At 38.6% G+C, this 69161-nt stretch overlaps 5 protein-coding genes across 8 annotated transcripts in view; 4 read left to right on the top strand and 1 right to left on the bottom strand.

Annotated features, from left to right (window-relative positions):
* Window positions 1-4894: 4894 nt before the first annotated feature.
* Window positions 4895-5846, top strand: LOC128615781 (C-C chemokine receptor type 5-like). The gene has a single exon (XM_053638112.1). It carries the CDS (start codon window positions 5007-5009, stop codon window positions 5844-5846), a length of 840 nt encoding a protein of 279 aa, XP_053494087.1. The 5' UTR covers window positions 4895-5006.
* Window positions 5847-8731: 2885 nt separating this feature from the next.
* On the top strand, window positions 8732-34934 carry rhbdl3 (rhomboid, veinlet-like 3 (Drosophila)). The gene is made up of 10 exons (XM_053637880.1): window positions 8732-9318; window positions 11329-11352; window positions 18561-18719; window positions 22288-22512; window positions 24334-24482; window positions 25788-25900; window positions 29019-29119; window positions 30821-30881; window positions 31778-32054; window positions 32182-34934. The coding sequence occupies exons 1-9, from the start codon at window positions 9205-9207 to the stop codon at window positions 32047-32049; spliced, it is 1218 nt and encodes a 405-aa protein (XP_053493855.1). The 5' UTR covers window positions 8732-9204; the 3' UTR covers window positions 32050-32054; window positions 32182-34934.
* Window positions 34935-35006: 72 nt separating this feature from the next.
* On the top strand, window positions 35007-44052 carry znf207b (zinc finger protein 207, b). Of its 2 annotated transcripts, none has more exons than XM_053637882.1 (10): window positions 35007-35153; window positions 36256-36382; window positions 36486-36624; window positions 37371-37505; window positions 37666-37741; window positions 38493-38563; window positions 39616-39758; window positions 40649-40870; window positions 41188-41335; window positions 42391-44052. In XM_053637882.1, exons 1-10 carry the CDS (start codon window positions 35113-35115, stop codon window positions 42477-42479), a joined length of 1191 nt encoding a protein of 396 aa, XP_053493857.1. In that variant the 5' UTR covers window positions 35007-35112; the 3' UTR covers window positions 42480-44052. The 2 variants fall into 2 exon arrangements, with proteins under 2 accessions (XP_053493857.1, XP_053493856.1); XM_053637881.1 differs by having other exon boundaries at window positions 37666-37762.
* Window positions 44053-49315: 5263 nt separating this feature from the next.
* cd7al (cd7 antigen-like) lies at window positions 49316-57117 on the top strand. 2 transcript variants are annotated; one of them, XM_053638831.1, is made up of 4 exons: window positions 49316-50451; window positions 52680-53030; window positions 54693-54739; window positions 55486-57117. In XM_053638831.1, the coding sequence occupies exons 1-4, from the start codon at window positions 50388-50390 to the stop codon at window positions 55642-55644; spliced, it is 621 nt and encodes a 206-aa protein (XP_053494806.1). In that variant the 5' UTR covers window positions 49316-50387; the 3' UTR covers window positions 55645-57117. The 2 variants fall into 2 exon arrangements, with proteins under 2 accessions (XP_053494806.1, XP_053494805.1); XM_053638830.1 differs by having other exon boundaries at window positions 54633-54739; window positions 55486-57116.
* A 780-nt stretch (window positions 57118-57897) lies between these two features.
* The window catches only part of rhot1b (ras homolog family member T1), a 27157-nt gene continuing 15893 nt past the window's right edge, over window positions 57898-69161 (bottom strand). The window contains exons 15-20 of one of the 2 annotated variants that reach the window (XM_053638423.1): window positions 69001-69131; window positions 68678-68761; window positions 68392-68514; window positions 65187-65389; window positions 64890-65012; window positions 57898-58015 (exon numbers count right to left, since the gene is read on the bottom strand). In XM_053638423.1, coding sequence (XP_053494398.1) covers window positions 57898-58015; window positions 64890-65012; window positions 65187-65389; window positions 68392-68514; window positions 68678-68761; window positions 69001-69131 — 782 coding nt within the window. Of the gene's footprint in view, window positions 58016-64889; window positions 65390-68391; window positions 68515-68677; window positions 68762-69000; window positions 69132-69161 lie in introns of both variants that reach the window. The other variant, XM_053638422.1, reaches the window with a different exon arrangement.

Below are 69161 nucleotides of genomic sequence, written 5' to 3'. Positions count from 1 at the left end.
CTGTAATATTAAAGTGGGAGAAAAGAATGTCAGAGAAGCAACATAACTCTTAAAATAATGCTACCACCACCATGCTTCACAGTGTTGTCAGGGTGCGGAGTAGTGTTGGGTTTCTGCCAGCTTAATCAGAATATTTTCTAATATTAATGTAGGTTTTATTTGTGAAATTATTTAAACTATTACCTTTACACTAGTTTTGTGTGCTAGTTTTAATCAGGATAATGTCCTGTATTCATAAATTATTCTTCACTGACAGCTAGCTTTAATATGGATTTGCTTTGATAAATATATGTATTGTGATATGTTCTAAATCTAATCTGCTTTTGTGTCTCCTGTGCAGTTTTTTATTTTGAAGGACAGTTTTTTTTTATCTGTCACAGAATGTTGAACACCTCCAACACAAACTCCTCCATCCATTCAGAGGAACAGTGGCAGTATAGCACCAAGTTCATCTTCATTGTATCCATGCATTTGGTAAATTATCTCCTGGGTCTTCCTCTAAACACTTACATAATCGCCATGCTTTTACACGGATGCAAGAGATTGAATCCATGTGACGTCTTCACTCTCAACCAGGCTGTTGCTGAAATCTTCTTTATGCTCCTGGCGCCTTTTCACATCTTGTTGATTGTCAGTTCTGACATGTGGTTTAATCAACCACTGGGTTTTTTACTTGGCTCTGGAATGTCAGTGCGTGCAATTCTCCAGTGCTGGGTGTGTTTCGAGCGCTACGTGGCTGTCGTCCATCCCATCACATTCCTAAAGTTCAGACCTCTCCCATATCGAATGGTGATGTGTGTCATGGCGTGGCTGGGTGGAATACCGGCTGGCATCATCTGCTTGATAACGTTCCCTTACATGCCTTACCAATTGTTTGGAGTCATCTACTTTATTATTCTGAGCATCAACATCATAAGCTATGTGTCCATTCTGAAAAAGCTGAAGCACCCAGGACCGGGGGAGAGGAATGCCGACAGGAGAATGGAGGATGGAGCAAAAAAACGGGCCTTTCAAGTCGTCAGGATGAACCTGCTGACATTTTTGGTCCAGAACACCCCGATCGCTGTCCTCTTTGGGACCCTAAACACTCTTCCCATCACTGTTTTTAGAATGGCTTCAGACATTTGTCTGGCTTTCAACCTCTCAATGGCTTTGATGCAGGCAGTTTTCGTGCTCCATAAAGCTGGAAAATTCTTGTGATTAACCTGATGCCATGTAATTAAAGCCACTGACCTCATCCATCCCTCATTGGAACAATTTACATTCAGATTTACATGCACATTTATTTATTTAGTGACAGATGCTCATAGCCAAAAACATGTGAGGCAGAATAAGCACTGATTCTGGAAGTTCTGGAAAACTATGTTTCTACCATTTGAGCAAAAAGTAGTGAAAACTCCAAGTACAAGCTGCATTTACATTTACCTCATTTGGCTGTTGTTTTTCTCCAAAGCATACAATTTAGACTTGCTCCTGTGGCAACCATGGCAGCGTGGCAGTGCTGGAATTTGAACTCACAACCTTCTGATCAATATCCCAACACCTGAGCCACCAAGTCACCCAAAATATGCAGAGAGAATGAAGCTGGACAGTTCACATACAGTGGCTTGCATTTTGTAGAACTGCACAACATCACCCATAGCATTCAACTGTTCAACTGAAGGGAAAAATCAACATCGCTGATACATCTTTAATAAAAAACAAAAACAAGAATTTAGTTCACAAGTTTTCATTTTTGGGGGGTTTTCTGTAGTCAACACAAAGTCAAAATTATATATACAGGGTCAAAAATATATGTACAGCACACCTGATATTTAGTTGAATGTCCCTTAGCAAGTTTCACCTCCAGCAGACGCTTTTGGTAGCCATCAACAAGCTTCTGGCAGAATTCTGGTTGGATATTTGGCCACTCTTCTTGGCAGAATTGGTAAAGTTCAATGACATTTGTTGATTTCCTGGCCCTGACTCGACTTTTAAGCACAGTCCACAGATGTTCGATAGGGTTGAGATCAGGACTTTGGGAAGGCCATTCTAAAAGCTTAATGTTAGCCTGCTTTATTCAATCCATACCATCTGTCCCAAAGTTGAAGTTGAACCTTTCAGCAGGATAATGATCCTAAGTACACTAGCAAATCCACCAAGGAATGGCTCAAAAAGAAGAAATGGAGGGTTATGGAATGGCCTAGTCAAAGCCCGGATTTAAATCCCATTGAAATGTTTGGAGGGGATTTGAAATAGGCAGCACATGCAAGAAAACCCTCAAACATCTTGCAACTGAAAGAATACAGAATCCAGCAAGCCTGATGGACAATTATGCAAAACACCAACAAGAAGTTATTTCTGCTAAAGGGGGCAATACTAGCTTCTGAGGCCAAGGGTGAACTTATTTTTTCCACAGAAGAATAAAAAATGTGGTTTTCTTCAAGTATGTCAACTTTATTAATAGGCACTGTTTCAAGGATGATCAAACACTTGCTTGTCCAAATATGTCAAAAAAGTTCCATGGGATGTACTTATATATATTATATATATATATATGAAGTGTTGTTGAGCTTGTATGTTGTGGATCATGAGTAGATCCTTTCTTTCTCCACACTTTCTGGACTTTCCATTACTTTGGTAGAGGTTAATCTTGGTTCCAGAACTTTTTGTGGCTCGTCTCTGTATTTCTTTGCAAATTCCAATCTGTTCTTCTGATCCTTACTGCTGATGTTTGCATTTTGCATTTTGTGGTATGGCCTCTATATTTCTGCTCTCAAAGTCTTCCTCCAATGGTGGATTGTGATCCCTTCACCGCTGCCCTGTGGAGGTTGTTGGTTGTTTTCTGGGTTTTTCTTCACAGCTCTCACAGTGATTCAGTCATCAGCTGTTGTTGTTTTCCTTGGCCGACCTGTTCCATGTCTGGTTGTTAATGCAGAAGTGGTTTCTTTCTTTTTCAGGACATTCCAAATTGTTGTATTGGCTATGCCCAATGTTTGTGCAATTCTTCTGATTGGTGTTCCCTCTTTTCTTAGCTTCAAAATAGCTTGCGTTTCTCCCATAGACAGCTGTCTGATGTTCATGTTGGTTTATCCTTTTTAACAACAAATGCAGTCTTCACATGTGAAACCCAGGGCTCAAACCAAGAGTAGACATTCAGTGCTATTAATTGTTTAAACAATCAATCTAACAGGGCACACCTAGATAAAAAGAAACACCTGTGAGTCTCATGTTCCAATATTTTTGATCACTTGAAAAATGGGTGGGTTCAAACAAAAGGTGTCATGTTCGAAGTTATTTAAAATGTTTCTCCAATCTTCAGCTGTCCAGTTTAGCCTTAGATTCCTGCTCTTGGCTGACAGTAGAGGAAGCCGACATGGCCTCCTGCTGCTGTAACCCATCTGCCTCCGGGTTTGATGTGTTGAGATACTTTTCTACTCACCACAATTGTAAAGAGTGATTATTTAAGTTACTGTAGCCTTCCTGTCAGCTTGAACCAGTCTCACGGTTCTCCTCTGACCCTCTCTCACCAACAGGGCATGTCCACCTGCAGAACATTTAGAAAGGTAAAGTTAAATTTCTTATTTATTGTAATTGTTCCTGTGGCCAAAACAAAATAGCAGTCTGTTTTTGCACTTTTTGAGAAAAGCACAAAAATGGAAAGAGATAAAGCTTGAAAAGAACACCACAGTGAAAGATATATTCCGGCATAAAATGCCAATATATTTTTGTGTGTGTGTGTGTGTGTGTGTGTGTGTGTGTGTGTGTGTGTGTCAGTCACGAAGCTGCATTTGTTATTTGCATGAATGACAAGTCTTTATGGAGATTATTGATGAGGCAGCAACAACACAGGCTTACACGCACACACACACACACACACACACACACACACACACACACACACACACACACACACACATACAAACACACACACACACACACACACACACACAAATGAGTGTTCAACCTGAGAGAGAAGAGATTGTTTTGGAGAAAATAAACTGAGAACTGCCCTTCAGTATATGTAAGTTTCTACATTACTCTGAAACAATATTCTTTTATAATAAGGTTAGATATTATACAGATGAAATGTAACAAGTGTGTTTATTTATTTATTTGTTATCTGCTATTACAATATTGAGGTGAATATGTAATTTGTGAAAACATGCAGCGAGAAAGAGTTTTTGTTGTATAATTAGAATAATTAGAACAATTCTCCAATAATTAGCATATGCTTTTAATTGTTATAATTTACATCTTATATGCATAATAATCTTGTAATAGACAATAATATTCTATCTGAGGTGCTGTATATGAACCTAAAACCCTGTAAAGTCTGTTATCAATTATGTTCTTATAGTGTAATTATATTTAATTAACAATAATTGGATAATTGGTAGGAACACTTTGTTTTATGAGTATCATTTTAATAAACATATATACAGTATATTGGGTATGAATGCTCTATGAAAAATATACTCTAAATAAATTAATGTATTTTTATTCGTTATGTCTTAATAATTAATACATTCTTAATTGGATTTTTTTTCCACACACAAGTTAACTTTTAATAAGCTGAATAAATTTTATAAATATGCTCTTCTTATTTAGAAAAAAAAATTAAAATAAAATCCTGGTTACTGTTGCCACTCTGAACTTGATTTATTTTCCTATAACAGCGATCTGTCATTAATTTTTTTATATGGTTAAAGAATGACACGTCATACCTCACCGGCCTCTCTTTTTTCTCTCTCTTCAAGTTGATAAGACAAAAAGTTAAGCAGTCAACTTTACCTCTGACTGTTACAACGCGCTGACACTGGAGACTCCTTCCATAAATGTTACATAAACACATTTCTCCACCATACATGTCCCTGTGAATGAGCTGTTACTATAGAAATGATACCATATTAGATTGGAATGACTGCATTAATATAAATAAACCTGTGATTTTCAGCTGCACTACTGTTAGAGTTTTATTATTAGCTGGATAACTTTTTAATCTGTTTATTCTGGAGGACAGAACGATGAACATCTCCAGCACCAGGAACTCCTCCATCCACTCAGAGGAAGAGTGGGAGTACGCCGTCAAACCCTTCTTCGTTATATCTATCCACATGCTCAATTATCTCCTGGGTCTTCCTCTAAACTCCTACGTCATGGTGCTGCTTTTACACAGATGCAGGAGTTTGGATCCGTGTGACGTCTACACTCTCAACCAGGCTGCTGTTGAAATGTTCTTCCTGTTCTTGGGGCCTTTTCACATCATGTGTGATGTAAAGATGGACCTGTGTTTCTATGACGTGATAGGCTTTTTCGTCGGTGTGGGGATGTTGGTGCGCTCTCTGTTCCAGTGCTGGGTGTGTTTGGAGCGTTACGTGGCCGTCATCCATCCCATCACCTTCCTAAAGTTCAGACCTCTTAGGTATCGAGTGGTAATCTGTGTCATGACCTGGATGAGCGGATTGGCATGTGGCGTCGTCTGCATGTTCATGTTCCCGTTCCTGCCCTACAGAGTTATCCTCGCCTATGCCGTCATCGTTCTGAGCATCCACGTCTTCAGCTGCATGTCCATTCTGAACAAGCTGAGACACCCAGGACCGGGGGAGAGGAACGCCGACAGGGTGATGGAGGACAGAGCCAAAAAACGGGCCTTTCACATCGTTGTGATTAACCTGCTGACGTTTTTGGTCCAATACACACCGTTCTCCGTCGTCTTCTGCATGCAGGACACACTGTCCATGATGGACTTCAGCCTGGCTCTAGCGATCAGTCTGGCCATTAACATCATGATGGGTTTCATAAGTCCGGTTTTTGTGCTTCTTAAAGCTGGAAAACTATCGTTTTTAAAGTCTGCATGCTTTTAAAAATACACGTCTTATCTCACTAATTTGTTTTAATCCTGATATATTTTAGCAGTCAAGGTAGCTGCAGTGCATAATTATAAAATAAAAAAATCTAATAATCGCTTGTAGTTTGTTTCTTGTGGGCGTGGCCTATCCAGGGCCTGTTTTTTTTTTTAGTTCATTTGAGAAACAGTAGTAGCTACAGTATCAATTGCTCCTAAACCTAACGAGTCAAACACAGATTAAATAACACACCAATCAGTGTGAAATCATGTGTCTTATTTATATGTTATGTGCTCTGCTTCGTTCTCAGATTAGATTTGCAAAGCGAGCTAACTGTACTAGCTACATCAACTCACCAGCGAAACCAACGATGTCTACTACTTCCTTCAAAGCTTTATTTTACTTCTTAACATCTCAATAACGCTGAGTTCACCCTAGCTAGGGAGAGGCGATCGTTAATTTTCTACAATTCAACAACATTTAAATTAAGATCTGCTCAGTTCTATGCAAATTAGTTATGACGCAATAAAATTCAAATGATTGTCTCAAATGATTCCTCAGACCAATTTTATCGCACAAGGTCCGAAAGTTTCTTCAGTTCCCCGCTCACAACTTTACTTTCTATCTGCAGTTAGTTCCCATGCAGTTTAGCTCCCGTTCTTCTCCTCCATCTAATCTGAGAACGAAGCTAATGCGAAGTCGAGCACGAAATACGTGACTAACGCAACCGATATCCACACTGATATTAATTAGCTTTAGAAGTTGGACATACAGTAGCTATTCTTGCCACGCCCACAAACTTGCCCTGCTAGTGTGAACGTAGCTTGATGCGTGAGGTTTCTAGACACTGCACGTTATATTTCACATATGTAGGCAATTTGTTTTTATTTCCCGTCATTTTTTCCACACAATTCATTTTTCATTTTTGTATCTGAATTTCTCTCATGATCAATCTATTTCCTTTTTTCCTTTATTTTCTTTCTATCTTTCTTTCTTTTTTTTGTACAAGATCTGAGAGTTTCTGAGAGAGGTATACACTGTACTCCTTCAAAATAAGAACCATTAGAACCATTGTTCTCACAGTGAGATCTGTCAAATACTATAAAATATTTAAACTTTCTTATTTGCTAATTATATTTATGAGGTGAATGGACTGGTTACTAGAATGAATAGAATTAAGTGTAAAGCAGAATAACTTAGTATGGAAATGTGTATTACCTGTACAACATTTAGCTTTGTGTTTCAGTCTGTACAATGTTCAGAAATGACGAATAAATCTGATGGGGCTCGTTTTTGCTTAAATGTGTTCAATGTCCTTAATATTTGCATATGTTTATAAAATTAATCTGTTGTTGTGCCTCAGCATTGTTTTGCATGTTTGAGAGACACAATTTGTTATTTTAGCTCTCAGTGAATTCAATAGGCCTACTTCAGAGTACAATCTTACAGGAAAAAAATCTGGATGGAAACATCGCTTTCTCATAATTCCCAATGCAAAACTATGAAGAGAGAGAGAGAGAGAGAGAGAGAGAGAGAGAGAGAGAGTTTATAACAAAAGGATATGTGCAGACACAGCAGGATACACGACTCCTTATGCTCTACAATTATTTATTTATTAAATAGGATTATAAAATGCAGTGTGTTGTTGATATTGTGTGTGTGTGTGTGTGTGAGAGAGAGAGAAAGAGAATTTGGGCATATTTGTACTTATGTCTAAGTATATTAAAGGTGTTTAAAACTGCTCTCGTAGATAAATCAAATCAAATAAAATCTGTATCATGACATTTATTTATTTATTTATTTATTTATTTGTATTACTATTATTTGAGTTCTTTCTTTTTTGTTTATCCTCCTTCCCTCCCCTTTCTTTCTTTCTTTCTTTCTTTCTGGAAGAAAAGAATTAAATCCCCAGTGTAGTATGGAGTGATGTTTTGTACACTTGCTGAACAAAAGAGGGCAGTGTGTCCTGGGAAATTGCAGCATGTAGCACCGAGTACTGAAAACTTTATACAAATTTATTATTATTATTATTATTATTATTATTATTATTATTATTATTATAGTTCTAAGTCTTATTACATGGACATAATATAGAGTTCACTACAAGAATGTAGTGTAATGTTTATTTAATAAAACTATAAGCTGTATTCTCTGCTCTATTTCTTCAGTCTGGTAGTGTAATGGGTTCTGTGGGTTCTGTGGGTTTTTTGCTGAACCCTCCAGAGGATTTCACTTTCTCAATTTTACAAGTAGAGCCCATGTAGAAGGCTAGAACTGCTGATTAAAGAACCACTGAAGAACGCTTTTCTTAACAAAAAGTAGTTTTTTTAATATTATGATTAAAAATATTTTTTAAGGTGCAGTGGTCGATTTTTTTTTTTATTCCTTACTTGTGCAAATAACTTGGGCAATGTATAGAACATGATAAATACAATATGGGTAAAGCCGTGGCCTCAGCAAATGTTTATTAATTTGTTGAGAAAATGTTTTTTGAAAAACTGCCTGTCCGCAATGCTTGTTTGTGTTTGGATGCGCCTCCTGTCAGTCATTTTATAGACACTATACTCTATGGGTCATCATCGATCCTGGGGGTGGAGCTTCGTGAACATGGGCGGGAATCATTCAATTATTAGAGACCTAATCTTGAAACAAACAAACAAACAAACAAACAAACTAATCTTACCTAATGCACATTTAAAATGGTATAATTATAGTTTTTGGTTTTGATAAAACATTAATTGTACTATTAATGTTTTTGTGGTTTTACAGTAGCCTAAATGTATTAATGTTGTAGAATATTAACGTGATTTAACACAAATAGCTACTTTTTCTTAGTTACAAAAAATACACAATGTAGGCTATTGTTGATGAATCACCTTAATTAAATCTACAGCCATTAATTGAAGTTATGATTTATTTACAAATATTTTTAAGTGTTTATGGTGACAATATCGTGCGCGTCACCGCATATCAATACACTTTAATAATCACGTCGCGTTTTTACATCCACTGACTCGTTCGTGCTTGTGAATCGATTCTCCGCTTCCAAAGAGTCGATTCTCAGGGAAACTGAATCTCCCAAAAGTCGTCACCCGGCCCTCTCTCTCTTTCGCTCTCTCTCTCTCCTTTCCGCTATGGTGACAGATGGAGAAGGAGAGAGCGCGCGCGCGCGTGCGAAGCTCGAGGTGCCGAGACTCCTTCGTCATCGTCGTCATCACCATCGTTACACGCGTGTCGGTACTTTTTTTTTGCAGTGTGACGATGCGAAGCAGTGCGCGCATTAACGGGAGTACCGGATAAACACCAGAGATGGGAACCCTCTACCAGCGCGTGCACGGACTCGGTTATAGCTGACTAAACACACTGCCGCGCGACCATGACCACCGGAGCGCGCGCCAACTCATCACCGGCGGTGGCGGCGCACGCGGAGGGCGACGAGATCGAAGTGTTAGAGAGCGGAGAGACCGAAACCGGATCTCACCCGGACACAGTGAGTCGCATTTATAGTCAAAATACCGAATTAACACACGATCGATGCATTTTAATGTTGAATTAACTCTTAAAACCTTTAATTAGCTCCGAACGCGCAACACTGTAACAGGTAAGAGTTAATGCATCACGTCATGAACACTGTAAGTGTTAATTAAACACCACAGCAGCTCATTCAACACTGTAGGATTTAATATTTAATTGTTTACAGTACAAAAAGTCCCTGTGTTAATGCATTATCAGGAATTAATACTACAGTGTAGGTGTTCATTAAACACCAGGTTACTTCATTCAACACTGGTTTAATGCAAAAGTCTCTGTTTTAATACTATTTGTTAAACGTTAATTTAATACTGTGTGGGTTTAAGAAAAAACTGCAAGTGTAAGTGTAGGTGCTAATTAAACACCACAACAGTTCGTTCAACACCATAGGATTTAATGCTACATGAAATCCTGTAGATGTTAATGCAGAAGTCCCTGTTTTATTTAAATACCACAAGAGTATACAGTCTATCAGGAGTCACTTAAAAGCTATAGGTTTTAGTTAAATAAACAGTTAAAAGGATTAAGTGTGGCAAGGGTTAATTCAACACCACAACAGTTCATTAAACACTGTAGGTTTTAATAAGTCTCTGTGTTAATGCATTACTATAAAGCTTGATTCTATATTGTGTGTTAATTGAACACTGCAAGAGTTTACATGCTGTAGGTGTAATTTAAATACCATACTAGTTTATAAACACCATAACACTTAACAAAACACTGTAGGTGGTAATTTATCACTTTTAATGATTACTTTTCTTAATGAGTTTCTTTCAAGCTGTAGTTTTTAATTAAACACCTACACAGTTTCCTCAAAACTTTTCAGGATTAAATACCTCAAGCACAGTTAATTCAACAGTGTAGATGTTAATTAAGCACTTTAGGTTTTAATAGCACATTCAATAATGCAAAAGTCCCTATGTTAATCAATTATTAAGGGTTGATTTATTATAAGATGATAATGAAATGTCATACACGGTTATAAACACCATAACATTTAATAGCAAGACTGTAAGTGATACATATCATAAGAGTTATGTCGTAAATCAGGATTAACTGCTAGACGGGTTAATTCAACACTGTTAGACTGGATTTAAACACTCTGAGTGTTATTTAACCTCCACAAGAGCTGATTCAATTAAAATGTTATGAGAGTTGCACAGGTGGATTCAACAGTGTTTTTTCAATTGCTTGTGAAATTTCTTTGCTCAGTCATTTAATCTGTCAGTCAAACGAAATCCCATCTGACTCTTTCACACAACCTCAGATTAAAATAAAACCTGCTTCAACACCCCCTCGACACCTCCAGTCTCCTCCAAACACATCCAAATTCCTCCAATCACCTCCTAAACACTTCCAAACACCCCCTCAACACCTCCGAACACCCCCAAACACCCCCTCGACACCTCCAATCTCCTCCAAACACATCCAAATTCCTCCAGTCACCTCCTCAACACCCTCAAACACCCCCTCAACACCCCCAAACTCCTCCAAACACCTTCTGAACACATCTAAACAAATCCAAATAGCCCCTCAACACCTCCCAACATGTCCAAACTCCTCCAAACACCCCCTCAACACCTCCAAACATCTCCAAAGACCCCTTAACACCTCCAAACTCTTCCGAAAACCTCCAAACAACCCCTCAACACCTCCTCAACACTCCTTCTCAAGACCACAAACACCCTTAAACACCTCCTCAACACCTCCAAACACCTTCTCTATGCCTTTAGACACCCCCAAACACCTCCAAGCACCCAAAAAACAGCTCAGCATCTCCTCAAAACCTCCAAACACCTGCACAGACCTCAACACCTCTAAACACATTCAAAACACCTCCTCAGCACCTTCAAACACCTCTCCATCAAAAGACCTGTTGCATACTTTAAACACTACAGTACTGCAGCCATTATTTATTCCTCATGTTTATTTCATTCTCTCTTTCTGTTTCCCTTTTACATGGGTACAGCAGTGGAAATCTCTGTTTGATAAGGTACGGTCTGTCACTCTTTCTATCTCTCTCTCTCTGTCTCTCTCTCTCTTTCTTTCTCTCTCTCTCTGTCTGTTTCTTGCTCTTTCTCTCTTTCTCTCTCTCTCTGTCTATCCTGATGATGCCATAATCTGTGATAAAATTTTCTCCATTTATAATGGTTGGGAAATTAGTTATTGTGTGTCTGTGTGTGTGTGAGACCCTGACATTGACCTGTGAAAATACAATTAAGGCGACCCGTAACCCGAGTTACAGTTTCGGGGCGACGAGAACGTGACAGATGGGGAGTGGAGCCTTGTCCTGCTTTTGCACCTGCCCAACCTTTAACCCCCTCACACACACACATACACACACACACACACATACACACAAAAAGACTAGAGATGTGACAGTTATGAACAGTGAGTAATAGGAAGACAGAATAACAATAATAATAATATAAAAACGGGAGAAAAGAAAGTGCGTAAAGGGGATTAGGCTTCCAGAGCGAGAGTTTGTGTGTGTGTGTGTGTGTGTGTGTGTGTGTGTGTGCATGAGAGAGAGAGAGACAGAGAGAGAGACAGAGAGAGAGCTGGGCCTCTTGATTTGCTCGAGTTATTCACCCAGCATCACTTTGAGTCTCAGACTGAGGTCGTGACCCAGTGAGGTTATAAATCTAATGCATTGTGGGTATTGTGTTGAACCAAAGAGCTAATGAAGCAGGAGGAGTTAAAAGTGGAACTACTGAAGCGTAAATATCCACAATTAACAAATAACCTGCCGACTGAAATGCAAACAGGACACAGAACGCCGCTACACACACTAGTGCATCACCAGCTCTGACAGTAGTGCAGCTGCAACTCACAAGTTTATATTAATGCTCACTCTAATATGTTATCGTTTCTATAGTAACAGCTCATTCACAGGGGCCCTGCTTATAATACACAGATTTCAAAAAATCGATTGCTTTGATATGGAAGGAATCTCCAGTGTCAGCATTTTGTAACAGTCAAGGTACAGCTGTAATTTTTTTATTTATTTATTTTATTATTTTTTTTTACAAGTTTTACGACATCTTCAGGACAGAGGAGCTTAAGCTACTTTGCTGTTTCTTGGTTTCTGTGAGGGTTTTTTTTTTTTTTGTCCTATTAACTTCAAGAAAGAGAATAAAAAAGAGAGGGGTTGGTGAAGGAATGACTGTTTATAGCTGCTATAAGGTTAGTGAGAACAGGAACTAAGTAGTTTCATAAGCATTAAATGTAACTATAAATGGATAAAACATATGGTGTTGTTGTTTAATAAAAAAAAATGTATTTGTTGGTAAATTGCTGTAGTATAAGAGGAATAAAACTTTATTCTTACCATAATCTTTCTTTTAGCAGCATCAGATTTTAGTGTGATGTTTAATTAAAGAGCTAAAATATGAACTACACTGCAAAAACGCTTTCTTAGCAAGTGAAAATATCTTGAATATGAGCAAATGTATCTAATACTTCTTCTTATTAGGAGTTTATTATAAATCAAATCCATTCTGCTTTTATTCATTTCAAGCTTTATGACTGTTTTTTTCTGTTTTTTTAGAAACCTGATCCAACAGAAGATTATTTCAAGCTTGAAATGAGCAAAAATGTCTCAGCTAGATTTAATAGTCATGTATTTGGTTTATTGTAAAGTTATAAAAGGGAATATCCCATACATTTGATTATATTGAAGATATTTTCGCTCGCTGAGTCAACATGTTTTGCAGTGTTTATTATTGCAGTGCATTGTGGGTCTTTAAATTCTTTCCTCGTCCTCAAGATGATTTAACCTCGGACGGTGGAATGACATGAGTTACCATGAGGTGATCGCTCATTTCTGTTTAGTGTAAAACGTTAGCGATTCATTCAAGGCAGTGAACCACAAAATGTGTAGTGTAAGGATATAGTGCGTGTAGTGTGAGATTTGGGACGCGCCCACTGTCCCGCTGTGTTTCTTTAGACAGTGTGTTAATAGGCGGTACTTTGTGTTTATTAACAGCAGACATAGGAAGTGGTGTTCTGTGGTGTTCTGTGGTGTTTAGTGGAGTGTTGCTGGTGTATGCAGCTGATCGGCGTCTGGTGGCTCCATAAACGTCTGAATAAAAGTGCACTTTGTTTTTTTTTTCGTACTGAGAGTTCACTGTGCCGATACACAGACACACACATGACATCACTGTGCTGCTGTTTAAAATTACACTTCACTTATTTATTTGTTTGTTTATTTATTTATTTTCTTATTTATATCACACACAACTGCATAGTCTGTCTCTCTCTCTCTCTCTCTGTCGCTCTGGTCTTTAAATAGATGTCGATAATGAGAGGAATCTCCCATGTGTGAAGTGTGAAAAATCTTGCATAAATGTAGTTATAAAAATAGAGTGGTGTGTGTGTGGTGTTTTAGAGCAGTTCAGTACTCATTATCTTCCCTCAAATGAAGCCTGGGTGTAAATCAACTTCACCACCGTAACAAGACAACAGAAAGAGAGAGAGATGGAGCATGGATCTGGCTCTGTGAGTGTGTGTGTGTGTGTGTGTGTGAGTATGTGTGTGTATTGAAGATGTCTGTTGCAGCTGCCACTAGTACTTATCTAAGTGTCTGCACGTGTGTGTGTATACATGTCTGAAGTGGTTCTCAGGAGAGTGTGACACTCAGAGGTGTGTGCGTGCATATGTGTGTGTACGTGTGTGTGTAGAAAGGCAGTGTGTCTGTTGAGATCATGGTTGCATTCCAGCAGCAGCTTTCAGCTTCATTCAGAACCATCAACACATACACACATGCACACGTGCTCACACACACACACCTGTGTTTTCCTATCTGTCTCTCTTTCTCTCTCACACACACACAGAAGATCTTCCGTCAGATAACAAAATATTATGTTGCCATGACAACAGAAACACTCCTTACTAATAGGCCGTTGTTGTGAAATTATAATTTATTTTAAACAAAGTTTATTCCTTATTCTAAATCTTGGTCAATTTTACACTCGACCAGTATTTCCTCATCACTAAAAACACATGGCAGTAAAATCAGTGTTACATTATGAGCAGTGAGAAGTGTAACCATAGCAACGATCATATACCTTAACCTCCTGACATGTTTAGCTGCTTAAACGTTAGCTCAATAAAGTGTTTACATTTTACACGACACATTTCCTTTAACTGCTGAGCTTCTTTTCTTTTCCCTGCAATTGAGGCACATGATCTGTCATTCCTGTCATTTTCTTTGGTTATAGTTGCTCCTGTTGGTCATGTGGCTTCTGATTTATACAGGTGCATCTACAAAAATTAGCTTATTGTGGAAAAGTTAATTTTTTTCTGTAATTTAATACAAAAAGAGGAACTTTCATATATTCGATGTTCATTACACACAAAGTGAAATATTTCAAGACTTTTTTTGTTTTAATCTCGATGATTACGGCTTACAGCTCATGGAAATCAAAAATCCAGTATCTCAAAATATAAAATTTATAATACACAAATGTCGACCTTCTGAAAAGAAGGTTAATTTATGCACTCAGTACATGGTTGTGGCTCCTTTTGCATGAATTACTGCATCAATTCGGCGTGGCATGGAGGCAATCAGCCTGTGGCACTGCTGAGGTGTTCTGGAAGCCCAGGTTGCTTTGATAGCGGCCTTCAGCTCGTCTGTATTGTTGGGTCTGGTGTCTCTCATAGATTCTCTATGGGGTTCAGGCCAGGCGAGTTGACTGGCCAATCAAGCACAGTAAGACCATGGTCAGCATACCAGTTACTGGTAGTTTTGGCACGGTGGGCATGTGCCAAGTCCTGCTGGAAAAGGAAATCAGCATCTCCATAAAGCTCGTCAGCAGATGGAAGCATGAAGTGCTCTAAAATCTGCTGGTAGACGCTGCATTGACTCTCGACTTGAGAAAACACAGTGGACCAACACCAGCAGATGACATGGCACCCAAATCATCACTGACTGTGGAAACTTCACACTGGACTTCAAGCTACTTGGATTCTGTTCCTCTCCACTCTTCCTCCAGACCTTGTGACCTTGATTTCCAAATGAAAAGCAACATTTACTTTCCTCTTCCCCATGATTGTGGTTGTGTGTACTGAACCAGACTGAGAGATTAAAGACTCAGGAAACCTTTGCAGGTGTTTTGAGTTAATTCTCTGATTATTGCTCTTCTCCTCAGATCGACATTTCTGTATTATAAATTCTTTATTCTAATATTTGGAGATACTGGATTTTTGATTTCCATTAGCTGTAAGCCGTAATCATCAAGATAAAAAAAAAAGTCTTGAAATATTTCACTTCATGTGTGTCACGTATCAGGAAGCTCTGGACTCCACTTCCCATCAGCCACTGCACTGCACTACGTCACATGACCACCTGCACCTGATTCACGTTTTGGTTAATGAGCACTCGTGTATATATAGCCATTGTCTGCACTGATTCACTGTCTTTCGTTGTCTTAGACTGCTGTGTTCCATGTTTCTTGATCTTGTTAGTTTATGTTTCAGTGTTTTGTTTCATGCCACAGTGTTTTGTCAAGTTGTCTTAGTGTCTTTGTTTCTTAGTACGTTGTTTCAATAAATGTTATTATCTGCACCTGCTTCTGGCTCAACCCACGGATTGTGACAGAACGAAAGACCGTGAATCAGTGCAGACAATGGCTATATATACACATGAGTGCTCATTAACCAAAACGTGAATCAGGTGCAGGTGGTCATGTGACATGTAGTGCAGTGCAGTGGCTGATGGGAAGTGGAGTCCAGAGCTTCCTGATACGTGACAATGTGTAATGAATCTAGAATATATGAAAGTTCCACTTTTTGAATTAAATTACGGAAAATAATGGACTTTTTTGAGATGCACCTGTATGTTGTTTCTGTCATTCTGAGTTTATTTTTTGACATTTCCTTTATTATAATTGGTCATTTCTCTCATTCTGTTATTTCTACCCTTTATATCATTTCTGACACTCGTTTTTTTTTTGTCATTTCCGTTGCTCCTGTTATTCATGTCACTTCTGATGTTTCTATTGTTCAGTCCGGACAGGATTTCATGGAGCTTTTTTGTGATCGTTGCGGCCAAAAATGCTCGATTTTGCTTCAGCTTTTTTCAAAATTCATGATGCAATTTGCGGAGTTCATTGTGCTTTTTTGTGGAAAACTATTGAATTGGCGAAATCGCATTTACATTAAATAGTTGTGCACGCTCTTTCGCAGTGATGTTTGTTGGTAAATGAGACCTTTTAGCTGCACTCATGTTGGACGCACGTGACTCAAAGAGGGCTTTGGATGAATGTGCTTTGTGATGATGTCACATGACTTGTCTCAGCCCAAATCTCTCCGAATATTGCAGAGTTTCCTTGATTTTGTGTTCATTTCTGCGATCGCAAAATCTCAACATCCTGAAGGGTTGGTTGTTTCTGTCATGATGATGTTTGTTGTCATTTCCTTTATTTCTATCATTTCTGTTGTTTTGATTCCCGCTGGGGCCATGTGTGTGCGGAGTTTGCATGTTCTCCCCGTGCTGCGGGGGTTTCCTCCGGGTACTCCGGTTTCCTCCCCAGTCCAAAGACATGCATGGTAGGCTGATTGGCGTGTCTAAAGTGTCCGTAGTGTATGAATGGGGGTGTGAGTGTGTATGTGATTGTGCCCTGCGATGGACTGGCACCCTGTCCAGGGTGTACCCCGCCTTGTGCCCGATGCTCCCTGGGATTGGCTCCAGGTTCCCCCGCGACCCCGAAGAAGGAGTAAGCGGTAGAAGATGGATAGATGGATGGATTTCTGTTGTTTTCTGATGTTTCTGTTCTTTTTGTCATTTGTGTCGCTTCCGATGTAGCTGTCATTTTTGTCATTTCTGTTTTTTCTTGTTTCTGTTGTTTCTTCCATTCATGTCGCTTCTGCTGTGTCTGTTGTTTTTTGTGTTTCTGCTGCTTTCTGACATTTTCTTTTCTTTTCTGTCACTTCTGTAATTTCTGACATATTCTGTCATTTTCTATCATTCCTGTTGTTTCTTTTGTTTTTCTGTTGTTTTCCAGTGTTTCTGTGCCCATATGGAAATGTTGAAAGTGCCTCAGGCGGTCACCTCTGATTCCCCCTGAGACCTTTAACCTCAGAGCTAAAGCCACTGCAGTCAAACTTAACCCACCTTTCTTTTTCTCTCTTTTCTTTCCCCAATATTGAATCTTATCATGTCTTTCTTTCTTTCTTTCTTTCTTCCTTCCTTCTCCCCCCTCCTCCTGAGGTGCTTCAGTCAGATAGATTTTTCATCCTGATTTCATCTCTCTCTCTTTCTCTCTGTATGTGTGTGTGTGTGTGTGTGTGTATGCGAGAGACACTGAGAGTTTGAACACTTCACACTAATATAAATCTCAGACCGATGTTTAATAACTAGTGATGGCATGAGTGACGGCGGAAGGACGCTTGGGTGTGAAGGGATTATAGTGACCTTAAAATGTGCAAAGGATTCTGGGAGATTTTGCCTGTGATTCAGCTGGAAGTGAATTGTGAAATTGAGGGACTGACCCTGTTGCTGTTCCCGCTCTCAAAAAACGAGAGCGCTCTGTCCTTTAGCTGCAGTTTTTCACCTCTCGTGTTAATGGAACAGCAATTATTTTAATAAACATCAGATTTGGACGACGTCCTGTCAATCAAACAAACCACACCCCCTCGTGCATGGCGGCTTTTTAGGGAGATTTTGTTCTGGCAGTTGGTGGCGGGGACACACACACACACACACACATGCACCACTGACCAGAGAAGCCTGTTTAATATTCAGTATTATGCAAATGAGGTCTAAAATACCAGGACCACCCCATCCTCAATTCTCTCTCTCTCTCTCTCTCTCTCTCTCTCTCTCAATCTCTCTCATTCTATTATTCAGGGATTAATGTGCATCTCAAAGCCATGAGATTTGCATGTAGAAGTAACACACATATTCCCACAATGTGTGTGTGTTTGTGTGTGTGTGTGTGTGTGTGTGTGTGTGTGTGTGTGCGGGCGAAGTCTAATTGGGAGGGGGTGTGTGAATGAAATTGCGGCCTCTTTGTAGACCCCAGCCTGTTCATAGGGATATGAAATCGAGACTGTGTGTGTGTGTGTGTGTTTGTATTCAGAATCATTTGGAAATCTGTGTGTGTGTATATGATTGCAGGGTCAATGAATTTGCGTTTGTTTGCCACAAAGTTAATTGTTGTATGACATCATCATCGCGTGTGTGTGTGTGTGTTTCAGTATGACCCAGAAAGTTCGGGCTTCATCAGCGCCGAACGTTTGCGTGACCTTCTCGAGACGCATGGCTCTGAACTCGACACACACAAGCTGGAGGTTCTGCTGGCACTGGCTAACGGGAACGCTGAGGGAAAAGTCCGATATCAGGATTTCATGAACCTGGTGAGTCCGGAACATTACCCACAATGCTCTGGGAAACAGGTGGACTCGACTGATAGGGTACAATTGCGGTAGAAGTGAATGCTGTGAACATTTTAGTGTTTTTAATAATGTGTGTATGTGTGTGTGTGTTGTGATACAGGGTTCTCACTGAAAATGTGGGGAAATTTATGGTCTCTCTCTCTCTTTCTCTCTCTCTGTCTCTCTCTCTGTCTGTTTGTCTGTCTCACACATGGAAAAGTTCTTGGGTTCCTGAAACAGTTGAGCACAATTCCATGATACCGAAATAGCTTTTGTGATTCCTAAAAAGGGTTCTTACATTTTGAAAAATGATTCAAGGTTCCAGATAAAGGAATTTTGAGTTCATGAAAAAAATATTCTTGAGTGTTCCTAAAATGGAGTTTGGGTTCCTGATATGGTGTTTCTCTCTCTGTCTTACTGTCTCTCTATCTCTTTTTGTCTGTCTTTCTCTCTGTCTGTCTTTCATTCTCTCTCTCTCTGTCTGTCTTTCTCTCTGTCTGTCTTTCTCTCTGTCTCGCTGTCTCTCTCTGTCCGTCTTTCTTCATCTGTCTTTCTCTCTGTCTCTTTTTCTCTCACTGTCTGTCTTTCTCTGTCTATATTTCTTTCTCTCTGTCTGTCTTTCTCTCTCTCTCTCTCTCTCTGTCTCTCTCTGTCTGTCTGTCTTTCTTGCTGTCTCTCTGTCTATCTGTCTTTATCCCTGTCTGTCTTTCTTGCCGTCTCTCTGTCTTTCTTTCTATCTGACTCTCTTTGCCTCTGTTTTTTTTCAATTTAATTTCTCATTTCTGTATCTCTCTTCATGTAAATGGAATAGGGGGTGGGGTACATGCAGAGGGGAGAAGGGCGGTGCTTTGTGTGTGTGTGTGTAAGGGTCTTGGTCGCTATTGTGTCCTATAAAGCACCTGCTGTGACACATTTACCAAAACACATGGGGGGAGATGGAGACTGAAGAGAGTTTTATATCGAGGGACTGAAAGGCTGAAAGCAGGAAAAAGAACGAAAGAAAGAAAGAGAGAAAGAATTAAGGAAAAAACAGGTTGATGAAGATCGAAGAAACAGGTTGAATAGAGAAGAATGAAAGAAAAACTGTGTTTACACCGAGGTTCTGGAAGCTTCTGAAGAACTACAGGGGTTGTGGAACTGTTGTGATGCGATCGTTCACTAGAAATGTCTGGAAGATGTTTAGTACATCAAGCTCCGCCCCAAATGTTCATGCTCTATAGAAGAGTACCTGGTTCCTTTAGTGGAAACAGCTGAGTAAAAAAAATTGATTACTGAAAACCATCTTGGGTTCATGGAAAGGTCCCTGGATTTCTGAATAAAAGAATCCTGAGTTCCTGTAAAATTTCTTAAGCTCCTGAAAAAGTTCCAGAAACATACTACAGCTCCTAAAAAGTTCTTGAAACCAAAAAGTCTCAAGGTTCCTTAAGCGGTTCCCGTGTTCCTGAAAAAGATCTTGAGTTTCTTAAAAGATTTCCAGGTTGCTGGGAGCCTACAAAATGTTGTAGATTCCTGAAAAAGTTCTTGGGTTCCTGAAACAGATCATACATTGCTGAGCAAGATCCTGTGTTTTGAAAAAGGTTCTTTTGTTCATAAAAATGTTCATTTGTCCCTAAAAAAGATTCACAGTTACAGAAAACGTTTTTGAGTCTGTGTAAAATTTGTTTGACTTCTGAAAAGTTTCCTGGGTTCCTGGAAAAAAAGGTTCCTGATTTTTTAAAAAAGGTTCCTGTGTTCATGGAAGGTTTTCTTAGTTTTAAAATAATTCTGGGTTCCTACAAAGTTTCCTGGTTTCCAGAAAAGGTTTTCTGAGCAGCTCTCTGGGTTCCTGAGGTTTTTGGGTTCCCAATTAGGTGTTCTCAGGTCTATAATACATACTTGAGATCCTAAAAGGGTTCCTGAAGAGGATTTTTGAGTTCCTGAAAAATTTCTATGATCCTTGAAAAGGTGCCTGATATCCCCCAAAAAAATTCCTGGGTCCATGGAAAGGTTTCCGAGTTCCTACAAAGGTTCCTGGTTTCCAGAAAAGGTTCCTGTGTTCATGGAAATGTTCTTTGGTTCTGAGACTCACCCAGGACACGTCCATCTGTGCATCCAAAATCACACACCAACAGTGCAGCATCAGATAGAAGTTAATATTGTAATATTGTATGCAGCAAAGCATTGTGGGTAAGGTCTCAGAGCAGAGACATAAAGCATTGTGGGTAATGAAAGTAAACTAGATGTAGGGAATTAAAGCTAAGTACAGGGCAAACGCTAACTAGCGAACAAAACTAACCTAGTGAGTGAAAGCTAACCTTGCAGGCCTGGCTCTCAGACAACAAGCTGTCAACCAATCATGTTCATTAGCATATTAGGCCATGCCCATTGTGACATTTCTCAGCTGCTGTCTGAGTGTTTTATCACATTTATATCTTGGGGATTTTTTTTGTTTAAACTTTGCTGGATGTTTAATATAACAGTGAGGTTTAGTGTAATGTAGATGATAAGAATATTTTACACTGTGCTGTGAAACCCAGCGTGACGTAACGTGTTTATCTGCTTATCTGACCATGAGGAGGAAGCTTGAAATTGTTTCCCTTCAAATACCTTCTTTATTCTTTATTTCTCTGAGACGTCCTTTATTCTCTACAGCGCAGGGGAAGAAGAACATTCCGGAGTGTGTGTGTGAGATGTTTCGTCTCGGCATCGAGCTTGTAAAAGTCATTTTTCTCCCTCACACACACACACACACACACACACATACACAGATTCACTTTCTCTCTCTCTTTCTCTCTTGCTCTGTCTGTCTCACTCACTCTGAATCAGTTTCCCTGTCTCTCTCTCACTGCCTCTCTCCAGCTGTCTCTCTCTCTATATCTCTCTCCCTCTTGCTGTCTCTCTCTCTCTGCCTCTCTCACTGATGTGTGTGTGTAGTTGCTCAGTGACGGTGGAAGAATCTGGTGAATGTGTTGTGGTGCAGTTTTAAACAGAGAGTCCACAGATTCTCACAGATGAAAAGAGAAAGTGAGCCTCGCGTTCGTTAGGAAACACAGAGAGAGAGAGAATGAAAGAATGTGAAAGACTGTGAGAGAGAACGGAAGCCGAGGAGATGCAGGACAATCCAGCGAGAACTGGACGCTGCCGAGCCAGTAAAAACGTTACATCGTGTGATATTTCTGTGCAAAAATATATATGGACTTATATCAGATTCCTTGAACCTAAATGCAGGATTCCTGAATATTACTGAAAATATTTACTGTGAATCTTTTGAATTATTTGAGAAGTCTAAATTCACCTCTTTCAAATTTAAAAATCATAATAATCAGGTTAAAAAGGAAAAAGCAAAGATTAAACAGGCTTGATAAACAAATTCTGATCTTGAAAATTGAGGTTTAAAAATGTTCAGGTTGTAGAAAATTTGGATCTTTCTATCTTGCAAAGCTTTAAAAAGCATGAAATAAACTGTCACTTTTCACAAATGATAAATATTTTTGAGCTGTTATGTTTTTAGTCACTAAATAGTTTTGAAGCGTGCTGTTTTAAATCCCGATCCAATCGTGTGTTTCCTCAGATGAGTAATAAGCGGTCAAACAGTTTCCGGAGGGCGATCCAGCAGGGAGGGAGGCAGCTGAAGAGCTCCAGCCTGAGGGAGGAGGTGGGACTCGGTTTGTCTCAGAGACTCGTCCGACACGTAGCGTACGAGACGCTGCCCCGGGAAGTGGACCGCAAGTGGTACTTCGACAGCTACACCTACTGTCCTCCACCCTGGCTCATCCTGACCATCACCATCGCAGAGGCGAGCACAGAGCTACAATAATACTGTTAACATAACACAAACAATATCGCTAAGACAACGTAAATAATATATTATTAAAACCACACAAAGTATTGTTAAATTAGTGTAAACACCTTACTGTTAAAACAGCACACACAATATCACTAAAATAATGTACACAATATTACTAAATTAGTATAAACACCTTACTGTTAAAATGGCATTAACACAATATCATTAAAAACCACATACAATATAGGTAAAATAATGTAAAATCTATTGATAAAATTCCATTAACATAATATTGCTAAAATAATGTAAACAAAATATTAAAATAACAAACACAATGTGACAAAAAATGTAAATATGATTTTGCTAAAAAACACAATATTACAAAAAACATAAACATAATATCGCTAAAATAATGTAATCACAATGTTGTTAAAATAGCTAAATATCATTGAAAAACAAACAATATCAATATATTAGTGTAAAGAGCTTATAGTTACAATGACATTAACACAATATTGCTAAAAACCACGTAAACACTATCATTAAAATGACTAACACACCATTAAAGTAATGTAAATAGATCTCTAAAATAGCATGAAATTTATAGCGTAAAAATAATGGAAACAAAATAGCAAACACAATATTTTTTAAAAAAAATATGTTGTTACTATTATTGTTTAAATAATATAAATACAGTATTGCTAAAATAGCAAAACCGGCAAAAAAAAATAGCAGATCAGAACGTTGCTAACTTCATGTAAACAGCATGTTGCTAACAACATATAAATAATAATGAATAGTAAAGCTGCAACAACTAATCGATCAAATCGATAATAATCGATTATGAAAATCGTTGTCAGCGAATCTCTATCGATTAATTGGTCTGCGCGCGGCACGGGGGAGATTTACTCATTTCGTTACTTATGTTGGGAAAACACGCTCCGGAGAGTAACTACTAAACTTGAGGTCCCAAATGACGTACTCTACACTTTCACTGTGCACTACCCGGCTAGTGCAGTGTTTCTCAACCGGGGGTCCGCGGACTCCTAGTGGTCAGTGGTGTAATTGCAGGGGGTCCGCAGGAAAGTTTTAAAAATGTTTAAATAATGTTATGTATATATTTTCTGTTAAATGTATAAAAACATATTCAAATTAGATGTTTTAAAATGAATCAATTTGGTTATTCGCAAATATCGTTAATCGATGGATGTATTTAAAATTTATTTACAAATGAAATGATCATTTGCAAAAACCTGAGTGGTAGGTGTGCAAGTGTTGCATTGATGGATAAAATAAACAAAGGATAATTCAGAGAGTCAAATTAAATGTCACACCAACAATAAAATGTAAAAAATAAAATCTTGAAATGTTTTGTTTCAATGTTAATGTTAATATTATTAATGTTAAATATTAATAAAATAAAGCAACATATATAGAAATGACTGTTAAATATATAGCCTATAATTGTTGTGGAGTGAGGGGGTCCTTGTGGATTGCTCGAAATATGCTAGGGGTCCAAAGCTCATAAAAAGTTGAGAACCACTGGTCTAGTGTATGTATTTTAGAAAGATAATATCGTCTCAAATGGAACACATTAGTTTTTTACTAACCTGAAAGTTTGGCCCCATCCGATTAATTTTGGGTGGAGGGGTTGGGGGGCGAGGTGGGGGTGGGGGGATAAACGGCCAACTAATCGATTATGAAAATAATCGTTAGTTGCAGCCCTAATGAATAATACTGCGGGTTAAAACGTGACCCCTGGTTCTGATGAGACGTTTAAACTGTTGTGTGGTGATGCTTAGGTCCTGATCTGTTGGTTTTATCCCTCAGATGGCGGTGTTTGTGTATTATGGGCTCCTGCTGGACCGCTGGGTTCTGCAGGTTTCGTCTCCGTCCTTCCTGAAGAGCCCTCTGCCCTACCACCCTCAGCGTAGAGCACAGGCCTGCCGCTACTTCAGCTACATCTTCATGCACGCTGGGTGGGTGATAGCCTTAGCCACTGCTAACCCATGCTAGCATGATCCACTGGTTTTAGCCTTGGTTAAAGCTCACTGTTCTATTAACTCATGAATTCAATTCAAACCCTTTGCTGGTATCCATGTTAATACTACTACTCTCTCTCTCTCTCTCTCTCTCTCGCTCTCTCTCTCTCTCGCTTTCTCGCTATTCCATGCTAACACATAGCCTAGCCCACAGAAACCCATGCTAGTAACACAGGGACTCTTATCTATTCCTTGCTAACCCTTGTCTGCATTGACTAGCCCACACAAACCAAAGCTAGTAGCCCGTGAACACTTTCTAGCCCTATGCTTATAGCACACAGATGCACACTACTTCATGCTAAGCCAAGTTAGCCTTGGCTAGCCCACAGAAGCCTATGCTAATAGCTCTGTGACTCTCTATATTCCATAATTACCCTTGTTTTCCTCAGCTAGACTAAAGGAACCTATGCTAGAAGCGCATAGAGACCCATTGAATTCAATTCAGTTTATTTATCAAGCACATTTAATTACAACAGATTGTTCTAAAGTGCTGTACAGATTCAACAAATAAAACAACAAATCCACTGAACAACCAATCAACACTAAAATTCATGACAGTTTTCACTATTAAATGCTAAAAAAATAGGGGGACACATCATCGGCAACGGCGGATGAGAGAACGTCAGGTCAGTCACCCATTCACCGGCAGCTCCACTCCGCATTTTGTTCAGCTTTGAAGACAGTATGTCCATGTAGCTTCCAACACAACTCGTTTCCACCCACATGAGGATTGCCCAGCAAGAGAATCAGCGAAGCCATACAATGAAAACAATCTCAAATAAAAATATATTAAACTCTTTAAAATCACCTTAAAATTCTAAAAAGCCTGGGGAGTAGCAGCAGTCAAGCATGCCAGCGTTCGCTCCCGGAAGCGATCGAAATCATTCTAAATTGTAAAACAAAAAATCAGAAGCTCATGTTAACACTGCCTAGTCCACAGAAATCCCTGCTAGTAACTCAGCGGCACTCTCTATTCCATGGTAACCCTTGCCCACGCACACATATGCTAGTACCTCAGTTCACTAACTCATGTTAACCCATGTTAGCTTTGGCTAGTGCACGGAAACGTATGCTAGTTGCAAAGGATCTCTCTCTATTCCATGCTAATACTTGGTAGATTTAGATGATATGTTTTTAATGTCACATAAGCACTAGCATAATAAATGGATGGTAATGGTTAATGGTAATAGCTAGCCATTTTGTGAATGCTTTTCATCCTGTGTGTGTGTGTGTGTGTGTTAGAATCGAGCACCTGGGCCTAAACATGGCCATGCAGCTGCTGGTTGGTGTTCCTCTGGAGATGGTTCACGGAGCCGCCAGGATCGGCCTCATCTACGTGTGCGGTGTTCTTGCAGGTGACGGTGCAGTGCTCCCTTTATATTATTAATAGGTTATTATTAATTAAGTTTATATTAACGTGCTCGTTATCGTTTCTATAGTAACAGCTCATTCACAGGGACTTCACATATGGACGCTCTACATAAACAGATTTAAATAACGTTTATTTATATATATATGTGTGTGTGTGTGTGTGTGTGTGTGTGAAGAGGCCAAGCCGAGAAACAGCTGGAGAGAAATTTTAACACAGAAAACATGGCTCTTCTCCTGTGTGAGGTCATTTTGTCCTGACCTGATTGAGATTGATCCACAGTGCTGGGCTGAGCTGATGAGGAGTAAATACAGGATGATCCAATTTGATGCCACACACTCACACACAGACACACACACACACACACACACACACACAGATGCTTCAGTTCTAAGAAACAGACTTAGGCGATTTCTTTCTATTTGGTTCAAGACATACCAGAAATTCATGAGAAATTCGTTGTGCGCATGTGTGTGTGCGTGCCTGTGTGCGTGCGTGTGTGCATGTGTTGGGGGGGGGGGGGGTGCTTGTAGGAAGGTCGATTTGGACTGGAAATGTTATTTCCTTCTCCCGGATGACTTTAGTAGCTAGTGTCATGGTGTGTGTGTGTGTGTGTGTGTGTGTGTGTGTGTGTGTGTGTGTACAAGAGAGAGCGCGTGAGATCAGTGCCCTAAGGCCATAGTTGTAGCACTAATGTATCATGGGAGTCAGTTCATAATCAAGGGTCACACACGCGCACACACACACACACACACACACATACACCTTCAGGTCACTCTCTGAGTGAAATTAGGGGCATCATAAATCAGCTTGCAGACTGCCATATGGTGTTTGTGTGTGTGTGTATGTGTACTCGCATGTGTGATCAGAAACGTCTGCTGAGGATCCTGTTGTGTTAATGAGAAATCGACCTTTGCATTTAGAAGTGTGTGTGTATGTGTGTCTGTGTGTGTGTGGTAGCTTGCTGTTTTTCAACATGGGAAGCTGAACAAACGATATACTCACTGCTCAAATAGTGAAAGTTGTGTGAACACTGTTGCTAGGCAACTGGGAAATATGGAAGGTGAACATAAGCTAGCTAATCTCTAAGGCTAATTATTTAGCTAGCTAATATGTCACCTAAAGTGTTCTATACGATCTGTGTAAAGACACTGTGTGACCTGAAATGAAACAGAACCATCTGGAACATCAACATTTACCTCAGACATTTTCATAAATTACTTTAAAAAAAAAAAAAGACACTGTGTGGCTAAAATTATGATTTAACTAGCTAGCCTGTAGCTGTTAAGTATTTTATAGACAGTGTAAAGACACAGTGACAGTGGAAACAAAACAGAACCATCCAGTACATCAACATTTACATCAGACATTTTGTTAAATTGCTTTAAAAAGAAAAAGACACTGTATGGCTAAACTTATGATTTAGCTAGGTAGCATGTAGCTGTTAAGTATTTTATAGCCAATAAAGCACAGTAAGAGTGGAAACATAACAGATTCATCCAGAACATCAACATTTACCTCAGATGTGTTCAGAAATTACTATTTAAAAAAAGACACTGTGTGGCTAAAATTATGATTTAGCTAGCTAGCATGTAGCTGTTAAGGATTTTATAGCCAGTATAAAGGCACAGTGAGAGTGGAAATGTAACAGAATAATCCAGAACATCAGCATTTACTTCAGATGTGTTCAGAAAGTACTAAAGAAAAAGACACTGTGTGACTAAAATTATGATTTAGCTAGCTAGCATGTAGCTGTTAAGTATTTTATAGGCAGTGTAAAGACACAGTGACAGTAGAAATGAAGCAGAACCATCCAGAACATTAACATTTACCGCACATATTTGGTAAATTGCAGTGCAACACTGCTGTATTGGTGGCAGATTGTTAGAAACCTAAATATCACAATACATAGACATGTCACCTATAATTATATGGTAAGATCTGATTTTTTTCCCCATATACCGCTCCTATACTGCTCTTGACTGTATATTTAGGACGAGTTGTGAGCTGTTTAAAGCGTAGTGTCACCTTTGTAGTGTTCGATGTGCAAACACAGGACGAGCGTTACAGGTAATTGTCCCTACACAGAGACAGTAATGTTGATGGCAGTGATGACAGTTATTACTGTCACCACGCACTCAATGTTATTACACTGTAAAGGTTTAATGCATGGAGCCGTGCAGCTGTGTGTACGTCTGTCTGTGTATCTGTCCTCGTGTGCGATTAAGCCGTATAATCATGTGATTTAAGAGAATGTGTAATTACAGGCAGTGTGATTCTGCTTTCATCTCTGTGTGAAACCCCAGACACTGTCAGAACAGATTTATTTTTTGCGTCTCACAAAAAACGTTTACACCCGATTTTTTATCAGGTTTTATCAAGTCCAATTGCTGTATCACAAAGAATATGTTACTCATTACACAATGAATTAAACAGTTAATTAGAGGTCCTGTATGTAATCCTTGGCCATACAAACCTCAGCGACCCTAACCAGGAAGTTTGCAAGTTGTCATGTTGATGAACGTGGTCTCTCTAACCTCCATATCAACCAACCCACCCCTCCCCCAAGCTTCATACTCGCACCCTTCTTGCTTGCACTCACACTTCATGAACGTTGCGTTTTGCAGGATCCCAGTCCCGAAGGGATCTAGTCTTTAATAGATGCCAAAATGCAAAAACAAAGTGTACCTCCTATTCATATCTATATTTATCTTAGTTTAGAACACATGATCTGTTCAATCCAGAGTCAGTTACATCCTTATGTACGTTGTGTAGAAGCAGCAGTTATGACAGCCATTTGCCGGACAGAAGCAGGTCGAGAAAAAAACACGACGCTGCCGAGAAGTTCAGAGCTGAATTAGCTGATCAGCAGACACCTGGCACTGTTACTCTGATGCAGATCTGACTGCTGATAAAGCACTGAACTGGAACAGAGACACACACACACACACACACACATACACACACACAACCATTTTACCTGTACTTTCTTTATAAGTGAACTTTGTAAATATTAGTGAGTCATATTGCTAATGCTGAGCTGTCTCTCTCTCTCTCTCTCTCTCTCTCTCTCTCTCTCTCTCTCTCTATCTCTCTCTCTGCAGGTTCTCTGGCCGTATCTGTGATAGACATGACTGCCCCTGTAGTCGGATCATCAGGAGGAGTTTACGCCCTCGTCTCCGCCCACCTTGCCAACGTTGTCATGGTAAACGCACGCATGCAGGTGTAATGTGTGTTCTGTTTCACAGTAGTGCGTGGAGTTGGATGTTTATCAGATTCACCTACTTACAGGTAGTACAGCATAGCATAGCATGGTATATGTCTAAAGAAGTGTGTTTATGTACGATGAGATTTAGACCGCATATACACTTTGCACTAGCATTGGTGTAAAAAAAAAAAAGCAGGTGTAAAAACAAACACACACTCACACACACATACATACACATCTGATCAGATCAGACGAGCCCAGGAGCCTCCACAGGTCGTCTGACTCAGTGTGATCGGATCTCATGTGGGTGGAAACACAGTCAGTACTGTGTTCACATCAGGGTGGCACTGGGCCAAAATTATGTTTTCGTGTGTGTGTGTGTGTGTGTGTGTATAGCGTTAGACAGTCTTGAGCGTGTGTGAGATCTAAACCATGGAGGTTCTCACACCACACACATTCCACACATTCCAGCATATTAACGCTCACTGTCCCCTGAGAGAAAGAGAGAGAGAGAGAGAGAGAGAGAGAGAGAGAGTGAGTGGGTGGGTGTGTACATGCATTCGTACCTGTGTGTGACAGCTGTGTTTGTAATCCAGAACACATCCACATCAGTCATACTGTGGCCAGTGCTGTCTCCTCACCTTTCCCATGATGCCCTGGACTCTGACCTTGCAGGAACAGCCTTTTAAAAGCTCAGTCTCATTCATTAATTATTAACACACTCGTCTTCTCTCTCACTACTCAGCATTTCTCACACACACACACACACACACACACACACACACACACACACACTCACACGCTGAGTATCAGCAAGTATGTGTGATCAGGGCTCAGGTTACTTAATGCACCTCAGGAACTGATCTAGGATCAGTTCTTTATTTTGCGTTATTCAGTGTATAAAATGTAAAGGGTGCTGGTCTCAGTGCTGGTTCTGGATCAGTTCAGGTGCACTGAGGGTGAGTCAGCAGGTCATAGAGAGAGAGAGCTGTTCATGTAGATACGCGGTGACTGAGTGCCAAAAAACAGCTCACAAATTTCTACAGCAAACTCTTTCATAATGCAGGGACGTCTGTATCTATATCCATCTGTTGCTCCACACACGTACTGCACAAGTATTGGCCCCCCTCTACCCCAATCCTAAAGCTGATGCAACCAACTTCCATATTGTCTTAGAATAAATGACTATAAGTCTAATTTATGGTTATTAAAAAATACAGAATAAAAAAGTATTATAAAAGTATTATGCAACTTTTTAAAATTTTACTTAAAATTGTATAATTATATATTTTTAAAAAATCATAAAACCAATTAAAAAAAAATATCCAGAATAAAAGAAATCATAAAACTGATTTACAGACCTTAATAGAATATGGTAAATTACAGAATTAAAAAAAATTGCAAAACTGATGAACCAAGTTTAAAGAAATTATAGAAAAGGACATTTTACAACACTGATTTACTGATATCATTTCATAAAACCAATTTTCCTTGCTGTTACTGTAATTGAAAGTCTCAAATGAAGATATGACACTTAAAACTACTTCATTTTTATCCATTTAACTCAAATGATTTCCTCAGACTTTCTCTCTTCCCCTCTCTCACAATGATCAGTGTAATTTATTGATATGAATAAAGATATGTCTCTCTCTCTCTCTCCCTCTCTCTCTCTCTCTCTCTCTCTCTGTGTGTGTGTAGAACTGGTCGGGGATGAAGTGTCAGTTTAAGTTGTTCCGGATGGCGATGGCACTGGTGTGCAGTAAGTTGTTTTTAAAAACCTCAAAAAAAATGTTAGTGATTAAAACTTGAGCATGTTATTGCATCATCAAATATAAGAGCCAATCATGTTTTAATATGCAGATACAGGACATGTAACATTGTGAGGGGGCGGGGCATGTAGGGTTGTCACCTGTAGAATACCATTTATACCAAGAGGACCAAATCGGAATTGTGATCATATTCTGGATTTTATAAAAATGCTGAGGGAAACTTAATAGAAGATGCTAACCCTGTCTTCAGAGCTTGTTGGAAGAAATTTGCTGTGAAAAGGGGCTTTGGCACTTCGTTGGCGCGTCTTTTCCTCCTCGCTTTTAAATCGCTTATGAATGCCTGTGCGTGAGCATTTCATTTTCGCTTTCTAATTAGCGACAATTCTGGGGCGGCAGTTGCTTGAATGGAGGGTTCATTATTATTCATAATGAAAAACAGAACAACAAAACAATACAATGACAAACTCGCTTATATTAAACCAAAATTTTCCGTCTTGTCAGTCAGCTCGCCTCACTCGTCCCGTCAGTCAGCTCGCCTCACTCGTCCCGTCAGTCAGCTCGCCTCACTCGTCCCGTCAGTCAGCTCCCCTCACTCGTCCCGTCAGTCAGCTCCCCTCACTCGTCCCGTCAGTCAGCTCGCCTCACTCGTCACGTCAGTCAGCTTCCCTCACTCGTCCCGTCAGTCAGCTCGCCTCACTCTTCCTGTCAGTCATCTCGTATTTTTTACCCTTTAATAAATGATAAATTGTAATGGTTGGTGAGTTGTTGTGATGTAAGAGGAATAAAACACTCAGGGACGTGCTGTTACAGGAAAATAATCAACTTCAGGGTGGTAACAGTAACTCCACTTCATCACACAGTAGTATTGTCTTTGACTGTCCCGCAGTGAGTGTGGAGTTCGGCCGTGCTGTGTGGTTGAGGTTTTACCCCCCTGCCGTGCCCCCGTGCCCCAACCCGAGTTTCTGTGCCCACCTGGGTGGGGTGGCGGTGGGCCTGACACTGGGTGTGGTCGTGCTGCAGAACTACGAGCAGCGGCTGCATGAGCAGTTCCTCTTCTGGATCTTCATGAGCGTCTATGGCCTCTTCGTCCTCTTCGGGATCTTCTGGAACGTCTTCGCTTATAGCCTGCTGGACGTCAAACTCCCGCCAGCACCATGAACAGCGTGCGTGTGTGTGTGTGTGTGTGTGCGTAGAGGTCACCATAACCTTTAATCTTTGACTGTTTGGCCAAATGCTAAGTACCTCACTCCAAGCATGCATGTGTGTGTGTGTGTGTGTGTGTGTGTTTAGTGCCTAAACTGCTTCATCATCATTGCTGTGTGCCGTCCAAGAAAAAGAAGAGATGCAGCAGAACAGAATGTGAAAGCGAAGGAAAAAGCAAAAAAAAAAAAATGAAGTGACAAACACAGAGTAATCTAATCCAAATACATTAAAGGGACAGTGAGCTAAGCTAATCCTGCTAATGTGGCTAACAGTGAAATAGCACTAAAATGGTAAACCAAGAATTAATTAGCAATGATCGGTGGGAAAATCATTGATGATTTTGGAAATAATATGAACTGGATAATTAGAGGTTCTTTTGGGCCTGTTAAGGACAAAAGTCTGGTATGAACACTACTTAATAATTAGCAGAGGGCGGACTCAAGTGGGGTTTAGAGACTATCGCCCCGCCCACTTGTAGCATTTGTGTTTCACTTCTCGATTTTATGCTAATTAATTATGACGTGATCTAACAGTTTAATCTTTAAGTAGAATTTAAACATTTTAATCAAATGTTATTTATTAAACTATACAGTGTACTGTATGCTATTTGGCCGCTAGAGTTTTTTTTTTAATCGTGACTAAAAACTAGCTTTATATACCACACCCACAAGCGACAAACCAGAAGCAACATCAGAGACTTGTGATGTGTACGACTATAAATCTCATAACCTTTACAGTTTCTACAAATTTCAATAAAGCACACGCTTAGGAAGCTATCATAAGAGTTTGGGTCATGATGTCATATCAAAATGGCTGCTCAATGTTATGTCAGTAGTAACAATTGCTAAAACAAAAACACATGGTTGTTTTTCCCGACTTTGGAGGTCGAAATTTGCATAATTCGGTATCTTCAGAGAGTCGAATACAACATTGTTAATTGCTAGCGGAAATGTAGCTAATATTAACATAATGTTATACCAGTATAGATGATTTTATTTGAAATTGGGAATAATATCTCATTTATTCTAATAGTTTTCATCATACTGGTTCATATATTTATCACAGTATGGTGTTATTATATCGTTAGAATCCGTATTATGATTAGCATAGTGGGTCCATCATGCTAACTACTATCTGTTGACCTTTATTCACTGTTAGCTCATTAGCATGTTTGAATTAAAGATCATAGTGCTGCTATCAGTTTTGAGAGTTTTGCCTGTTAGCCCTCAGCTGGACGCTTTCTGATTTCTGAACTGAATGCAAAACTGTCCTGAGATCAGACAGTAAACTTGCGCTGATTTTTGCTCAGCGTTCCTTCGTTCACATTTAAATACAGTTAGCTGGTGTTTCTAGCGGACGTTATATTTTTATAAGTGATAACAGCCTGATGAGAGAGGAGAAAGTGCTGATTTTTCTTAACATTGCCAAAAATTATGAATCATCTCCTCCTCAGCTCGTCACAGTTTACACCTCGTTCTAATAAGCGGATGTTAGTTTTAAAGAAATCCGTTGTTTGTTTGCGTTACTGATGCTATTTACCAGCAGCACACTGGATTAAAAGAAATATTTAAATATAAAATGTAATATGGCATGAAATAAACATGTATTTATAGCTGTAGCTTTGTGTTGGACACTGGACTAATCGGTCATGTGTGTGTATGATGATGCTAATGAAGTGTGTGTGTGTTTATCTATAGACGGTGCTAGTGTACATATGAACTGAATGTTTCCATTAGGCGTGTGCCGATATTTTACTTTCATAGTGTGATAATCACGGTTTACAATATTATCCTGGTATTGTATCAAAGAGAAATGCTTCAGATTTGCCCAAAATAAAAGTTCCATTTGATCAGCCAATCAGAAATAAGAATTGGTATTATATGACATTGATATTAGCGTTTCTTTTAACAAGTAGCTTAGCTAACATTAGTGCGATGCTAGTATTTTTTGCAAAGCCACACAGGGAGCTGAAAGAAATGAAAAGAAAGTCTTATGGTGATCAAATTTGCAGTTGGCTAATCACATTTTGACCTGCTAACTGATTATCGGCACACGCCTAGCGTCGAGTTTAGTGACTGTTCTAAAATCAGCTCATTTTTGGTCTATGCACAAAAGTTCAGCACGGCAGCAAGATAAAACCGATACCAGATAAATTATAACAGTGTTGTACAGTTCGGACATGGCTAATGGCTAATAACGCATGACCTGAACTATTTAACACTCTGATACAGCGAGTTCTGACCTCCTGCTACACAGCTGTCTCTCTTCACAACACAAATCCAGCATTTTAATTGTTTAACATAAATGTTTAAGGTATTTTCTTTTTTCAAAAATGCCAGTCAAGTGTGTTAGTCGCTAAGCTGTGACCTGAGGCTGTGCGGCTAACGCAGAGCTAATAGCTCACTCAAAATATTTTACCGTGTTCATATTTTGTAGATTTGGTATGTAAATATGGGAATCATTAAACAGTTTTATGACTGAAACGGAAAAAAGGGTTCCTGGGATTTTTATTTTGTGTGTGTGAACCTGATTAGCTAGCAAACATGACACTGCAAAAAAAAAAAAAAGGAAATCAGTACTAAGTATGTGCAGTACATATATACACACAGCCTTTGGATTTATTTATTTATTTATTTATGTATTTATTTTCTTATTTATTTATTTGTTCGTTTATTTATAAGGAATTTGCCATTGGTGTCAGATTAAACATTTATCAATTTTTTAAAAAATTGGAATTCATTTTAGATGTACTTAAGACAATCTATTTTCAATACATTATTGTTTAGTTAAAATGAGTCTACCGTTATATTGTATATTAATGATAAACCGTTATATATTTTTTACTAATCGGACCAATAGCACACCCTGCTGCCGAATACGTTCAGGCCCAGCTGTCCTTGCGCATGCGTGGTATAAACACCGGAAGTGTATTGTGATGCAGCATAGAGAGCATCGCGCCATTTTATCCAATAGCAGAGTGGTGGACAAAGTACGTTTTTTTTAGCTTTATAACAGAAAATGGGAAGAAAGAAGAAGAAGCAGCTGAAACCGTGGTGTTGGTATCCTTTTAACTTGCTTTGCGACTTAAAAAACAGCGAAGTTAGCGAAATGTCTTCTTAGCTAGCGAGGCTACATTCTGAACGGCGACATGATAGTCACGTAGTGCACTACGTAGGGCACATACGCCATTCTTCAAACCTTGTGTATTGCGCTTAAGTAGAAAGCATAGGCCAATTTTGGGATACAGCTCAAGCTAATGCGCCTCAAGTCTTTTGAAAACGGGCTAGCTAGCAGGTAACAGTACTTCGTGTAGTTATTTGCTTGCCTTTATAGCAATATAAATCGGCACAACTTTGTCTGAATAATTATGTATTTTAAATACTAACTGTGTATAGAAGCTCTTTATGTGACTTCAGTTATTTAAAGTCACCTTTCTTAGCCAGGAGAAGACAAGACTTGAACGCTAATGAACGTGTTATCATATTTGCGTTACACTTCACGTTTCAGTTCTCCAAAATGTTTTGTTTAATTTCTGTAATCTCTATCGTTATGTGTCTCTAGTTAATTACAGCCGGACTTAATTGCAGTAAAAAAAACAAAACAAAAAACCCCGTTAAAACTAGAAATCTAAATGTTTTGGTTTAACTCCATGAATGATTGAGCGTGGGAGTGATGTGTCATTTGCGAACGAGTCGACTCTTTGAACCGGACTCAGAGTCGAGTCGCAAAGTAAAATAAGATTTCGTGAAGCGATTAATTACATAAAAAAAAGAAAAATCACAACACTCATTTTTTTTTCATATTAGAAAATAATTTGCACGCTCAATAACCATTTTGGGAGCCGAAAGAGTTGACTTTTATTGATGAACCGAGACTATTGAACTGATTCACTCAGAAGAGCCGGCATTCCAAATCACCATGTAGTAACAGTGGGTTTTTCTTTAGCAGGGAATTTCCTGACACACAAGTTTCCTGATATTACGTCTTTAAAGTAATGTTACTGCTACTTTTATAATTCTTTATAATGATTATGACAGATTAAGATGGGATAAAAAAAGATAGGTAAATGTTGCACAAGTGGGAGTGTTTACTTTCTGTGGATTGTTGGGTGTTTTTATCCAGTCTGTGATCGATTATGCACCTTAATCTGATTGCACAAAGGTACTGCAACAGAGACTTTGATGACGAGAAGATTCTCATCCAACATCAGAAAGCAAAACATTTCAAATGTCACATATGTCACAAAAAGTTGTACACAGGACCTGGCCTGGCCATACACTGCATGCAGGTACGAGACACACATTTGAGTAGACTTTTAATTCCACTCACAGATTTTTTAAAAAATGCGTTCCGAGGTGGAATTATGAAACGTGATTAAAATTTTATTCCAGGTGCACAAGGAAACGATAGATGGCGTTCCAAATGCGATACCCGGCCGAACCGACATCGAGCTGGAGATCTATGGCATGGAGGGTATTCCGGAGAAAGACATGCAGGAGCGGAGACGGCAGCTGGAACAGAAATCTCAAGGTGGGAAATGAGAGAAGGTCTTTCCTTGTAATCACAAACAGTAAAAAGCTAATGAAAAATAAATGTCCAGCTATATACATCATTGAGCCTCAATTATCAAGCCTCCATTTATTTAGCTGGAAAATGTATTTGTAAGCGAGTCGCACGAGCATTCACACAAGGAATGTCTTGTTCATGAGAATCCAGTAAATTCGGGGTCACTTACAGATGAGCTTTGGAGTCTCAATCAAAAACACATACTAGTTCACTTGGTCAGGGTCTAAGTTTCATTAATTAAAGAATATAAAAATAAAGAAAGCGAGCTGAAACAAGCCTATAAATTAAGACAAATAAAACGATTCCTTCAAATACGACAAAAGAAATGGAGGTGTATAAACAGAGGACGGGCCGGTCTGTCTGTAATCCGTAAACAAACGCCTCAGCTGATGTAAGATTTAAATGCTCCATTATTATTATTATTATTTCATGCTCCCAGCTATTTGTACACTTTACCTTTTATGGATTTTTGTGGGTGTCACTATATACAAAACGAGCTGTATCAGGAATGCGCTTTGCACTTTACTGGTGATCAACATACACACACGAGTGCAAAGAAAACCAGCATTTCCAAAACTGTTGTAAATCCGATGGAAATTTGTATTTTGCTTACGCAAACATTCATTTACAACTTTACTGAAAGATTGCTTAATGAGCCCCAGATTAATGTGTGTGTGTGTGTGTGTGTGTGTGTGTGTGTGTTTAAGCAGAAAGCCAGAAGAAGAAACAGAACCAGGACGACTCGGATGAGGACGATGATGAAGATGAAGCCGGTCCCTCGTCGTTTCAGCAGCCGCCAGTCCCCCAGCCACAGAACGCCTACATGCCCCCGGCTAACTACTCAGGTGGGTCAGTTACACAGTCAGGGGTGTCTTCATGCGAATATCTGCATATTAATGCTCCATTTTATTTATTTATTTTTAAACAAATGTAATTTATTTTACTAAGTGTTAGTTGTGTACTATTTGCTCTTTGCTTGTTAACACTGTGTGTGTTTGTGTGTAGGTATGCCTCCTATGATGCCTGGTGTTCCACCAATGATGCCCGGAATGCCTGTAGTGATGCCCGGCATGCCACCTGGGTACATTTCTGCCTCTAATACGTAATGGCTTATTCATTTTGAATGCTTTTAGCTATATGTATGGAGCATCGCTTGTGCACGTCCTCAGATATTTAACGCTGGTGTAATACCAACATAAACAGTAGGGGACAGTATAGCACTGTGAGACACTGTCAATAACTGAATAAACAAGTTAGTGTTTGTCTCAAATTTCATCCTTGTGTGTTGCTGTTCTAGACAGTTAATGAGTGCCGTTGTCCTGTTACCGTTAATGTTTAAATTTTAAAGCCTTTTCGTGTGGTCTTTAAACTTAGCAAAAGGTCTGATTTGAGTGGATTAGTAAATACTTTTGAATATAAGCTTCTAGTTTTCGATTTGAGACACGGTAATGATGACAATCACGATGATGGCGGAAAGTTTTAAGAGCCCGAGCGGTGTGTGTAATGTTGCTGTGTGTGAATTGGTGAGCGGTTTTACAGTTCCACTTCATCCTCCAGATGTGCACAAGATGTTTGTAATTCCGTTTCTCTGAAAAGCCGCAACTCAAAGCAACATTTTATTAATTGCTGGTTTGTTTGTTTTTTTTCAACGGTGGACAGATCGATTGTGATAAAAAAATGAATGATCTGTATTTGTTCTGAAATTCCGCTTTGATTACAAATTCAGTAGCATCGCTAGTTATTACATACTACTAGTTTCTTTTGCTACTGATCTCTTAACTGTTTAATGAATTGGGAACACTCATAACCCCCTGAATTTGTTCCTTTGACAGTATGATGCAGATGGGAGGGATGATGCCCCCGGGGCCTGGAGTGCCCCTCATGATGTCAGGAATGCCCCCGGGTAAGAAAGAGGTGTAGTAATGATGCTTTTCATTGTAATCAGAAAAACCTGATCTCCAGTATGGAAAAGTGCACTGTAACGCAATTGTCATTCAGCTCGGACTTCCAAGTCAGGAACTAACCTGATGTCGCACCAACATGGTGGCACACAGTCAACTTTCCCTTTGGATCGTTTTATTTTTTAATAAAACTTAACTTGGATGTGTACCATCAAACGTGTTTTGTAAGTTTAGATTTGTAACGTAATTCTGTTGATTCGAGCCTGGGTTTTACAAACGGGATCAGACCGTTGTGACAGAACAAGTTGTTTTTGCGAACAAGATTAGCTGACCTGCCTTGTACTGCGTTTCTTACTGCTAATAATAAATAAATGCAGAAGTGCTACTAGAAAATGTACAGGACTGTGCATATGTTTTACAAGGAAATGTGGTAGTGCACAGATGCCTTCAAAAATAATGAAATTTATCTTTTCTATGTTAAACACTATAAAGAGCAGCAAACCCTAATAAATGAATCAAGTCAGTATCTGGTGTGATGACCCTTTTGCTTTTAAACTAGTAGTCCCAAGTACAATTATTGCAAAAAAAAAAAAAATTTTAATGAGGAAATTAGCTGGTAATTTGAGACTTTTTTTAGTCTCGGTAATTTGCATACATTTTTCTGTAACATTTAATTTTGTTCTGAAAAATTAATGTTTGGAAATCTTTAAAAAAAAAAAAAAAAATAGGGTGCCTAAGACTTTAGCACAGTGCTGTACATTCAAATAAAAATAGCCTTCGTGTTTGTAAATATGTTAAGAGTTAAAAAAAAAAAAAAAAAAAAAAAAGTTGAGACTTGCTGTACAAGTATGATCTTGCTCTGGACGTCCACGTTTTTCTGAGCAAAAGCACCGGAAAGCGTTTAGATCAGAACCAGAGAAACGATTGACTTTGGAACTTGCCGAGTTTAGAGTACAGTACATTAGATGATTCTTTCCTTCTGATGCTATCTAGAGCATGCTCTCATAACTGTATTATAGTGTATATGAATATAAAGCTTGTGTTTGTGTTGCAGGAATGCCCCCTCATGTACCCCGGCCTGGGATTCTCCCAATGGCTCAGGTACCTCCTGTAACGGCACCAGGTGTTCCACCCCGGCCTGCTACGCCCGCCGCCCCGCCCCCTGCCTCCAAACCCCTCTTCCCTAGTGCTGCTCAGGTAATGGGGGGGGGAAGTATTTAATTAAATTAATTTGTTAAATGTAATGATGCATCAATGGAATTTCTGAGTTATTTTTTATTGTCAAATAACTACAAATGAATCGGTTTGATGACTCGAATGTATTATTTCAAAATCTAGTTGTTCATAATAAATAATTTTTTTGCAGAATTTTTTTCCCGTCCTTTTTGGTGTTGCATAATTTATTAAAACACTCGTGAGTTTTGCTGGAAGTTTCTTAGTAAACTTATACATCCTGATACATACAGTATCGTAGAAACTAGAGGTCAAACATTAGTTTTTAAAGTTGATACTGAATGAAAACATAACACTCAAAGTAAAATATTGCTGTACTTTATTACAAAAATAAACAGTACTGACTGTTTTAAATGAAATAAATCTAGAAATATTAATATATGTTAATAAGTAATATTAAAGTAAATAAAATCCGATATATAAATCAAAACTGAACCAAAAAGTAACACTCCTTATAAATATAAATCGAGACATCCAAAATGAGGGGGGACAAACACTTCAAATAATGCAACAAAATTTGTCAGTGATGGTTTTTCGCCTCTAGAGGCTGATGTCGTACTGTTTAATGACAGTGGACCCTTCTGAGCCGCTCCGCAAGAGACACAACCAAGAAAAACTATCAGTGTGGAGTTTTGCCGGTAACCGATAGTTCCAGCAATCAGTTGTCGGTCACAATTAATCGCTCAACCTGTAATAGAACTGTCTTTAAATATTGCACTGTGGTTTTGTTTGTTGTCATATGTGTTTGTACATTGTGTTTTAATTCCATTTTAAACGATCAAAATGTGTTCATAAATGTTGTATCAGGATTGTGTTGAAAGTATTGGCACCCCTTTATGTTTCTGTATATCCAGGCTCAGCAGCCGGTGCCCACTAACGCCGATCCTCCGAAAGCAACGTTTCCTGCCTATACCCAGCCTCCGTCTTCTTCTTCTTCTTCTACATCTTCCTCCTCTGTTTCCGCTAGTAGCACTGCGGCTAAACCGAACCCCCCAGTAGCCTCCGCTAAACCCGCTGCCCTCTCCAGCTCCAGTGCTACCAGTAAGTTGATGCACCCTGATGAGGATATCTCGCTGGTAAGTGCTCGGAGACGCTTCTCCCGATTTATCCCCCTTTTTATTCGACAGTAAGTAATGAAAACCGTATTTTTCTCTTTACACCGGCTCGGGTTAACGTTACACATTTTAATCTGTTAACTCTTGTTCGTGTGCGTACGAGTTTCTTAGCTTTATTACGAAAACGTTAACGTGTTTAGATGTTTGATGTGTGGGTTTTGGGTTTTTTTTGGTTTTGTTTTGTTTTTTTGTTTTTTTTTAGTAGTAAGGAAGTAAACGAGTGTTTAGCGTGTGCAGCGCGTGATTGTCGTCGTGTGTGTGTGTTGCTCTCGGTGCAGGAGGAGAGGCGAGCTCAGCTGCCTAGGTATCAGAGGTTGATTCCTCCTCGTCCTGGGCTGACCGTAGCTGCTGCAGCACCCCCTGCTGCGCCGGTGGTTGTGGGCTCGTTACCTCCTCAACAACCTCTTATCAGACACCCCATGCACAGTAAGTCACTCATACACATCACAAACAAAATGGAGTCATCCATATACCTATATACATACATTACATGGTTATCAGTGTGCTCTATGTTCAGCAGAATAAAACTACAAGCTGATTTAATATTCAAATTAATTTCAAATCTTTTGTATCACAAAAATTTTAAATAACAGTTAAAAAAAAACAATTATTTAAACATATCAATATTTATATAATTACTGTGTAATTTGATCTGAACAGAGGCTCATTTAAAATAAAATAAAAACATTTAGATTCTGTTTTGTCGTCTCTCTTGTAATCATAGCGTGTAAGCCCGTCTTTTAGCTCGGATTAAAAAACCAAATTGCCGTCACACCCTCTTCACAGCTAAAATCGCACACCTCAGTTTCAGAGCCCACTAACACCTTGTGTTAACAGAGTGTGTGTGGGTGTGAGAAAGTGTGACCAAACCGTACAGAACCAGTCCCGAGCTCTCAGCACTGACCATCAACCTTAATATGAGAATTAACAGAATTAAAACCATAAATTCATATAGTTAAAATCTATATCCTGAATTTATATATTTCTGTAAAACTGCTTTGGGACAAAGTCCATTGTTAGAAACATTATACAAATAAAAAAACTGAATTAAACCCTGTGGTATAAATAAATAAAATCAGACATATCTGATAATCAAATTTTCCTTTCATTTTTATGTATTTATTTATTTTTAAACTCTTGATCATGATGAAGAATTTGAAGACAAGGTAACCTTTATTGTTCCCGGAGGAAATGTTTAGGAAGTTTAGATTTTGTGTTAAAATAAAATGACTAAAACTAAAGTGTAAATAGTTTCTTTATTTTATTATATTTTTTATTCTTGTAAAGCTTGAATGAACATGACATTGCAATTTGAGTAAAGAAATAACCTGACTAATGAGTCTTCATGAGTGGTCCACTTTTGATGACATCACGTTGGGAACTTTCAGATCCATTCACAATTTTCTTAAGCTGAAGATCAGTGTGTCCTGATGTTGTTTTATATTGTGTGTGTGTGTGTGTGTGTGTGTGTGTGTGTGTAGATCAGTACGGCGCACCTCCTCAGGGAATGCCAGGTTACATGCCGGCGTACGGACAGGTGCCTCAGTTCCAGGGCATGAGCCGATACTGACACGCACGTGAGGTTTGCCTCATTTTCTGCTGTTTATTTAGATGATTAAGTAACAAACAAACAAAATGGACGGAGAGACTCAAGACAGCACGCAGGACGCTCACACACCCCTGACTGATTATTGTTATGGACTTTACGTTATATTGTGGGGTTTTTTTTCGGGGGGGGGGTTCTCTGATTGTGTTTCATTCAGGTTTAAAGCTGTAACAGCGTCAGCGTTACTATAAGGCAAGTTCATGATAATTATATAATAATTAACATCATTTCAGTGTGTGTTTAGTCAGTGTGGAGCCTTCGCAGCACGTTAGCGTGCTGTTGGACGTTGAGTCCCCAACGCTGGTTTGGTGAGGGCTTCATTGTGGGCATGTGCTGATCGTCAGGTCAAACTAAAATATATATATATATATAAAATTTGTTTATTTCTCACATCGTAACATTGATGCATAATTTAGTGCATTCATTTGAAAAAAATTTTTTTTAATAATATTGTTTAGACACATTCCAGTTTGAAATCTTTCGGCACATGCCTACTTCTTGTGTGTTTGTGGATCTCAGTAAACAGTTTACGCCTGTACTTTTGGACCTTTTCATAATTTTTTTTTTTTTTTTTTTTTTTTGGAAACATGGAATAATAAACTCTAATTTCCTTTCTTGGTTTGTGTTTTGTGTTAGTGAGTGTTACATGAAGGCAGGTTTGTCATCAAAACACTTAAGTGCTCACAAGGTTTAATTTTTTTAGATTTTCAAATTTTATAAATAAATATTATGATGTATTCTTATATGAAATTTCACAAATTAAAGAATGTAGAACAGTTTAATGTGTATAACTACTGATATTACTTTTTTTATTGTTATTACTACTATTTTATTTTGTGACTGAGATGGTGGTTTCTTTTAAGCTGCAGCTTCAGTAATTATTTAGTAATAATTTGCATACAATACTTGATATATTCGTTTTATTTAGAAAAAAATAGAGATAAATAATTTCTTTATTATCATGTGGCATGCCCCCCTCCCCTATTGGAGGAGACCAGGTATAATGATTATCTATTCTATATAAAATCGATCTATATATAATCTAATCTATAATCTGTTTTGATGGATATTTTTTTGTTTTTGTATTTATGAAAAGTAATTTTAAAAACTTATGATTCTTTTAATAACTTTTATGACCTATAAAACTATATAATGGACAGGTAAGGAACATGAATGATCAAAAATGTTTCTGAACACTATAACTACTTTGAACAAGAGAACTAGGCTGTAATAACGTGGACTATTTTACATGTAAAACATGTTGCATTACATTCATCTTATATTCTAAAAACATTCACATTTGAATGATGTAAATTGGGATGAAGGGAGCGTCTTGTTATCCAGGTCAATATTAAATATCTGGCTCTCAGACACTCACTGAACAGAGCAGACGAGAGAGGTGTGAGTGCAGCGGGAAAGTAAGACCTCGTGCTTGCAGGACAGTACTGGTGACATTTGGGAGAGAGAACATGGGTTTTCTTTATTTATGAAGATTCTATTTGAAAAGCAATAAAATACACTAACAGTATCCAAATGATGCCCTGTCTGTTTTGTTTTTTCTCTCGAACAATTTGCACGAACATTCCAATCTCTCCACGCCCCCTGGTTGAGAACCACTGATCTAAAAGTAAAGCTCATTTTCTGTAACCACACCAGTTCCAGATTGTAGAGGTAGCTCCTCTTTAGATAAACTCCTCCTCGGCTTCAGGTCCACCTTCCGCTGTGCTTGTTTTCGCTCTGCACCTGAGCTGCGAATGGGTTGCACACAGAAATACATAATCAACAAGGCTTTATCGTTATTATCGCGGGAAGAATGATTCTTAGTGTGGGGAGAATTTCTGCTGGTATATCGCCCATCCCTACTGTTTACACCAGTCCGTTTTTCGGGCGACACGCTAAATAAAAGTGCAGATTCAATTAAAAAAAAATAAAAAATTCTCACATACCAATTTTTTCCCCACCGCCATGTCCCTTTAGGGTCTCCGTACAAAAGTTGTTTTCTCACAATGTAATTTTATTGTGAGAAAATCTCGCACTTTGTGAATGGGACTGGTGTTACATGTACGTTTGGCATCTTCGCCATCATGAATGTAATAACTGCATGCTATAGAGATGGACTTTATCTCCTATTAAGAGAGAGGGATGTCCCCTTCTCAAGTGTTGGACACTAATGTGGAACTCGTCAATCCTGCAGGGATGACGTATTTTTGTAGGCCAACATGGAAGTTAGTAGCACCCTGATTCCCTCGACAAAAAACCAATAGGATTTTTCCATTGACTTTTCGATTATTGCAGAAAATAAACTCTTGACAAACTTTTGACAAACAAAAGTTTATGATTCTCACATGTTTCGTTCATTAAGATAAGATTCATAAGATTTTGAAGCCTATGCAATCGCCAGAAGTAAAAAGCTAATGTTATAATTGAACTACACCACGGTTGCATGACTTCAATGTCACCACCACTAAGCTTCCGACAACTCTTTCAATCTTTATTAGAAAAAACAAAAAACATTACAATTGGAAAATACTGTAAATTGATAAAAGTTGAGTTGGAAGAGTGTGAGATTAAACACAACAAGGTTGTAGTAGAAGAGATTTCCTGTTCAGCGTGATGACGTTTATTGTCCCTGACAACCTCTGTAGTCCCATTTAGCCACTTGTCAGCAACCATCTTTTTCAAGACATGTAAAAGCTTTAAAAAAAATAAATCCTGAGTGGGGTATTACTGATGTATTTTATGGTGCAAAATAAATACAATGGACTATCGATCAGTGGATTATCATTTGCTGGGAAGAGACAAAGAAACAAACAATGCTATTTAGTGTAGAAAACAACACGGAAAGAATTAAATGGATCGTTTAGAATATATGCTTGCATTTCAGTGTCATCAATAAAATAGCCACAACATAATAAATACACACACAGTATTTTAGCGTGTCATTGTGAATCTGGTGCTTTCAGATGATACCTTATGTGTGTAGGCAGAAGGATTTATTAGCAGTGAGCATTTTATTTTGGGTATGTCACTATGCACTCTCACTAAAATGGTGGGTGCTGGCATCTTCTTAGGCTTTTTGTGCAGCCTCTTTTTCGTTGGTAAGACAGTTTTGTACTTTTATGTAACTTCAGCGGCTCCAGGCACGTGAACAAAAGCGCGAATCTCATTGGTCGGCCAGTTTTTGACATGGCGCGTAAAAAAAACAACAACCTCGTTTTATGCCTAGGTGTGAACACTCTCGCTGACAGCCACTGGGGAGTTAAACAGACCACTTTTCGTGTGAGGATTCTGTGAGAATTGTCCCGGTGTGAACAGGGCTTTAGAATTCAATTCTTGGACCCACGTTGCTGTTACCTTCTCAGTACCGAACTCGGGAAGAAGTCACATGGACACAGAGTTCAGTGAAAACTTCTTAGTTTAATGCTGAAATTATCGGAGTATATATACTGCAAAGGAGGAAGAGTTAGATCATTGCTTGACTTAACTAGGAACAGAGCGTATTGTGTCAGAGCAGGGACTTCTGTGTACTCGGGTAAGAAGATGTACTGACTATCAGAGAGGGTTATAAAGCAAACAGAGAGCAAGCCTATGTGATGTGGAACTTATTAGTTTTCTAAACTGATACTGCTGCATGCTCGCCTGTCGTCAGTGACTACGTTTACATGGACAGCAGTAACCAAATTATTGACCTTATTCTGATTAAGACAATATTGTGATTAAGGTGTTTACATGAGTTGCTTTTAGAATACTCCTTTCATGTTCCCGTTTTACATGTTATAGAGCATAGATGGATTAATGGCACGTCATTACGTCACCGGGCCACGTCGTCCAACGTCCCTCCAGAATTTCACACATCAACATACAGTTCATCTTCGTTATGGTACTGTATACAGTTTTGGGAGTTTCATTTTTAATTTTACGAAAGCTTCAAGTGCAGTTAAGTATTTGTCGTGCTGTACATGCTAATAGACGACTGCTTGAAGCCGTGGGCTGCGTCCGAAACCACATACTTACCTACTATACAGTAGCCGATATACATGTGTTTCACCTAGTATATAGCAGGCAAGTACACGGTTTGGAACACAGCTGCGCTCTCGTTTGCCGTCAAATGGTTGTGCACTGTCGTGTGTGTACGTGTCCTGTTGCCAAATGCAGTGAAAACTCCCACACAACGTAAATAGTGTGATTAAAGTGTTAACATGTCTGTAATGCACATCAATAATGCGACTAAAACAGGAATACTCCACATTTTTACTTCGAGTATGACTTTATTCCGATTAAGGTGATAAAAAACTGGTGTTTACATGGTAGTTTCTTAATCAGAGTATTGTCTTAATCTGGTTAATATTGGATTTTTGTTGTCCATGGAAATGTACTTAGTGTCACTTCTCACTTGGTCTGAATATGTTTTGTTTATATGTTGAATAAATTGCTTGATGAGGAAGAATTAATTAATATAAATAACATGGGTAAATTTTATATATATATATATATATATTATAGAAAGTGTGAGAGATCATTTCTATTTTATTTTTTAAAAACTTTTTGTCAGGTAATTTTTTTTCTCCTTTGAATTATGAAGAGCAACTCACTCATGGTTATTGGCTTATTTATTTTTATTTATTTATTGAGGAAAGAATACAAAGCCACTCAAGGGTCACAATGAGACTGTGTGTATTTGTTTATTTTATTTTTATTTTTATATATTTTTAGACTTTTTAATGTTTGTGCTTTTTATTTGAGGAAAAACAAACATATTGGGCAGAAAAATCTCTTTTTTACCCTAGGGGTTATTTTTTATTTATGTATTTTATCAATTTTTTTTTATTCTTTTATTTTGAAGCAGGAAATGAAAACATCTGACAGGTAAACTTTTCTTTTTTTGACCCTGGGGAAAAAAGTCTCAGGGGTTAAAAAAATTTAAAAAATTAATAAATAATAAAGGTGTGTTTGCATGCTACGCTTCAGTAAACAACAGGAACCACCATACAGTGCTGCTTCAAAGTTTGTGAACTCTTTAGAATTTTCTATATATCTGTGTAAATATGATCTAAAACATCATCAGATTTTCACACAAGTCCTAAAAGTAGATAAAGAAAACCCAATTAAACAAATGAGACAAAAATATTATACTTAGTCATATACTATAACTGTTCAAAAACTCTATTTTGGTCTCCTCTATCCACAAAACATTTTTCCAATATTCTTCTGGCTTGTCCACGTGACAATGTGGCAATTTTGCAAGCAATTTTCTTTGGAGAACAGTGTCTTTCATTGTTGTTCAGTGTTCTCCAAATGGTGGACTCATGAACATTAACATTAGCCAATGTGAGAGAGGCCTACAGTTGATTAGAAGTTACTCTTTCCTTTGTGACCTCGTGGACTATTACACGTCTCTCTTTTGGAGTGATCTTTGTTGGTCTCCACTCCTGGGGAGGGTAACAATGGGCTTGAATTTCCTCCATTTGTACAGAATCTGTCTGACTGTGGATTGGCGGTGTCAAAACTTTTTAGAGATGGTTTTCTAACCTTTTCTATCTTGATGAACATCAACAACTCGTTTTCTGAGGTCCTCAGAAATCTCCTTTGTTCATGTCATGATACACCTTCCCAAACATGTGTCGTGAAGATCAGATTCTGATAGATCCCTGTTCTTTAATTAAAACAGGGTGCTCACTCACACCTGATTGTCTTCCCACCTGACTCTAATTTCACATTCAAATTAACTGCTAATCCTAGAGGTTCACATACACAGATACAGTGCATCCGGAAAGTATTTGCAGCACTTCACTTTTTCCACATTTTTTTATGTTACAGCCTTATTCCAAAATTTATTAAATTCATTATTTTCCTCAAAATTCTACAAACAATACCCCATAATGACAACGTGAAAGAAGTTTGTTTGAAAACTTAGCAAATTTATTAAAAATAAAAAACCAAAAAAAAAAGCACATGTACATAAGTATTCACAGCCTTTGCTCAATACTTTGTTGAAGCACCTTTGGCACCAATTACAGCCTCAAGTCTTTTTGAGTATGATGCTACAAGCTTGGCACCTATTTTTGGGCAGTTTCTCCCATTCTTCTTTGCAGGACCTCTCAAGCTCCATCAGGTTGGATGGGGAGCGTCGGTGCAGAGCCATTTTCAGATCTCTCCAGAGATGTTCAATCGGGTTCAAGTCTGGGCTCTGGCTGGGCCCCTCAAGGACATTCACAGAGTTGTCCTGTAGCCACTCCTTTGTTATCTTGGCTGTGTGCTTAGGGTCATTGTCCTGTTGGAAGATGAACCTTCGCCCCAGTCTGAGGTCCAGAGCGCTCTAGAGCAGGTTTTCATCAGGGATGTCTCTGTACATTACTGCATTCATCTTTCCCTTGATCCTGACTAGTCTCCCAGTACCTGCTGCTGAAAAACATCCCCACAGCAGGATGCTGCCACCACCATGCTTCATTGTAGGGATGGCATTGGCCAGGTGATGAGTGGTGCCTGGTTTCCTCCAGACATGACGCTTGCCATTCAGGCCAAAGAGTTCAATCTTTGTTTCACCAGACCAGAGAATTTTGTTTCTCATGGTCTGAGAGTCCTCTAGGTGGCCTGCATGTGCCTTTTACTGAGCAGTGGCTTCCATCTGGCCACTCTACCATACAGGCCTGATTGGTGGAGTGCTGCAGAGATGGTTGTTCTTCTGGAAGGTTCTCCTCTCTCCACAGAGACACGCTGGAGCTCTGTCAGAGTGACCATCGGGTTTTTGGTCACCTCCCTGACTAAGGCCCTTCTCCCCAATCGCTCAGTTTGGCCCGGCGGCCAGCTCTAGGAAGAGTCCTGGTGGTTCCAAACTTCTTCCATTTACGGATGATGGAGGCCACTGTGCTCATTGGGACCTTCAATGCTGCAGAAATGTTTCTGTACCCTTCCCCAGATCTGTGCCTCGATACAGTCCTGTCTCGGAGGTCTTCAGACAATTCCTTGGACTTCATGGCTTGGTTTGTGCTCTGACATGCATTGTTAACTGTGGGACGTTATATAGACAGGTGTGCGCCTTTCCAAATCATGTCCAATCAACTGAATTCACCACAGGTGGACTCCAATCAAGTTGTAGAAACATCTCAAGGATGATCAGTGGAAACAGGATGCACCTGAGCTCAATTTTGAGTGTCATGGCAAAGGCTGTGAATACTTATGTACATGTGATTTTTTTTGTTTTTTATTTTTAATAAATTTGCAAAGATTTCAAACAAACTTCTTTCACATTGTCATTATGGCGTATTGTTTGTAGAATTTTGAGGAAAATAATGGATTTAATCCATTTTGGAATAAGACTGTAACATAACAAAATGTGGAAAAAGTGAAGCGCTGTGAATACTTTCCGGATGCACTGTATGTAACATTGGATCATTTTCGTCAATAAATAAATGACCAAGTATAATATTTTTTTGTCTCATTTGTTTAATTGGGTTCTGTTTATATACTTTTAAGACTTGTGTGACAGTCTGATGATGTTTTAGGTCATGTTTATGTAGAAATATAGAAAGTTCTATCATATCACAAACTTTTGAGCACCACTGTACATTCATCACACCACATCTACATCTATTAGCTCTAATTTAGTTATTAAGGCTATTTAATAGTTTAATTTAGTATTTTGTTGTTTGTACAAACATCAAAAAATGATGTAAAGTGCTGGGGAAAAAACACCTGCTGTTACTTTGCGCTTTACTTTTTCTTTTCTTTTTTGAGCAAAACGGTTGCATGAGCCACTGAAACTTACGAGGATTTCCTGTTCCTGCCCCCAACGCAAGTATGTACACACACACACACCAGTAGTGGAGTCAGTTTTATTTCGGTACCGCGGGTGAGAAAGTCATACGGATAGTGATGGACAAGTGGCTGCTGAAGCGTCACCAGATTTTTGTCTACCTCATCACCTTTTTATCCACAGGTAACATTTATGTCATTAAATAATCTTTATAATATACATAACTAGTACACACACAGGCATCACTGTAGTGTGTGTGTGTGTGGAATGCTCTGTACATATGATGTGTATCTTGAGAAACCGTTATGCAAGAACACTTGATGTTTTTGTAATTTAGCCGTCTCGTTAAAACACTTTATCGATATTTAATCAGTGTTAATAATCTGAAAGTGTGTTAAAGCAATCAATCAGGTGTGTGAGAGCACACAATCAACATGTGTCAGCACTTGATTAACACACTTCATGAGGTTAAAACTAGCGAGAGTGTGTTAATATTGTGCCCTAATGTTGCATAACACTCTTCATGAGGATATAGTGTGTGTTTGAGCCATGTTGATGTTTATTACCGTGTCACATGTCTGATTAATTCTGATTTGTGTGTGTCGTGTATATTTAGCACTTTATTTTGTTACACTTTATTTTGTTTTTTCTGATTACTGTCTCAGATTTTTAGAAAGCGACTTAAATAATATGCAAATAATGCAAATAGAATAAAATTGCTATAAAAAATATTTAAATACAATAATTTTATATAATAATAATTATTGTTGTTAAATCAAATCTTGATCAGATTGTACACTGTTTTTTTTTTTTTGTAAAGAAAACAAATATTTTTCTTCATAACATTAATTTAAAATGCAGTAAAGTCCCTAAATATGCCTTTTGTGAAATATGGACTAAATACTCGTGTACAAAATAACTCTATATTTGGTAAAAATATACATGCTTTAATTTCAGAAAAAGGGATTCTGGCTCTTGTTAGTTTTAAAAATAACCATCCAGTGTTCAGAATCCAATCTAAATATCCAGATACAAAGAAAATGTTTAAAAGTCCGATCTGTGTCCTGTGTGCTGATGGATAAAATTAATACTAATTGCAATGCTTAGAGAAATTATTCCGCTGTTTTATTGCACTTTAAATTGTTGCTTAAATGAACAGAAACTTAGACTTTCTTTTACACCTTTTGTCATGTTAATAAAGTTTTAAAAAATAAACAGAATTTGATTAAACGAAGCTGACGACAAAATGTGCAATTAGTGATTACGTGCATCAGTGTTAATCACCACAGATTAAAACAAAATTCAGATCTACAGCTAATTAGCTTTAATGAGATGCAGAAATGTGAGGTTTGGGAAGCTTTCTTTAATTTCTAATATACATCCTCGCAGTGTAACAAACATCATGATACGTTTATTAAGTTTATGTTTATTAAAATACGGTATTACCTGTAATGATTTGTGTTCAGGTTAAAAACTAAACTGGGGTTAAAAAATTTACAAAATGTCCTGTTTATAGACAGTTTTATCCTATAGAAAATCATTTTCATAAGTAAAGTTACACTGTACGGCCAAAAGCGTGTGGACACCTGACCATCAAATCCGTAACTTGTTCCTTCCCCAAACTGTTACCACAAAATCGGAAGCACACATTTGTCTAGAATGTCATTGTGTGCTGTAGCATTACAGTTTCCCTTCACTGGAACTAAGAGGCCCAAACGCTGGTCCAGCACGTGCACAAAGCGAGCTCCATGAAGACATGGTGTGTTAAGGTTGGAAGAAAGTGGAAGAACTTGAGTGTCCTACACAGAGCTCTGACCTCAATCCCACTGACCACCTTTGAGATGAACTGGAACTGGAGTCTCCTTACTCAACATCAGTGCCTGACCTCAACCTCACTAATGCTTTTGTAGCTGAATGAACATAAATCCCCACAGCCACGCCCCAAAATCTAGTGGAAAGACTTTGCGGAAAAGTGGGGTTTATTATAATAGCAAAAGGGAATAAATCAGGAATGAGATATTCAATAAGGACATGGGTGTAATGGTCAGGGGTGCACATACTTTTGCACATATACTGTATATATCAACTATACTTGCTCAAGAAGGTAGTCTTAGAGCAACTTCATCTAAGGCAGTAGTCACCAACCTTCTTCCTTAAGATCTACCTCCCTGTAGGTTTCATCTCCAACCAAAATCTAGCACACCTGTTTTAGTTGATCAAGAACTTCTTAAGGCGATGATTAGATGGACATGTGGGAACGATTATGGTTAGGAAGGTAGATCTCCAGGAACAGGGTTGGTGACTACTGCCTTAGATGAAGTTGTAGCAAAGAGCAAGACGGTGAAGTATACATTAACCTCATATCTCCGTCCTGTCTGTATCTTTAATAACAATATCCATTTTCTCTCCAGCGTTTGGCGATATGGTGCATTTCCACGCACATCGCAACTCCTCCATCGAGTTCTCCTGCGTGCCTCCTGAAAGGTCCGAGAAGCCGTTTGCTTTTTCTCTGACTCGTGAATGGCTTAAAAAGAGAGAAGTGCTGTATCACAACTTCCTAGGGGAGCCCACTGTTAAAGATATCACATTTAAGGATCGCATCTCGGAGACAACTGAACCCAAGAACCGAAGCATCAACGTGAGCATCACGCACTTGCAGGGCTACGACACCGACATTTACATGTGCAGGTTCCACTACAACAAAGCCACAGGCTTTAAGAACCTGTCGGGGAACAAGTTCATCCTGTACGTCCAGGATTACCGTAAGTACAACGTTCTCATCACTCCTCATGGGGCCAGTCAAGGTCAAGTAAAAGTGGACGTGGCCAAAAAAGCTGTAGGACAATTTAGTTGAATCGAATCTTGTAACTTACCAACCAATAAACAGTAAAACAAATAATAATAATAATTAAAAGCCCTATAATCCTGCCTCCTACTGACTTATTGGATTGTGGAGTTTATAGAAACTGTCACACCTGCATTTTGCTCAAATTAGTGCTTCCTCCATTTTGGATTTTCAGACGATCTTCTGAACTGTGAAGCTCCGCCTCTTCAGGGGTCACCACGACCAAAGCATTTGTGTTATTGATTCATCGATGATATGAATGTACTTGACACCGAAGTTCACCTGCACACGGTTATGACATATTTGACTGAAATGAACGTCATTACTGTTAGTGAAGTGTGTCTGTGTTGTCCTGTCCTACCATAATATGCTAAAAGAAAAGGTGTTATTGTGTTGTGTGTAAGTTTAGAGCACTGTTGCTTTCAGTCTCCCATCACTACAGGACAGAAAAGTCACACTGCTTTTTCAGTCTCACTCTGACACCACTTCCCAAAATAACTACACTTTATGGCTGTTTACAGTATGCTGAGGCATAAGTTCACTTTGCACACACACAAACACACACACACACACACACAAAGCTTAGTATAAGCAAATTACACAAGTATTTAAAGAGTATTATCAGGTTTGTAGGTTATACAGTAGTGATGTATTTGTGAAAGAGTCGACTCGTTGAGCGGACTCTTTATGGGACTTGATTCACATATCTAAAGCTGAAATCATACCTAAGAGCTAAAATCATTTCCTTTGCATTTTTGTCCCTGAAAATGTAGCAGTGTTTGATTCTCTAATGCTATTGTGCATGCTCACACACAAAAGAGGTATATAATCAAATTGTGCAAATCTTTAAAGATTTGTACGATGTAGAGTAATGATAATGTTTGCAAATGAGTCGACTCTTTGAAGTGACACTATACGGGTCAATTCGCATATCAGAGGAGCCGAAATGATTCAGGTTCAGGATGTAGAGTAGCGATGTGTGGTTTTTTTCCCAGTCTGTTCAGTTTAGCAGGGGGTTGTGGGTTGTAGCCTCAGATCCCTGTTCTTGTCTGAGCGGAGAGGAACCCGATGTGGTCTTCTGCTGCTGCTGCTGTTGTGTCCATCCACCTCAAGGTTCAGCATGTTGAGATGCTCTTCTGCTCACTACGGTTGTAGAGAGTGATTATTTAAGTTACCATAGCCTTCCTGTCAGCTCGATCCAGCCTCATCAGCAAGGCGTCCCTGCCTACAGAAACACCTTGTTGTTTTGTTTTTCGCACCATTCTGTGTGAACTCTAGTGACCACACAGTGGTGTGTGAAAATCGACCGAGATGAGCAGTTTCTGAAATACTCAAACAACCCGTCACATTTTTCCCCCAATGTTCGATGTGAATGTTGAACTGTGTACATGTGTTCCTAATAAAGCGGCCGGTGAGTGTATGTAACACTGTATGACACTTGTGTAATATTATTGTAGTAGTGTTGTAGTTAATATTATAATAAAACAATGTTATAGTGAGTGATATCGTGTGTTTGTAGATATCGAGCCGTGTAGCTGCTACAGTTACACACCACTACTGTTCTCTCTGTCTGCTGCAGCAGGACTGCTCTTCTTCATCATCCTCATCCTCACTGCAGTGCACTGTGTGAGTACCTGTGTGTGTGTGTGTGTGTGTGTGTGTGCTTTATTAGTGAGATGAGTGTAAGTGTTAATTTGTCACCTATTTTTAATCGTTAATTTTCCACTGTTAGTTCAATATCACTGTTTACACACAGTTCAGTTCTGATGGTGCAAATCAAACCTGTAAATCTCGCCCAGGAAGCTCACTGTGTGTGAGTGTGAGTTTTAAGACACCACCTATGTGCTGTGTGTGTGTGTGTCTGTGTGTGTGTGTATGTGTGTTTGTTTGTATCCATTGTGGTTTGAGGAGGCCGTTGATTTATTTACACCTTCTGAAAGTGTGTGTGAACCACTCCCTAATAGTCACTTCCTGTCCCTCTCTGTGTGTCTGTTTCTCTCTCTCACTGTTTCTCTCTCACTCTCTCTCACTGTCTGTCTGTTTCTCTCTCTCAATATCTCTCTCGCTATCTCTCTCTCTCTCTCTCACTCACTCTCTCTCACACACTCTCTCTCTCACTCTCTCTCTCACTGTCTGTTTTTCTCTCTCTCTTACTGTCTGTCTGTTTCTCTCCCTCTCTCTCTCTCTCTCTCTCACACTGTCTCTCTGTCTGTCTGTCTGTCTCTCTCTCTCTTTTTCACACACACACTCTCTCTCTCTCTCACACTCTCTCTCTCTCTCTCTCTCTCTCTCTCTCTCTCTCACTGTCTGTCTGTTTCTCTCTCTCTCTCTCTCTCTCTCTCTCTCTCTCTCTCTCTCTCTCTCTCTCTCAGATGAAGCCAAGTAGAGGACATCAGACCAAGCCACAGCTCTCGATTCCCATCTATGAGGAGATGAATGGCGTGCGAGAGAAGATGAACTCTCGCGTGCAGGAGGATGACATCTCATCTCTCTACGTTCAGCCGAAGAAAGAGAATCCCTACATCAACTGATATCAACTAAGGTGTGACCTCTGACCTTTGAAATCTCAAATCTTTCTAGAGGTTAATTCACTAAAATGTTCAAAAAAAATTCAGAAATGTTTATATTTAATCACTGAGCCAGACGCTTTGAGCTCTAGTAAGTTAATATGACAGTTGATTAATAAATTAGTAACTAAATTCTAATAAATCTTTTGATTTATATATACTATTTATTTATAAATAGAATATATAATTAAGTATATATAAGTATATATTTATATATGTACTATTTTATATTATACTATTATACTTAAATATACTATAATATAATATTATACTTAAAAAACTTATAATAATAATAATAAAGTTATATATATATATATATATATATATTGCACCTTTTATACATTTAAGATGCAGCTCAGTGTGAAAATAAAAAACAGAAATAATTAAACAAAAATATAAATAAAATAGTAATAGATGCTTAAATGACCCACTGAGATTTAATATTTAATACCTTATTAAAATATTTCTATATATAAAACTAACACATCCCCTAATCCTAATATTTACATATTTTCTTTCTGATATTTTTTAAAATGCATTTTTCATATGTTACATTGACATTTTCAATATTTTGACATTGTTATTCATGAATTCTCATATGATTTTCTGAAAATATATAATGAAGTACGTCAGATACTGTTGAAAAATGTATCTTTTTTAAAAAATAATTGTATGTTGTTTTTTTTTTCTTGTGCTGAAAAAAAAAAGTTCAGAGTTTCAGACCCGAGTGCAAATTTTAGAAAGGTGATGAAATGAAAGTCGTAAACAGGACACAAGTGAGAGAAAAACTGAGTCACACCCATGTGAAAGAACTGTGTGTATGTTTGTGTGTGTGTGTGTGTGTGTGTGTGTGTTTTAGATCTTAGTTCTAGTTTTCATCTCATCTATTTATTTACATCCTTTCATCTAAAATAGCTTTTATGAGCAAATCGTTTTTATCAGTTTTATTAAGTTTTATATTTTATTTGTGTTTTGATGATCAGAGCTGAAAAAGAGGAAAAAAAGAGGAATTTTCGTAACATTTCTGTTTTTCCTGTACTAGTGCTTGTGAAATGAATCTTGTGTAATCGTGAACAGTATGTTATTCTTCTATAAATATAAAAAGCATTACACAAATAATATCAACTTCATTACAGATCACATTTTGTGCTTTTTCTGTCTGCATTTGCTTTGCGTTTAATCTTGAAGCTGAATTGTTCTGCGCTCGATTTAAAAAATTAAATAAAGGTTGTACTATTAATAAACCAACAAGTTTCTTATTTATTAAAAAACAAACAAACTTTTGCATTCAGGTGAAAAAAAAAACTTTCTGTTAATAACACTCATTACCAAAAACATCCCTTCAGTAAAGCTTCAGCAGGTCGAGCTTTATAGTGATTCTGTTAAAAAAAAAAAAAAAAAAGATCCACAGAGCAGAACAGACTTATATCTCATACAGTAACTCACTCAGGTGTGTGTGTGTGTGGATGTGTGTGTGGATGTGTGTGTGGGTGTGTGTGTGGATGTGGGGGGGTGTGTGTGAGAGTGTGGGTGTGTGTGTGGGTGCGTGTGGGGGTGTGGGGGTGTGTGTGGGGGGGTGTGTGTGAGAGTGTGGGTGTGTGTGTGTGGGTGCGTGTGGGGGTGTGTGTGATTGTGTGGGTGTGTGTGTGTGTGGATGTGTGTGTGGGTGTGTGTGTGGGGGGGGGTGTGTGAGAGTGTGTGTGTGTGTGTGTGGGTGCGTGTGGGGGTGTGGGGGTGTGTGTGATTGTGTGGGTGTGTGTGGATGTGTGTGTGGATGTGTGTGGGTGTGTGTGGGGGGGTGTGTGTGAGAGTGTGGGTGGGTGTGTGGGTGCGTGTGGGGGTGTGTGTGATTGTGTGGGTGTGTGTGTGTGGATGTGTGTGTGGATTTGTGTGTGGATGTGTGTGGGTGTGTGTGTGGGTGTGTGTGGGTGTGTGTGGGGGGGTGTGTGTGAGAGTGTGGGTGTGTGTGTGGGTGCGTGTGTGATTGTGTGTGTGTGTGTGTGTGTGTGGATGTGTGTGTGGGTGTGTGAGTGTGTGTGATTGTGTGTGGGTGTGTGTGGGGGGGTGTGTGTGAGAGTGTGGGTGCGTGTTTGTGTCGGTGTGTGTGGGTGTGTGTGATTGTGGGTGTGTGTGAGTGTGTGTGGGTGCGTGTGGGGGTGTGTGTGATTGTGTGTGTGTGGGTGTGTGTGGGTGTGTGTGATTGTGTGTGGGTGTGTATCACCGGGGTTTAATCAGCACTCGGTACACGCTGAAGCCCAGCAGAGCAAATAGAGCCGTTCCACAACTGACCTTCAACAACAACAACGACCCATGAAGATCCACCAGGGGAACCACCCTGAGAAAGAGAGAGTGAGGGGGGATAGAGAGAAGGAGAGGGGAAAGAGTGGGATAAAGAGGGAGAGATGGATAAAGAGAGAGAGAGAGAGACAGAAAAAGAGGGAGAGACAGAAAGGGAAAGAGAAGGGTAATGAGGGAGAGGGATAAAGAGGGAGACAGAGAGATAGAGATATAGAAATAAAGAGGGTGAGGGAGGGATAAAGAGAGAGACAGAGGGATAAAGAGGGAGAGAGAAACAGAAAAAAAGGGAGAGACAGGAAGAGAAGGATAAAGAGGGAGATAGAGATATAGAAATAAAGAGGCAGATAGAGGGATAAAGAGGGTGAGAGAGGGATAAACAGAGATAGAAATAAAGAGGCAGAGAGGGATAAAGAGGGTGAGAGAGGGATAAAGAGGGGGAGAGAGGGATAAAGAGAGAGGCAGGGATAAAGAGTGTGAGGGAGGGATAAAGAGAGACAAGGATAAAGAGGGTGAGAGAGGGATAAAGAGAGAGAGACACGGATAAAGAGAGAGAGGGGGGATTAATAAAGAGATATAGATATAAAAATAAAGAGGGAGAGAGATGAATAGAGACAGATAAATGGATAAAAAGAGATAGATAGATAGGTAGGTAGAGACAGTAGAAACAGAGAGAGGAATAAAGAGAGAGGGAGAGTTAAAAGATAAATGGAGAGAGGGACAGACAGTTGGAGAAAAGTAACCCAAGAGATACAGTAAGAGAGAGATGTAGAGATTGAGATGAACAACAAGACCAACAGACAGACAGAAGGATAAAGCAAAAAATAAATAGAGAAAGAGAGATATGTGTACAAAGTGAGAGAACTCATCAGGGGGAGAAATTAAATGGAAGTTGAGAAAAAGTGACAGATGAATGAGAGAGAAGGATAGAGAGAGATTATGAGAAAGCGCAAGGGACAAAGGCAGAGAGAGAGGGCGAATATCAAAGACAAGAAAAAATATTGAGAGATGCAGAGAGACAGATAAAGAAAAACAGACGTATAACAGCAGAAAGATAGAGAGCGGGAGATAAAGACAGTAAAAGGAAGTGAGATAAAAAGGAGATACAAAAAGAGAGATAACAAGAAACAAAGTAAGAAACATGACAGAGAAAAGAAAGAGAGAGAGAGAGAGAGAGAGCAAAACAAACATGAAAGTTGATATAAACAGTAGAAATAATGATCGTGATAATATTATAAATTATTATACAATTACTGTCTCTCTCTCTCACACACACACACAAAGTGCCCTCCACTAATATTGGCACCCTTGGTAAATATGAGCAAAGAAGGCTGTGAAAAATTGTCTTCATTGTTTAACCTTTTGTTCAAAAATTAACAAAAATACTGCAAACACAACACAGGTTTATCCAACAATTACTGGCACCCGTTTAGTCAGTACTTTGTGCAACCTCCCTTTGCCGAGATAACAGCGGAGTCTTCTCCTATAATGCCTGATGAGGTTGGAGAATACATGGCAAGGGATCTGAAATCATTCCTCCATACAGAATCTCTCCAGATCCTTCAAATTTCGAGCTCCATGTTGGTGGACTCTCCTCTTCAGTTCACCCAACAGGTTTTCTATGGGTTTCAAGTCAGGGGACTGGGATGGCCATGGCAGGACCTTGATTTTGTGGTCAGTAAACCATTGTTGTGTTGATTTTGATGTATGTTTTGGATCATTGTCCTGCTGGAAGATCCAACCACGGCCCATTTTAAGCTTTCTGCAAGAGGCAGTCAGGTTTTCATTTAATATCTGTTGATGTTTGATAGAGTCCATGATGCCGTGTATCCTAACAAAATGTCCAGGTCCTCTGGCAGAAAAACAGCCCCAAAACATTAAAAAGCCTCCACTATATTTAACCGTGGGCATAAGATACTTTTCCATATGGCTAACTCTCTGTGTGCACCAAAACCACCTCTGGTGTTTATTGCCAAAAAGCTCTAATTTGGTTTTATCTGACCATAGAACCCTATCCCATTTGAAGTTCCAGTAGTGTCTGGCAAACTGAAGATGCTTGAGTTTGTTTTTGGATGAGAGTAGAGGCTTTTTTCTTGAAACCCTTCCAAACAACTTGTGGTGACTTCGGATTGTAGTTTTGGAGACTTTCTGACCCCAAGATGCAACTAACTTCTGCAATTCTCCAGCTGTGATCCTTGGAGATTTTTTGGCCACTCGAACCATCCTTTTCACAGTGCATTGAGACAATATAGACACACGTCCAATTCCAGGTCGATTCATAACATTTATTGGTGGAAATGGGCATTTTCAATGCTTGTGCTATTTTCTTATAGCCACTTCCCATTTTGTGAAGCTCAACAACCTTTTGCCGCACATCACAGCTATATTCCTTGGTCTTACCCATTGTTATGAATGACTAAGGGAATTTGGCCTATGTGTTACCTCATATTTACAGTGGGGGAAACAAGTATTGGACACGTCAATGTTTTTTTCAGTAAATATATTTTGAGGTTATTCACATGACATTTTCACCAGACATCAGTATTAACTCAAGAAATCCAGAAATATAAAGAATTCACAACATTAAAGTCCATAAATGAAGTTATGTGTAATAAAGTGTAATGATACAGGAAAAAAGTATTCAACTCGCTAACTGAAATGTATTTAATACTTAGTGGAGAAGTCTTTGTTTGTAATGACAGCTTCAAGACGCTTCCTGTATGAAGAAATTAATTGGCCACAGTATTCAGGTGTGATTTTGGCCCATTGTTCTAAATATATTTTCTTTAAATTTTGTTCAATTGGATTCAAGTCAGGTGATTGACTGGGCCATTCGAACACCTTGATTTTTTTTTTCTCTGAAACCAGTTGAGAGTTTTCTTTGCTGTATGCTTTGGATCGTTGTCCTGCTGGAAGGTCCACCCACGTCTCATCTTCATCATCCTGGTGGATGGCAGCAGATTCTTCTCAAGAATCTCCCGGTGAAAGGCTCCATTCATCGTTCCTTCAATTATATGAAGTCTGCCAGTACCATGCGATGAAAAACAGCCCCACACCATGATGCTTCCACCTCCAAACTTCACTGTTGGTATAGTGTGTTAAGGTGATGTGCAGTTCCATTTCTTCTCCAAACATGGTGTGTAGTATGACAGCCAAAAAGTAAAATTTTGCTCTCGGCTGACCAGACTACACTCTCCCAGTATTTCATAGGCTTGTCCAAATGAGTTGTAGCAAACTTTAAACGAGCTTTGACATGCCTTTTCTTTAGTAATGGAGTCTTGCGAGGTGAGCGTGAGTGGTGGAGTGCATTGCCTATTGTTTTTTCTGTGATGATGGCACCTACTGCCTCCAAGTGTTTCTGGAGCTCTTTCCGAGTGGTCCTTGGCTCTTGGGCTAATCTTCTGACTATTCTTTTGACTCCCTGGTCAGAAATCTTGCAAGGAGCTCTTGTGCATGGCCGGTTGATGACGGAGTGATGTTGCTTCCACTTGCGGATAATGGCCCCAGTGATGCTTACTGGAGGATTCAGAAGTTTTGAAATACGCCTGTATCCGATTTCATAAATATGTTTTGCAACAATAAGGTTGTGAAGGTCTTGGGAGACCTCTTTGCTTTTACCCATCATGAGATGTTTCTTGTGTGACACTTTGGTAATGAAAAGCCGTTTTATAGACCATCAATTTACTAAAACATCTGATATTAATTTGCACAGATAGGGAGTATAATTACTTACAGATTTCAGCTGGTTCCATGCCTTGGAGAACTTCTTTTTATTATCGTGTTCAATACTTTTTTCCTGTGTCATTCCACTTTATTACACATAACTTTATTTATGGACTTTAATGTTGTGAATTCTTTATATTTCCAGATTTCTTGAGTTAATACTGATATCTGGTGAAAATTTCATGTGAATAGCCTCATTTGAAATATATTTACTGAAAAAAAATGTTGACGTGTTCAATACTTATTTCCACCACTCTGAAACAGGAAGTCATGGTTGAACAATTTCCTGTTCCTAGTCACCCAGGTGTACTAAAAAATGTAAAATATCAATGGGAATATATTTCAAATATAGTTTTCTCATATGAATTCATAGGAGTGCCAATAATTGTTGCACACCTATATGTAACAGATTTTCTTGATAAACCCGTTTTGTGTTTGCAATTGTTTGATATCCATGAGAGCAGAGTATTTTTGTGAATTTTTTTAACAAAAGATCAAAAGGTTCAACATAAAGACAATTTTTCAAAGCCTTCTTTGCTCATATTTACCAAGGGTGCCAATATTAGTGGAGGGACTGTATGTGCATATGCCCAGAGACAGACCGGCCAACACAAACACACTCACTCTCTCTCTCACACATGTCTTCTGATGCTGGAGGACACAGACACACACACACACACAGAGTAATGGACAGGAGGAAGCTGTGTAAAAACCAGATGTGTGAAATTCGATGAGAATAGGGAGTGAAGCAACATGAAAGAGGAAGAGAGAAACACACACAGACACACACACACACAACATCATGTGAAAGGTGTCATGATGATGATGCTGATGATGAAGAGTCACAAACACACTACATGTCAATAATTAACACATTAAATAAAATTTAAGATTTTATAAACAACATAAATAAAAAAAAGAGAGAATTCAGGAAGTAAACGTTCAGTGTTTTTTAGTTAGAATAGAATAATTTGTTTGTCTTTTTATTTACTATATTTATTATTTATTTATTTATTAAACATATTTACACATTTATATTTATTTTGAGTGAAGTTAATTATTTAAATTGTATATTTTAGTGTATTCTAACATTTATATATATATAGTATTTTTGCTACTAATATAACTTTATTGATTTATCTCTTTTGTGAATGATAAGGACAAATAATAATAATAATAATAATAATAATAATAATAATAATTATTATTATTATTATTATTATTATTATGCTCGTGCCTCCAAACCAAAATTTGGACATCAAACACGATTTGACTGGAGCATTTCTTTTTCCTCCGTTTTTTATTTAAAGCTCTCAGGACTACAGCAGCACAATGGCAGTGTGTGTGAGGAGGATAATAACTATAATATAATATAATTATAATTAAAGACAGAGGAATTAGATGAAAGTTGCAGTGTGCAGATGATCAGACACAACTTCCTCTGTAGAGTGAAAGCAGACACACGGAAGGAAATTAAACAGTGGACCGCACACTGATTAGAGAAACTTCATTACCACATCACAAACACTGTGTCAGAGTAAACACTTCCAAGTGCATCACACTTTACACGCACACACACGCGCAACTGCAATTACACAGGTTTATCCTTTACTAACATTATTATTCTCTTTTTTTGGCCAAAACTATAATAATAATATTTCACTACAGTGTGTAAACTGTTTCCTGAGTCACACTTGTGTGTTTAAAAACGTTCTGAATTGTGTTTAGAATCAAATCCAGTTAAATTTTCAAATTGAATCAAAATTGAATCATTGTGACATTTGAGATTTCATGACCTGATTGAATCATTTCATTAAAAAAATAATAATAATGTAATAAAACTGAAAAGTGGTGAATTTTGAGAGTTTGTAATGAACTGAATCATTTCCTAGTATCAGAATTGAATCAAACAGGTTCCCAAAGAATCAAAATCCTAAATTGTTTCCTAAGGAATCGAAATTGAGAGACTCAAAACAAATAATGATTTGTTTTGGACATGCACTGATTTGCTTCCTAAACCAGTGACGTGAATCATGATAATAGATTAAATCGTTCATTAGGAACCAGAACCAAACCGAAATGAATCATTCTGAAACTTGTGAATTCAGTGATGCCGTGAACTCTTTCCTAAAGATTCATAATTGAAGTGAATCGTGGTAAACTGAATTTATTAATTTATGAAGAGTCAAATTGAAATGAGTGACTCTGGAAGTTGAGACTGTGAATGAATCATTCAATTGAAGTTGATTGTGGTAATAAATTGAATCATTTCATGAATGATTAAGAACCAGAATCACAAAAATTTTCACTGAATAGCTTACGAAAGACTCATAATTGAAGTGAATCTGAATAAAGAATGAAACTGGTCAAACTGAAATGAATCATTCTGCATCTGTTAAATACCAGTCTCCACTTATATATTTCCTAAACCATTTCAAACGTTTCATAACTCACTGAATCATTTGCTAAAGACTCATAATTTAAGGTAATCATGATAACACACTGAATAATTTACAAAAAGAATCAAATTGAAATGAATCATTCTGGAAGGTGAGCTTTCATGACAAACTGAATAGTTTCCTAAAGATTCATAATTGAACTGAGTCATTGCAATAAAAATGTATTCATTTATGAAGATTATCAAGTTGAAATGAATAATTCGGGAATAAAGTCGAGACTTTATGATGCAGTGAATCGTTTCCTAAAGATTCATAATTGAAGTGGATCGTGGTAATAAACTTAATCATTTATTAAGAATCAAACTGTAATGAATCCTTCTGAAATTTGAGGTTACAGTCTGCACTGAATCATTTCCTCATAATTGAAGAGAATTGTGGTAATAAACACAGTTATTCATTATGAATCAAACTAAAATGCATCATTCTGAAAGTTGATTTTTCATGACGCAGTGAATCGTTTCCTAAAGATTCAGAACTGAAGTGGATCATGGTAATAAACATATAATCATGAATGGTTTATTCATCATTAACAATCAAGAATCAAACTGAAACAAGATTTCTTTGGTGCACTGTATAGTTTCCTAAGGAATCTGATTTAAATTGAATCATTGTAACATTTACACACCTGACTGTAGATGCTGAAGACTAACAGAGCAGAATAAGGAGGATAGAAAAGGACAGAATTATGTGAACATTGGATTAAAGATAGAGATAAGAGGAGAAGAGGAGAACCTGCTGAAGACGAGTGTGTAGATTTTGGCTTTTACAGCGTGGAGGAGCTCTGAGTTCAGGAAGTTCTGACAGAGGCAGAAGGTGCACCTGTTACAGGTACACATGCAGCGCAGACGCAGGTGACTGCGACACACACACACACACACAGAGTAAGATGCTTTCATCATAAACAATAAGTGAAAAAACACTAAACTCTCAGAGCAGATGTATTTACAGGCCAGAGAGGTCAAAGTGTGTGTGTGTGTGTGTGTGTGTGTGTGTGTGTGTGTGTGTGTGTGTGTGTGTGTGTGTACTGACGGGTATGTGGCAATGGTGGCGATTTTGATGAAGACGTCTCGACTGGGCGTAGCCGCCGTGTTAACGCTATACGCTTGCGGTGGAGGAACCATGTGTGTTCTGCAAAACTCCAGAGGTGTGACACTGTGCTGCTGTTTCTCCTCCTGCAGGTCTGACTTCATCGCCACCATCAGACATGGCAGCTTACTGTCCGCAAAACACTGCTACACACAGACACACACACACACACGAGCGCACATAGTTTATACATCGTTATTGCTGTAGATAGCTATACCGATAGACCTGTCTGTGTGTTTAACTGCCTGTATCACCATCTGTCTTTCTATCTGTGTGTTTAACCGCCTGTCTCACCATCTGTCTCACTGTCTGTCTAGATATGCAGATGATTAATCACACAGACAGACAGTGAGACAGACAGTTAAATAAAACAGATAGATAAATGCTAGGCTGTATGTCCATCTGCCTGTCTTGCTATTTGTCTGCCAGTCAATTCAATTCAATTTTATTTGTATAGCGCTTTTTACAATAGACATTGTCTCAAAGCAGCTTTACAGAAATATCAACATGGTATACAGATATTAAAGGTGCGAATTTATCCCAACTGAGCAAGCCACTGAGTGGCGACGGTGGCAAGGAAAAACTCCCTAAGATGTTTTAAGAGGAAGAAACCTTGAGAGGAACCCGACTCAGAAGGGAACCCATCCTCATCTGGGTAACAACAGATAGTGTGAAAAAGTTCATTATGGATTTATATGAAGTCTGTATGGCCTTAGGAGCAGCCGTAGTCCCAGCAGTCTGGAATTAGAGAAGATTTGAGCTCCATCCAGAGGCAGAAAGGATCTGGATCTCTAGTATCTCCATAAATTCATGTGGGGCTCGGCGAAAGGAGAGAGGGAGAAAAAAGATAATTATGACTGCGAAGTAGTAGAACAGAATCTAGTCAGGGTAGGCTTGAGTAAACAAATACGTTTTAAGCCTAGACTTAAACACTGAGACTGTGTCTGAGTCCCGAACACTAATAGGAAGACTGTTCCATAACTGTGGGGCTCTATAAGAGAAAGCTCTTCCCCCTGCTGTAGCCTTCACTATTCGAGGTACTGTCAAATAGCCTGCATCTTTTGATCTAAGTAGGCGTGGCGGATTATATAAAACCAAAAGGTCGCTTAGATATTGTGGCGCGAGACCATTTAGTGCTTTATAGGTTAATAAAAGTATTTTATAGTTAATGCGAGATTTTACTGGGAGCCAATGCAGTATTTATAATATCGGTGTGATATGGTCGTACCTTCTAGTTCTAGTTAGGACTCTAGCAGCTGCATTCTGGACTAACTGGAGCTTATTTATATTCCTACTGGAACATCCAGACAGTAAGGCATTACAGTAATCTAATCTAGAGGTGACGAATGCATGAACTAGTATTTCCGCATCATGTAGTGACAATATGTTTCTTATTTTAGAAATATTTCTGAGATGAAAGAAGGCTATCCTAGTAATATTATCTACATGAGCATCAAATGATAGGCTGGAGTCAATAATCACTCCAAGGTCTTTAACTGCTGCACATGATGAAACAGAAAGACCATCCAGAGTAACCATGTGATCAGAAAGATTACTTCTAGCTACACGTGGGCCTAATAAAAGTATTTCTGTTTTATCAGAATTAAGTAGAAGGAAGTTAGTTAACATCCAATGTCTAATGTCCTTTACACAATCCTCAGCTTTACTAAGCTTCTGTCTGTCCTCTGGCTTCGCTGAAACATACAACTGTGTATCATCAGCATAACAGTGGAAGCTAATTCCATGTTTACGAATAATTTGACCTAGGGGTAGCATATATAAAGTAAAGAGCAGTGGGCCTAAAACAGAACCCTGTGGAACTCCAAAAGTAACCTCAGTACGCATGGAGAATTCACCATTTACATCTACGAACTGATAACGATCGGTCAGATAAGACCTGAGCCAGGAGAGGACTGTTCCCTTAATACCAACAACATTTTCTAATCTATCAAGGAGAATAGTGTGATCTATAGTATCAAAAGCTGCACTAAGGTCGAGTAACACAAGCAGAGAGACACAACCCTGATCGTAGGTCAGTAGAAGGTCATTTACTACTTTAACTAATGCTGTCTCTGTGCTATGATGAGGTCTAAACCCTGACTGATACATTTCATGAATGTTATTCCTATCTAAGTACGAGCATAACTGCTTTGCTACAACCTTTTCTAAAATCTTAGCGATGAAGGGGAGATTTGATATTGGTCTATAGCTGGACAATTGAGACGGGTCAAGATCAGGTTTTTTAATCAAGGGTTTAATAACTGCTAATTTAAGTGATTTAGGTACATAGCCAGTGCTTAGGGAAGAATTGATTATATTTAGAAATGGTTCAATTACTCCTGGACAAATCTGTTTAAACAAACATGTAGGTACGGGATCTAGTATGCAAGTTGATGAATTGGCTGAAGAGATTAATGTAGCTAGTTCAGTCTCTCTAAGCGAAGCAAAATACTCTAAACATTGATCTGATATTGCTACATTGTCATGTAATGGGTTTGTTACAGTACTGTCCGGTTTTAATTTAATGGCCTGTATTTCACATCTAATATTTTCAACCTTATCGATGAAAAATTTCATGAAATCTTCACTGCTATGTAATGATCATTGTCCATTGATCCATTCATCTGCTTTCTGTCTGTGCATACAGAGGTTGGTCTGTCTGTCTGTCTGTCTGTCTGTCCGTCAGTCACATATGTTGGACAGACAGCCGTCTGTTTTGCTGTCTGTCCCTTTGTCTTTCTGTCTGCCTCTTTTGTCACCTGTCTGTATGCCTGTTTTTTCCATCCTTCTGTCTAACTGTCTGCTTGCCTGGTCATTTCACCATCTATCTGACTGACCACTGCTCTACCTGGTAGTCTGTCTGTCCATCTGTCTGTCTGTTCATCAGTTTATAAGCTTCTCCTCTATACATGGACAGGTCCAACATAATGAAGTGGTCAGATCTCAGTTCTGGAGCGTGAAACGATGAAACCAAGTGCACCCCTGTGTTAGTCTTGACCTCCCTAACACAAGGTGTGAATTTGGTGAAAATCTGAGAATGTTGAATTTTTTGCCTCAAAAAACACCAACACTGAACCACACCAATTTTTTGTTTTTGGGTCAAATATTTGACGTGTGTGTGTGCAGGTACACTGGGGTGTAAACGCACCTTAAACACTTGAACACAGTAGTTGAACGAGTCGGGGTCGCTGATGTCATAAATCAGACACACAACATCACAGCAGAGATCAGACTCGGACACGAAGTCCAAATCCGAACAGATTTCACGCAGCTGTGGAGAGAAAAACAGACGATACGTTACATCTACGTTAACATTGTAGCTCCTTCAAAAATCTTTATAAATAATAATAATAATAATAATAATAATAATATTAATAATAATAATGAATAAAAACACATTAATATGTGAACAGTAAAAGAGAGCAATGTCTCACCAGCAGGTATTTCTCCTGACCGTAAACATGCACCATGTTAATGGCATAGTGTGATTTGTGTTCGTCTCTGATCGTCTTCTGACGCTGGAGGACACACACACACACACAATATTTGTTTTGTAAAAATGTCTTCAAAACAAAGTCAGTTTTCCATCTTTCTAAAATAATATTAAATATTAAAAACTATTATTATTTACTACCATTAGTAATAAATAATATGGAAACTGACGTGACTGGTGCACTAATACATTTAAGAGCATGTATGTATGTGCATGTGCACATGTTGTGTGGTATATGTATTATGTATGTGTGTGTGTGTGTACATTGAGGTTGCGTCCGATAAAGGCCTGCAGGAAGCTGCTCTTTCCACTGCCACTGCTGCCAAAGACGTTACAGAGAAACACACAGCGCTGTGTCTGTTTCTGCTGCAGGTCCACACACTTACTGCGGGTCACTGTGGAAAACACGAAAACACACACACACA

Source organism: Ictalurus furcatus, chromosome 12 (genome assembly GCF_023375685.1).
Source record: "Ictalurus furcatus strain D&B chromosome 12, Billie_1.0, whole genome shotgun sequence".
Taxonomy (NCBI): domain Eukaryota; kingdom Metazoa; phylum Chordata; class Actinopteri; order Siluriformes; family Ictaluridae; genus Ictalurus; species Ictalurus furcatus.
The sequence above is the reverse complement of the archived record's forward strand: the minus strand, read 5'-3'. Positions and strand labels throughout refer to the sequence as shown.

Excerpts from the sequence above, each read along its gene's own strand:
- znf207b (XM_053637881.1), top strand. The coding sequence starts at position 35,113 with ATGGGAAGAAAGAAGAAGAAGCAGCTGAAACCGTGGTGTTG. Across the intron at positions 35,154-36,255 it reads CAGCTGAAACCGTGGTGTTG|GTACTGCAACAGAGACTTTG; the intron begins GTATCCTTTTAA and ends GATTGCACAAAG. Across the intron at positions 36,625-37,370 it reads GCTGGAACAGAAATCTCAAG|AAAGCCAGAAGAAGAAACAG; the intron begins GTGGGAAATGAG and ends GTGTTTAAGCAG.
- cd7al (XM_053638830.1), top strand. The coding sequence starts at position 50,388 with ATGGACAAGTGGCTGCTGAAGCGTCACCAGATTTTTGTCTACCTCATC. Across the intron at positions 50,452-52,679 it reads CATCACCTTTTTATCCACAG|CGTTTGGCGATATGGTGCAT; the intron begins GTAACATTTATG and ends TTTTCTCTCCAG. Across the intron at positions 54,740-55,485 it reads TCCTCACTGCAGTGCACTGT|ATGAAGCCAAGTAGAGGACA; the intron begins GTGAGTACCTGT and ends TCTCTCTCTCAG.
- LOC128615781 (XM_053638112.1), top strand. The coding sequence starts at position 5,007 with ATGAACATCTCCAGCACCAGGAACTCCTCCATCCACTCAGAGGAAGAG.
- rhbdl3 (XM_053637880.1), top strand. The coding sequence starts at position 9,205 with ATGACCACCGGAGCGCGCGCCAACTCATCACCGGCGGTGGCGGCGCAC. Across the intron at positions 9,319-11,328 it reads CCGGATCTCACCCGGACACA|CAGTGGAAATCTCTGTTTGA; the intron begins GTGAGTCGCATT and ends ACATGGGTACAG. Across the intron at positions 25,901-29,018 it reads CGTGTGCGGTGTTCTTGCAG|GTTCTCTGGCCGTATCTGTG; the intron begins GTGACGGTGCAG and ends CTCTCTCTGCAG.